This window comes from Hypomesus transpacificus, unplaced genomic scaffold (assembly GCF_021917145.1).
Source record: "Hypomesus transpacificus isolate Combined female unplaced genomic scaffold, fHypTra1 scaffold_243, whole genome shotgun sequence".
Taxonomy (NCBI): domain Eukaryota; kingdom Metazoa; phylum Chordata; class Actinopteri; order Osmeriformes; family Osmeridae; genus Hypomesus; species Hypomesus transpacificus.
In genome coordinates, this window is record NW_025813774.1 from 72,698 (window position 1) to 143,020 (window position 70,323).

Here is a 70,323-nt window from a genome sequence, read left to right on the forward strand (position 1 = left end):
CTCTCTCTCGCGCTCTCTCTCGCGCTCTCGCTCTCTTGCTCTCTTCTCCTCTCAAAGGCGGGGGGTACAGGGGCTTCAATCATCGCCTGAAAATGACCGGTGATGATGGAAAAAAAAGGAAAGAAGCCTTTTTCATCCAATGAGAGCTAGGGTCAGCGAGCTGACACCATCATGAGCATCAAAGCTACTCTCGGAACATTCTTTTTTCTTCTTTTTTTTTACACTTTTACGTTTTTTCGTCGCTCTTGGTCTTTGTAGCGATGCCTCGGAAAAGTGTTTCGCGTCCAAGCGTATGAAGTCAGACAGACGTGTGCTCCTATTCAGAGAAAAAGTAGAGATAGTAAATGTTGATAACCGCAGAGCATTACACGTTCAATAACACACACAAGCTGCCACGGCCGTGTCATTCTGTTGAACACACACAGACATCAAACAACGTGCGCACACAGGGATATGTAATGTAGCCGTGCTGCGATCCTTGCATCCCATTAACAGCCGTGTCAGTGGGCCTGGCGGATGCCACGGCCATCCTTCATTCAGTATTCATCTGTTTGTGGGAGCATGTGAAGGTTGACGTGGGGACACACAGGGATGATGGGGAGGATATGGAAATGGAGCCGAGGCGATCAGACGACAAGTACTGTGCCGTTCTCTCCCTCCCTCCCTATCTCGCCCTCTCGTTCGCTCTCTCTCTCTCTCTCTCTCGCTTTCTCTCCCTCCCCCCCCTCTCTCTCTCTCTCTCTCTCTCTCTCGCTCACACTCGCTGTCTCTAATCTTATACAGCAGCAGTAAGCTTGCTAGGAGAACTAGGCTTTATCAGTGCACTGGCACACTAGCTGGTTGGCTGGCTGGCTGACTGACTGGCTGGCTGGTTGGTTGACTGGCTTATGTGCAGCATAGTGGCAGACGACTACTGAATAGGAGCGATCCAGAGGTCAAGTTTGGGGCAGGTTAGGTGGGTTGGGGTAACTTGGGGTGAGTTGGGGTTTCATGGACTACAACCTTATAAAACACACAAAAAAAACTAGCCAACAGCAATCAGCAGAGGTTGGGGTGTGTGTGTGTGGGGGGGAGGTGAGGGGGGGGGGAGCAATAAAGAACCATATGTGGGATTAATAGCGAGCTGTGTAACAGTAGTCTTTGTTGTTGAGGTTAAAAGGGGAAGGCTAGAGAGGGTTTCTCACTATGGGAGGTTGTGTGGGTTAATTTAACCCTAAGAGGGCTCTCTGGCACCTAGATAGGATCTGACAGTTAGCAGCACCACCAGTGTTCATTACAGTTCCCCACACAGAGCATGGGGGAGTAATACATTTACCAGTAGTTACTCGATAAGAAATAACTACATTAATCTATTTGTAAATGGTTGTAACCTTCAAAAGTCAGAAATAAGAGTACCATTATGAGATTTATTGATTTATTTCTCAAATGGGTTATTTGATAGAGTGTCTCTTTTTTTAAAGGATAGTCACCTTGGAACTGCTTCAAATTAATAAGATTTCATGTTCAGTCATCTGTGATTTCCAGCCACTGGAAGATATAAAAACAGTGTTAAGATTTTGAAATGGGGATACGTTCTTTTAATTTTGATATTCACTGCTGACAATCTGCCACTGGTACACACTTTCTGTCTAATTCAATTCACCTTTAATTGGTTGAATGCATCATCTGCTTCATTGACACTTGAAAATGCTAACCTGTGAACGGATGATCCCCAGGCAATGTTGTGTATGTGTGTGTGTGTGTGTGTTTGTGTGTGTGTGTGTGTGTCTGTGTGTGTGTGTGCATATTAGGGTGAGACACCTATCCACCCATCCCCCGTGAGGTGCCAGCTTTACAGCAGACACGTTCACCCCCCCCTCTCCCCCGCCCTGCCCTCTCCTCTCCTCCCCTCCCCTTCACCACCTCCCCACTCAGCCTCTCCTCCTCCACCCTTCTCACTCATGTGCTCCTTGCTGTGAAATATAGTAAGTGAACAAATTTGAACTGAACACTCTAGACAGACAAATCACAGCTTGGGCGCCTCCATTTCTACAGCATGAACTACATCCTCAACAGAAGTGTTGCACAAACAAAGCCAGCGCAATAACACCACATCACATTATCCCTCCCTTCCTGTTCTACAGCATTGTGACAATACAAGATATTCAAATATAATTCATATGAACCAAACAAAACAATGATCACAAACGTCAGTCTCATGTCAGCCATGTATTCGTGCCATTTACAGTACTGTATCTCCCTGAGATGTTTAGACACACCAAACTGCAAGCTGCCAACCTGTGACATTGAAGTCCTCCAATTAAACGTTTATATTTGAAAACATAATTACTGGGCCAAGTGGGAGGCTTTACATCGTGCTCACACGGCTGTCAGGTCAAATCGTTGGAAAATAGAAAAGGATAAGAGAAGGTTGTCAACAGAAATAGAAAGAAACTAAAACCTATATTTGGGGCCCCTTGGCTTGAACTAGTAGGACTGTAATATTTAATATATCAGTACAAACAAACTGTGTGGTAATATTACTATTGAAACTCTCTGGTGCAGGACAGCATTCAAGGAATGTCTAAATGTCTTTAATTAAAGTTTATTGATAAAGCCCTGTTGAAAACGTAGGGCCGGTAATTAATTTAAGGTGAGTGGCTCAAGCTGTTCTTGCCAGGGAGTGAATCAGTAAGTGAACAGAGATACGCGACAAAGAGTATTAAAACTGCTATCCCAACGCTTATAAATCATTAGCAATCATAACTACCTCAAAGAGAATATTATAGTTGATATTCAAGCCCTAATTAACTGTCAAAAAATGTCAGTTGTTAAGCAGAGAACCTGTACTGGACCTGCAAGTTCTACAACTGCCATTATGGATCAGTTCCTGATAAAAACTGACAGTCTTGTCGAACCAGTATAACTTTTAACCTGCTCTCTCGGTTACGTGTGGAGGTGTGGTGATGTGTGTGTGTACACTCTCACATTCTCTGACTCTCAAACATTGCCTGGCACCACCTGAGGTGAACATTATTTGTGTTCACGTTGCTCCCTCCTTCGACCTCATTATAAACGTGCGTGCTTCATCCGTTTGAGAGGATCCGTACGTTGGTGTCGTCTGAGCAGGATGGGGGGTGGTGACAGGGAGGGTGCCTCTGCAGGGGGACTCCCTGGCACTGGAGCTGACACATGGAGTTGTTTACAGTTGGACTGCTGGAGGGTGAAGAATGCTCTCTGAGACGGCTACACAGCTGTGTGTTTATAGCCATCGTTAGCACTGTCTGGTTCCTCACGCATTCGCTGGTCATATCAGCAACAGTCCCCTCTATTTTATGTCAAGTCATATATATGATTTTTTTTTATTGTTTTGGGGTTTTATCACAGTTGCTTAAAATGGTGTTCATAAACTGAATGTTTTGTGTGCTGGGTTGAATCAGGAATATCAAATGAGTATGTCATTTATCTGAAAGATCTGCCTTTAACTTACTTTCTTTCTCAGCCAACTCAAACACATGACCTGAGTAGGGGTGGGGGAGACAACAGTTTGCATTTCATAAAGAAAGAAACAGTCTAATGTTTCTTGTATTTGTGTTCCGGGGCCCTGGTAGGGTGAGATGTGGCGTTGGGATTCCGTAGCGTCAGGGCGAGCAGATTTGAATTCTAAACCCATTATCAAACCATCATTCAAAGTCAGAACAGACGCAGATAACTATACACGCTTGGGGAAATGTTATTACAGAGCGGTCTGCGATCTGACGAATAACTCTAATATAACTGAGCGCTGTAGACAGGGCCTGAGCTCAGGATGTTGACGAGGTCGTTGTGCTGTGTGCAAGAAAAATCTTTTGAATGAGTTGATTTCCAGATCCTTTACCCGGTCATGCAGCTGGGATGGTTTCCACATTTTTTTATATGGGAAAGGCCAAATGAAATGTAATGATGTGATTTCAAATTGGTAAAAATGCTGTACATTGGTATGACCTGCAGTGCTTCTACATCTGTGTATAAGCACGTCTTTACAAACCAGTCCAATGACGAGCCGAGCCCTGACCCATCAGCCCATCTCTATAGAGCTGACTGCCGCGACCTCCCATGTTGTGTAAGCAAAATGCCTGTGATGAAAAGAGCAAAGCGGACGACGCAAAGAATTGTGGGATACGCTGACCTTTCCAGAGAGCATTATTAATACATGCGGGGTATTAGAAAAGGTTAACGAGGCCGCATGGCCATTCTCCCAGAATACAAACAAGGATAGCAGTCACCTCTCCCTGGCTGGAATAACACAAAACAGGTGAATGGGTTTCGCTCCAAATAGGCTCAATTAAAACAGAGATTGTACAAGCATCAACTCATGAGCTCTGGAAACAGAGTCACTACACCACAGTAGATACCAGCCAGTGCAGACTGCCACGTGTGCTGAATCAAGGTAATTTTTGGAGGGCTATTTTATACCATTTACTGTTGTCAATTACTCCGGACTGGCTTCACAAATACTGACTGAGGCAAATTCTTGGCTGGAAAGATTGCCAGAGGTTCTTCACAGATGGGTTTTATAAAGATTTTTTCTCTGGATCTGGGAGGCTGGTTTGTCCATGATTTAGAAGACACAGTGACATGTCTACTGAATATGTTTGACCTGGAAGCCGTGTGTGTGTGTTTGTGTGTGTATGTGTGTCTGTATGTGTGTGTGTACGTGTGCATGTGTGTGTGTGTGTGTGTGTGTGTGTGTGTGTGTCTGGGCGGGGGGTTGGGGGTGAGTAGCGTGAGGCATGGCGCGAGGTGTGTGTGTCCTTCTGAAATCATTGAGGGGGATTTCCTAACTGGGTCAACATGGTCGGGAAGGCTAAAGTGAGAAAAACATCTGCATGTCATTTCCACTGGAGCGTGGAGAATGCTTCTCTCCTCCTTCTCTATGTCACTGCCGACTCAGCAGTGGAGCCTTTACCATTCGTCAAACCTCTCTGCATTCCACGCTCTCTCTCCTCCTGAAAGTTACAAGTGGTTTGACCCCAGTGGGACGAGTTCAACAAGTTCTGGAATTGGTAAATGCTTTATGGTGCTTTTCCAGGTAGTGTACACACACAGCACAGCCAGTCTTTGGGTCAGTCTAAGCTCACTGAGGGGAGGAGATAAACTTTAAAGACCCCTGTTGCTACTTTCAACTCTCCTCCTCCCTGATAGGAAGTTGTTTGTTGATAAAGCACCTGAGCGTAGAAGAGCCAGCCGGATATTGGCTCCTCAGCTGCCATTTTCACTTCAGGAATAAAATATTTTTATGTGGTTTTGTCTGAAGTGGTATTTTTACCATTATCGTTATAGATAAGCTGAATGTTTGGCTATCAGATCCCAATGCAAATGTGCTCTTAACCTGAACACACAGTGCTGATCAGAAAGACCTCTCGCTGTGAAAAGGGACAGATCTGACGCCAGGAAAACATGCTTTTGGCAAAGATGCTCAGAGCAACTTGTGCTCTGTTCGCTTTGCACTCCACACACACACACCATCCTCACAACAGACCAGACGCCCTGTCATCAGTCACCCAAAGTCTGGGAGAAACATCTGATGGGAGAGGAGAGAGGCTCCATGGAGCGGGAGCTGGCTTCACACTCTCTCTGTCACTTACAAACACACACACACCTCACACTCCGGCTGGGATGGAACCAAGTCTCTTCTTGGCACCATCCCCACTCACCAGGCGGAGTTGGGGGCTGTGTGGATGGGTGTGCTGGTGTGTGTGTGTGTGTGTATGGTGAGGGTGAGAACAAGATCAGCACTCCTGATCCTACGTTCATTTTCACACCACACATCCTGGCACACGATGGAAACTGCCGAGACACCTGGGGAGGTGTGTGTGTGTGTGTGTGTGTGTGAGTCTGTGTGTCTGTGTCTGTGTGTGTCTTCACTGAGCAAGGTGTTAATACTGTTAACCATTTGCATTCCACTCTAAGGGTCGCTGAAATGTGAACACATTTCTGTATGAGTAATGAACCTCTACCTAGCAGAGAGTTGAGAATGTCTAGGTGTGAGAGGGGCGAGTTAGCTTGTATGACCATCACAACCTTCTCCCCTCTCTTCACTCATTCCATCGGTAGTGATTCATGTGACAATGACATGGTTTTTTCTTCTAACTCGCTTCCTATAGCCCCGCCAGGATGGCTAAGCCTATGTGTATGGAAGTCACACACACTTCCAGAAGAGAGACGGGTAATGGTGTCATAAATAATCATTAACTTCCAGATTCTTCACAGCAATGCAGTGTTGAATGTAATAAACCCGGAACACAGAATGGGCGTTTACTATGCTGTGTCTGTCTTTGTTGTCACACAACAAATCAGTGACTTTTAATTATCTGCCATTAAAGGCTGTTAGGGAGACATTAGACACACACAGATTGACTGAGCTCTGAAGGCCGTGAAGGGGAACTGTAATAAATATTCGGACTTTTCGGAAAGTCTCATATAAACTGTAGCGACACAAACTTTCAAAGTCAAAATAAAGAGTATTAAACTGGACTCCTTAACTGTTCCGAAGAGGACATGTTATCTGTTGATGTCTCAGAGTGTCTGTAGCACAATGAGAGGGAAGGGTGGGCACTGTCACGGGCAGTATGCCTGTCCGCCACTAGGGGCAGAACACGCACACGTTTGTCGAGCTGTGGAGAAATCCAGAAAACAACAGCCTGCATCTGGTCAGCCTTTTCACACACGCACACACACACACACACACACACTCCACCTCACCCTGTCATTCACCCCCTCGTTTCAGTATGGCCCATGGGCATAATCCCATGGAGACACCAAGTCATAGAACTAAGGAGGCACACACACACACACACACACAGGACAAGTTCAATAGCTGTGGTAGCTGCAGGCAGCATGAGCCGGGAGCGTGGCGGCACGGTGTCAGTCTCTCAGACACAGTCTCAGTTCTCACTCTGTCAGGGAAGACACCGCCATGTTCATTACACCTGTCAGTCAGACACACACACACCTCACACATGTTTTATTTATCTCCTTTAATTATTCCACCTGTGGTGACAGCCATCCCATTGCCTTGCCATGCGAGTGAGCGCGCGTGTTTGTATATAGGAGTTGGTGTGCGTACACATTCGCGCTCGCCGCGTGCATATGATTGTGCTTATTGTTTACCGTGTGTGTGTGTGTGTGTGTGCGCATGGGTGTGTGGTTGTGTCTGCGTATCTGCGGGACAACAGTGAAGCTGGGATTCGTGCTCAAGGGGAAAGAACAACTCATTGGGTTTGTTGTCTAATGCATGATTGTATGTTTTTACTGAGTGGTAGACAAGAGCGGGATTAGCCCTCTAAGGGGGAGGGGGGGGGCGGGGCGGGGGGCTGTCTGCTACGCACTGCTGTCTGGGGCTTGGGGGGCGGGGGGGGGGGGGGGGGGATACCCAAGCAGACTATTGTCACGCTGCCGTGCCTTGAGCGTCATGGACAGAGCTATTCAGACAGGCGCGGCCTCGCTGATCATCGGAACTGGAGGAAATGACTGTCTGTAGGTGGATCTATTGACATCTGCTATGAACGCTGCAGGCAGGACGGTATACCTCCGTGTGGTCCATCTGTGGACCTCGTCCTCGCATCCTTCTTCAGCCAAACGTTCGCCAGAGGTTCATGTTTTAGTTTTTTTACAACCCGAAACAATAAAAACGAGAACGCTAAAATCAATTGCTAGTCAGTTCAATGAAGGTTACTGTGGTATTCTTGGAACCGCTAGCTTGGTGCAGTTATTATAAATGAAGATCAATGCTCTGAGTACTTAGTTACCGTCTGATGACTCGACCCCCTACCCAGCTGTGATTAATGTTGCGCGTGGTCACCAGAGCGACCCTGTGACCTCTACAGTGACAGCGGTGACGGGGGGTGAGGCCGGGGCGGAGTCAGGAGCCCAGAGGTTGTTCCCCCCTCCGTCAAGGTTAATAGTGCATATGATGAGAACGTTTGGGCTTCAAAGCCCTTTCTCCATGGGAAATTGAGTTTTATTGCTGCACGCAGGCCCCCCCCCCCCTTTTTTTACCACAATATCCCAACAACCCCCCCGTGGATGGACGCATGGGTGAACCCCACCCCCAGGCCCTCATTGGACCGCCCTGTCCTTCTCCACCAATAAACAGCTGTTTTGCCACTGAGGCGTAACCCCTGTGTAAATCACAAACAGACACAATGCACTGTTCAACGTATAACCTCCTTCATAATAACTGGAACCAACAAAGCATCTAATGTTACACGAGTCAATTTTGAGATTTTAGTGTCACTGCTTTGCTCTGTTAAATGCAACTCCTCAACCGGGTTTGATTGCATCTCTGTTTGCATCTTCCATCTCTTTCAGTTACATAAGCATTCAGTCTATTTACAGCCACACGCAATAATCACAGAGTGGAATCTCAGCTTGACACCTCAAATATCTCTCTTCTATCTGTTGTCTATGAAATCTTTAGTGCTGAGAAAATATGTTTTGTCCAGACACCTAATTGTTGTAGTCTCTGCCATAAGCAATTTCATTAAAACACCAAACCTCCATAACATCAAATCTATTTCAATAGGCTGTCCCAGAAATATCCTAGTCCAAACCAAACGAACAATAACATCAGACAAGGACATCATAACATGTCCAACTGTTACTACAGAGCTGAAAACACAGACCAAGCTTGTTGAATGGCGTCATGTTCAAAGCAGGAGTTCAACTTCCCTGTGCAGACAAACACACAGAGTTTAGTGTTCCTAACGCACAGCTTGTTCTCTAACTGTAACACACACCACTCTCTGGTTCCTAGCCGGTTGCTAAAGAAACAAGAAGCTACCATTTGAGAGCATCTTTCTCTCGTCTAGCTTTGACTGTATCTTGTGATTTTCTTCAACGTCAGTCTGTTCAGTGCCTGTCTACAGCTCTCCTTGTCTTGTGAAGGTTCTGAAGAGACACTTCTGGCAGACCAGCTCCCAGGCCGACGAGAGGCCCTTACACTCGATCCAACAATGAGTCAGGCTTTTGTCAGGACAAGTTGGAAGTCTGCTGAAAGAAATTCTTCCCTACATTCTGAGGACTCCGTCCAATAAAGCATATTTAGCATGACAAGGAGATGGCTTCCTCACGCTCAGTTTCACTCAAGCTCTAATTCAGTGAAGTTCTGAGATAGTTAGGCAGCTATCCAGTCAGCCAGTCAAGCAAGCAGTCAGTCAGCAAGTGCTGGCTGAACTGCCAGTGAACTAGAAGGGGACTAGCCTCATCTACCCCAGAGGAACATGGCTGCATCAGTATGTACCAGACAGGCTCCCAGCACTTTGTGTCTGTCTGCAGTGCCTGTCTGTCTACAGTGTGTGTCTGTGTGTGTGCATGTGTGTGGTGTGCTCCCCTATATTGTGAGTGTGCTTACATAAACGTGGGTGCTTACATTCGACTGCGTATGTGTGTGTGTATGCTTACATTTGTATGTGTGCGTGAGTGTGCTTATATAAACGTGGGTGCTTACATTCAACTGTGTGTGTGTGTGTATGCTTACATTTGTATGTGTATGTGAGTGTGCTTACATAAATGTCTGTTCATGCTCACATTAATGTGTGCGGGTTTGAGTGTGTGTGTGTGTGTGTGTGTGTGTGTGTGTGTGTGTGTGTGTGTGTGTGTGTGTGTGTGTGTGTGTGTGTGTGTGTGTGTGTGTGTGCACACACATTCCTCCACGACAGTAGCACTCTAGCCGTGCACTGTCTGAGGGCCCTGCGAGGACAGGGTGAGCGTCTGAGAGAAGCAGACAGAGTGTGTCTGGTGTGTCAGACAGAACGCCAGCTCATCATTGGGAGCATGACTCGGCCACCGTCAGACACTGCACACCCGAAGAGACGTCTCAGCAGACAGGCAGATGGATAGGTTTATACACTAAGGTTGTGCAACACAGGGGAAAGCAAGGCGATCTCTGAAAGGACACATGAATCACCGTGCGTCGCACTTCCTGATTGAATATTATATTTTTTTAGGAATGAATATCTAACTTCTGTTGTGCCAGACAGACCCACCCCTTGTTTGTTCTGTCACATAGAACACTTAGGAGACAGAAAGAACCATTCAGGTTTACAAAAATGAAACCTACTGGATCAAGGCATAGCCGTCTAGTTATAACCTTCTGTTAGAGGGTTGTTAAATTTTTCCAGAATGTTCTACACTGTATCTTTCTCCCTCTTTCTGTCTTTCCATAGATTACCCTTGGTCCATCTTGTCAGGCTGTTCAGGGCTGTCAATGGGGATTACACTAGTCTTTTTCACCTGGGATTAGCTCTGATATCCAGATAAACAACCATGTAAACTCAAAATCTCTAAACCGAGAGACAATAGCAGATCTGACTTGATAACCCTCAGTCTCTGCAAAGATTATTAGAGACACGGAAATAGACCTGTGTGTGTATACTCTAGTCCCAATTGATTACCAACAGCTAACAAAGGATAAACATCTCTCCTCAGTTTACATGTGATGTCCAATAAAATTAAGTATTTTGTGGATGGCAAAAAAAAAATACAGTGAGGAAGAGACAATAACAGACTGCTTAGATTAACATATCGTTACCAAGCACCCCTCCAAAAAAAATGGATTAAAAAAACTAAAAGTGGGCTTCCTAGTTTTGGGGCAACAACCATCATCTCTCTGGAGGGTTGGACGCTCTCCTGTGGCGAGGCGGTAAACAGCTCATTCATTCTGTCCCCGACTGTGGCTGTGTATTAGCATGCCTTATCTGCGTCCTGCAGGCCTGCTACAGTACGACTAGCCCTCCTAGGTCCCTGAGGCCGATCGCGGGGAGTCTCGCCAGGAGAGGTAGGCTGTCACGGCGATTAGTAATGCCGCCCTAATGTCTCCGGTCCACCCGCCTCGCCCTTCTCACAGATACGCGACAAAGTAAAGGAGAGGAAGAGGGCAAGCCCCATCTGAGAGACCCCGAAAAGAGGCTGAGGCAGGCTTCCAGCAGAGGTGCTTGATAGGCCGCTGGAGGAGGGGTGTCCCTGGATGCAGATTAGGCCTGGAAGTCTGGGACTAAGGGAACACGGGGGAAGGTGAGAGGGTACGGGAGGCGCCTGGTCTGTTTCCGGAATGCTGCCTCGGCTCGATGATGTCATTACATTTCCATGACATTTAGTCAGTTGGCAGACGCTCTTATCTAGAGCGACTTACAGTAAGTACAGGAACATTCCCCCCTGAAGTACCTTGCCCAAGGACACAACGTCATTTTGCACAGCCAGGAATCGGTTGCCAGTTCAGAATTCCCTAACCGCCCGATTCCCTAACCGCTCAGCCATCTGACCCCCCGTGGTGTCATGGTGTTGTTGTCTGGGCTCATCTGTACACTCAAGTGAAGGAGTGGGCTTCCCTTGTCCCAATGTAAGACTATCTGAAGGTTTTTAATTTGAACACTTAAGGTCATCAGAGAGAAACATTGATGGTTCTATAGAGCACTGTAAGAAATCCTGTACGCCCTGTGTCCTGGAGAGAGGATTTCAGAATGAATAAACAAGATGGTAAAACATCCCCCTCCATGTTATTTTCTGATAAACCAGGCAGGAAATTGCTTTAACACAGCAAATCCCACTATGACTGCTCCCCTTTTCTGTCACTGTCTGCGTAGTTTGTGTGACTGAGGCTATAGAGACATGGTCATGTGGTCCGATGAGGGAATCGGGGTCTGGCATGGAGGATGCACTGTTCCTAAGCTACAGAGTCTGTGGAAATGAAAGATGAGTCAGAATGACACAAACACCATTACATGATGTCCTCCAAGTGCCCACCTGCTGTATTCAGCTCCCTGCAGTCTCGGCCTGCCCTGGACCTGGACATGGCTTCATCACACTTACATTATGTCCTTTTCCATAGGTGCAAATTGGGCTATATTTATAAATGTAGCTATATAATATGTATATACATATTTTCTTTTGTGAGTGTATGTGTGTGTATGTATATAAACACTATATATATATAGATCTATGGAAATAGATATAGATATGTTATAATATAATATTCAACTTAAAAGGGGGAATTGTCGCAAATTATGCAAAGTACAACTGGTAAAGCACATTTGCACAATTATTTTCTTATTAAAAGGCATGTAACTACAGTCGCTCATGGACGGCGCCTAGTACCTCGCGCATCTTGGAACTGCAGCGTGGCAAAAATGTGATGTCTCTCGCGGAGGTCTGTGCATGTGTGCTTCCATGCGCGTGGTAGGGAGTGGGGGTGGCGCCTGGATGCTGACAACCGCACCTCCCGCGTTCTCATTGGCTTTCAATGACATCATTGGGAGGACGATGCCTGTGATATGAGGTAACTTTGTGTCCCCAAACCATCCAACATGAGTAACAAGGAAAATACTTCTCAGAGACCCAAAAATAGACCCAAAAACTAAACCAACAAGGAATGTGTGGTTTAGATTTACATTGTGAGTGCTTTGTTACTGCCTCAATACGCATCATTATTCACTCTCCACAACAAATGGCAGGGACGCTGTCCAGCTCGAGCTCTGCTGAAAAAACACTACCGAAGGAGCTTTCACAAAATTACTTGACACACACCACCAGACAACAATCTTGTTATTAAATATGTTATCAAGTAACTGTAGCTACAACAAGTACTTGCCGGAATTAAAAGCAAACTCCCAATTAACTCAAATTCTAATAGATACAGAGGGATATATAACCACTCTAGGATAAAGGCATAATCAGCAGGCCCGTATTACGTTACGTAGAAGTACCCAATTGTCTTATCCGATATTGAGGACAGTACAGTGCATAGTTTAAAACTAATTGTAATTCTAAATAGGCCTACACATCCGATAAAAACAAAGTTTCTGAGCAAGTGCCATCCAACAACCTTTCCCCCCTCCCCCTTTCGCCCTCTGAAATCAGAACACAAATCATAAAAGAAACTAAACTTACCCATATCATTCTGGTGATCTAATGCACCAACTATTCACATGACTTCAGGCGATTAAAGGTATAATCCAATAGTTTCCTGGACTTAGAATTCCATAAATGTTCCAACAGTCGCGCCATGAATCCCTGTAGGATGCTTGCTTAATGTCCCGTACCTCCAAACCGTTTTCCCGAACAGAGCTTTGCAAGTAAATCTTGTTTCAAACTCCACCTGAGGATAGAGCGTCCAGATGAAATTATGGAAGGCCCGGTACCTTGCTTACTCATGCCTGAACTGCAATTGCAAGGGGGTCCCGATTCTTGGGCATTTTAAAGAAAATATTGCATCAAATCAATGTCAATGAATCAATGAAATAAAGTGCAGCGGTGGATGTAGCCTAATAGTAGACTATTTTTGTAAGTAATTAAGATAATTTCGTTAAGTAAAAACGAATGGATCAAATCTGTAGACTATTGCCCTACAAAGTCATAACACATTCCAACAAGTTGGCAGTTTACTGCAAGGTGCAAAAAGGTTGACTTCACATTAAAATGAACTTTTTACGCATATTCTAGGTTTAAAAAGTGCCATCATTGTCTTTGTGGAATCCTCAGATCATCATTCTGTCACAAAAACGTGTTATGCTTATATTTTGATTAAATATCAAGTTTGAAAACTAATAATATCTGATAATTGTTTTTGTTGATAATGTAACTGTTCAAGAAAGAAACTCCGTCATATGTAAGTCGTATATCTACTTTTTCCGCGGATTTTCATAGACTACAGAACAAAGGGACTCGATGCTGCCTTTTCAAGGTTTGTAACAAAGACTGAGCACCAACTGTGTGTTACCTGTTGCTGCACATTCGAAAATGTTTTGTTAGTTTGTTGACTGTTAAAAAAAAACGATTTCAAGACTGCAACTATGATGGGGCATTTATTGTAGATAATAACACAAATAACGCGATTCTCTTTTATTTTGACAAACCGATGTACTCAATTAAACGTGCACCTGATTGCATGTGTACTTCATTGTTGAAAGAAAATTGACAATATCTCTCAAACATTGATATCTCATTTCAAATACAAGTTAAAGTATATTTTACCCAAGAAAGTATCACTTACGAGTTGATGGTCACCGGGCGTAATTTCTCCACCAACTTCGCGCACACTATTCAACTTTTGACAGCTTTGTCTACCCTCGAATCATCCCCTAGAGATAATCGTCATCGGCTAAGTTTACACTTCAACCAATTTTACTCACATACAGTCGTTTATCAGTTATAATTTAGTAGAAATAGGACCAGGATAGATTTAAGCATCCTTGTTCTCCGCTCAAAGCTATCCGCATCAGACAAAGGATCGCTCCTCTCCTCTTTGTGTTCAACTTTGCGAGCTGACGCACCAACTGTGGGCAACTTTTTATTGAAATGAAATCTACATATTTGTTATCAAAGACCGCATTCAACATAGTACTCAACTTAAATTCACCAACCTTTGCTTTTTGTCTGGTTTCCGAAGTCTTCGCAGCTTCTCAAAAAGTTTGAAAGTGAATATTTTGGTTGTGTTGTTGGGTCCTTTGTCTGCACGTGTGAAGGGTTCCTTGGCCGCGCCTTGTTCATTTCGGTCTCAGTCCCGCCCTCAACATAACTAAACAACAACAAAGACGTTAATGTGCCACTATCCAAACTTTCATTGATGATCGAATAGGCCTACATTTGTTTGGTGCATTTTAATTTTCCTCATGGAAGCTTCGTTTTGATAGTTTGTCTGTTACTTTGTTAACTCGTTTGCCAGGAGACCAGTGATGCTGTTTCATCAGTTTTGAACAGACACAGACTTGAGTGACAGCAATCTTCTGGACTACGGCGGGGCATCTTACTGTAACTGAAACTGAAAACAACTTTAGATAGCTTATAGCTTATACCAATTAGACAAATATAGTTACAGTTGGAGCAGGGACTTCAGAGAGAGACAGAGAGAGAGAGAGAGAGAGAGAGAGAGAGAGAGAGAGAGAGAGAGAGAGAGAGAGAGAGAGAGAGAGAGAGAGAGAGAGAGAGAGAGAGAGAGAGAGAGGGAAAGGGAAAGGGAAAGAGAAAGGGAGAGAATAAAGAGAGATATAAAGAGAGCGACAAAGAGAAAATAATAAAAGAGAAGGAGAGAGATAAAGAGTGAATTACAAAAAAGTCGCTACCTTTTTCCTACCTTGTAGGAAAAGCTGCATCTGCTGGGCAGATATTCCTTCCACAGGTTTCAAACATCAAGCATGTGGGCCTTTTTCTCACTCAAATGATCACATTTTGACAGTTCCGTAAGCTACTAAACGCACATGCTCAATATCTTCCCAATAGCAATACGTTTTAAAGCCTAGAGCCTACTCCTCAAAAAGCGTATTCAAACCGTCAGTTTTTATTGTCAGTAGTCACAATTGGCTTAAGCTAACATGCTTATAAAGTAAGAATCACCTTAGGAAAACGATAACTTCTTTAATGAAAAAACAGATTGCACCGTCGTTAATGACGTCATCCTATGGCTACCTGCAGAGTCTAGGTAGCAATGCGACCAGTCGCCTGCATTGTTAATACATTTAGAAAAATTAATTTCACTATACAGTAACACACAGCACATCCACATCAAACGTTCAAATTCCACATTTACTGCATATAAGTGCATTTCTACCCTTTAGTATTCAGTAGCTTCTCTGAAAGGCGCACACCCAGACCTATTTATTAAACTAGTTTATCATCCATCCACCAGCAGAATGACATTCGTTAGTCCGTTTTATTTAACTAATCACGGATCTGTGGACGCTGCAGTTGTAACTTAGCAATGTTTTTGTAGTCCTTGTAGTATTGGGTTCAAAAGGATTAAAGGGTGTTTTACATCACTCTGTTTACTGCATTCGGCTTTCAGGTGGCCTGTGGGACTCGATGCACGTGGCCTCCTTCCCTTATACCGCCATGCAAACGTTCAGGACTCAGACTAATTCCATAGGTCTGGAGGAGAGGATGATATTCAAAATATATCACTGCTAATTGTTATTTTATTTAATAATGAACAAAACACAGAGAATATATGATGGTCTAAGCATGCAAGTTGAAAGATGGACTTTGACGTTTTTAATGAAATTTGACAATTCTAGAGGCTGTAGTACTCCCTGCCTCAATAGAGAAAGTCAGCATTGTAGTGTGAAGTTGACCTTTCCGCACCTCTCCAGGAGTAAGGTCGGACATGGGGCAGTTGAGAGGTGTATTCAGAGTATATAAGTCAGAGAAACTACCCTGAAATATGAAGGCCTGAGTCTTTATCAATCTCAGATCATATCATTAAGACATAGGCCTATGTCTATTCAGTTTTATTGAGCACGTTCATTTGGTATTGGGCAAATAGACTTGGATGTGATTTGTGGACTGGTGTGACAGACTGGGAATGTCCCTGTTCATTTACAGTCACCCAGTCTCTCGGGATGGCATCATTTAACAACTGTTTAGCCCAGACTGGCTGATTGTGTCAGACACCAGTCACTGGGGTTTATGATGCTCCACACACTGACATGACAATCACAAACACACCCATACATGCGCCTGAACAGCAAGCCCGATCCCAACAAACACATCCTTCCTCCAGATCCCCCTTGTTTTCCAGGCATTCCAGCTCTTCAGATAAGCAGACACACAATTTGCCACCCTTCCCCCCCAGAAGAGGGGCCTTTACTGGGCTCCCTGCTGTGTGTGCTGGGCCTCTACGTCTGGATCATCCAGATCAACTGAGGTAGGAGTTTGAATGTGGAGGAAACAGAACAACAACAAACTTCACATCCGGGTTCATCACCAAGCTTCCACTCTGACGGTGCTCCCTCTGTCTGAAAAGGGGTCCACACGGTTTGATTGCCTGCTGCATGGGGCCGTTTGAGAGTTATCAGTGCATGCTGTGCGGAGCAGAACAGTGGAGATAGGCAGGCACCCAGACATGCATGTGTCTGCTGTGCTGGAAGGCCTCCTGGGCTCCTCCCCTTCACATGAGCATGGCTGTGTGTCTGGGGGAGGGGTGGAAACGGTCTGTCTGCCAGACGTGCTGTAAGTAAATACATGCCGTTTAATGTGACACTTCTCTGGGTATTCCTTTAACCCAGATATGTTTGCTGTGATGTTAAAGATACATATTCACACACATGATTCTTGTTGTGGACAGAGTGTTTGTGTGTAGTTTTTGAGTTTCTGTGGTCAGGCGTGTCACTATTCAGAGTGCTTATGTGCACTGGAAGGGTGCAGGGGTGTCATGTAACCACATCACAATCATCATGATACAATGTCTCTTTTCACGGACACACACTGGCTGTTTGCTCTTTTGGCACTGCTCAGAAGAGCAGCCATGCAGTTGTATGTAGGTCAGGAGGACAAAAGCAGACAGAGGTATAGGTAGGGTTCAGTTCCAGCTGATTTTATTACCTTCTTGAAAAAGTTATGTACAGGAGAATATCAACAATCTGACAGGCAGGGACTTGACACTACTAGCTGGCATGAGTTTTCTCCTCCAAAATGGTGTTATGGCATGATTAGACGAAACAATATTCTACACAGCATATTGCACAGAATGGATGAAAATAAAGTTAATATATTTAAACTGTATATATAAAATCCTGAACCACCACCTTAAACTTAAGTAAGGATGTATAAAGATAGCTGTTCTAGCGCCTGTCATGATATAGCTCAACAACATACATAAACACACAATCTTTTTGCTTATGATACAGTCAAATATACAAAGATGTTTTCTCGTTTTCCTCATTTTTATCTTATTAAAAACACAACAGCTATAACCTGAATCTGAAATACAAATGCTATTCACCATGCCATAAGATAGCCTACTAAAACAATTAGCTATAGTTAGCCGACAAGTAGAAAAGATTAAATATTCAAATACAATGAGAAACGCAGTACATAATTGTTGCGAACTCAAATCGGCAATTTGAATATGCTTTATATTTCATCCAGTGGTTGAAACCGAATTTCGATATAAAACGCCAAGAAATGGTTAATTTAAAGCTACAATCTCTCGTTATTAGGCAATATTCTAAAACGAAATGCAGAAGTGGCTGCTCTAAGTACTTGTGTGTTGAAGCACATGTTCACAGGGGTATTGAGAAATGTGATACTGTGTCTTTAAGACGCCTGCAGATAGATACTGTAAACACGGACAGGAGGCTGATTCAGAGATAACCAGCCACCTGGTTCTTAAAATTAGGAAATCCAAACAGCGATAATACACCGATTGACACCCCCTTTGATATATATTTGTACAAAAATACACTGAGAAAATAATCAAACGTTTCCTCTCTTTAAGTGTCAAAAGTCTACATTTAAATATAAAAGAAATCAATAGTTAAAACTCTAGCCCTTCGTCGGAGAAGGAAACAGACGGTGCGAAAAAACGTGACGAGACCAGTACGAGAACAAAAACATAAAAGTCTAAAATGTTTGGCCAGTATATAAATACGTATAAAAATGGCATCTGATAAATGTACAAAAGAAAACTCGAGGATGAAAAATCGGGGAGGATTTCTCTATACATAACATCTGAAAACAAAAACATAAAAAGGATTTTGGTCCTGAATTGTAGAAGTGTATAAAGTTCAGCACAGATTTGAGTTGCGTTTGAATCCTGAAATTTAAACAGCTGGTGATTTTTTTTCCTTTTAGGAAGGAATCAAACATAGCGCCATCTATCCATTTAAATAACCCTAGCAAGTTTAACTGTTCGACAGTCTTACAGAAACCTCAACACAAGAGAGGACAGGTATCATGCGTTTCTTCTTACAAAATATTCGACTTGGGTCAACCCACCTGGTTCATAAATCCATCTCCTTGGGGGGGAAAAACTGTCCAACAGCCTATTTCTGTACCTCTGAAAGTCATGAAGTTCACTTGGCGATTCTAAAAAGTTTTCAAATGTCCCTTTTAAGTAACATTGATTAAAGTATAGCAGACCATAGCCCACCCTCATACACGTGCAAATAAATCACAGTTTTCCAGTTCTGACCGAGTGTTTCTTTCAATAGGATCTCAGTCAATCCTACACGGGGCGCACCAATGTCTTCCGCCTACTTGTAGCCTTGCCTTGTCTCACAGTCCTTGATCTTTGAAATAAAAAGCAACTGTTTGCTTAGTTCAACGGCGCTTGCAGTCTCTATTTCGCTCTTGTTCTGTGGGTCCCTTGTGGTAAAAGCTTGGCTGGTAAAGACGCAAACTCACTTAACCGGAATCCCTTTTTTGCTTGCACAACACTTCCTGTTATTTTTCTTCGTTCAATACGTGAAAACTAAGTTAGAAATGGTCGACTCTAGCCAGTCCCCTGAAATCATTTCGCTCACCTCAGGGGTGCAGTAGTCGGGGAACTCAAAGTGAGAACCGGACCCCGACTCGAAATTAAAATCCAAGTCTCTGTCCAAAACGGAGGAGCCGAAGCTTCCCAGTGACATGCTGTCAAAGCCAGGACTGGGGTTAATGTCCAGTAGGTCGTCTTCGAACTCCTCATCCGAAGACGAGGACTGGGATGAGGACGAGGAGTGAGAAGCGGAGGGTGCAGGTGAGGATGCCCGTATGCTGGTGTACTTGTGGCTGTGGTCCGACTCCGGCGAGGCGCTGGGAGACTCGCCGCCCTCTTTTCCGCTCGCTGCGGCGTCTTCGTAGAAGCTGAGGGGGTCGCTGGAGTCAGCAGAGCTGCTGAGGGTCGGGCTGGCTGGGACCGACGCCGAGGAGGGACTGACGCTCAGGCTTCCGCCTCCAAAAACATACACCCGCTTCGTTTTCTTCTCAGGTATTTGTTTGGCAGCCGAGACAGACTTAGATTTATAGAGTGAATGGTGATCTGCTGTACCTTGGTCTGGGAACGATGCTTTGGTGCTCCCAAAAAGTAATTTGTGAGGTTTGCTGGATGATTTCGAACCACTCTTTTTGGAGGAGGGTTTAATGCTGGTGTTGCAGTTGCTGCTGCTGATCTTCTCCCCCTTTTCCCCGGGCTTGGAGCTGCTTGACTTTACCTTCTTTCTCGGCCGGTACTTGTAGTCGGGGTAGTCTGCCATGTGCTTCAACCTGAGCCGCTCCGCCTCTCGAATGAAGGGGATCTTGTCGCAGTCCTTCAGTAGCTTCCACCGCTTACCCAGTCGCTTGGATATCTCCGCGTTGTGCATGTCCGGCGACTGTTCCATGATCTTACGCCTTTCAATCTGTGACCACACCATGAAAGCATTCATCGGTCTCTTGATGTGACCGCTGGGGGTTTTGCACCAGGCAGGGTTCAGTTTGTCCCCTGCCGAAGCCGTGGAGCCCGGGGTCGGGGAGGATGCCATGTCCAGGTCCATGGCCCCGGAGTCGGAGGACTCGCCGGCGAAAAAGACCGCTTCCGAGCTCTCCGTGTTGCTCGTCCGCTGTACCATAGCGAGAGAGACGGAGAGAGCGCGTGCTTGCTCCCTTGGTCCAGACGTTACGTTTACTTAAAAGCAAACTCAGCTTTTTATTTCACAGTTCTGGCTGAGTGGGGAGAATTCAGTCCTGAGATGCGCCGTGACCGGCGATGGTACAGGCTGGAGTCCGTCGCTAGCTCTTTAAAAAGGCTGGATGTGGTAAAAAGTTATTTTCCACGTCTCTAAATTATGATAGAGTACAGACAGCGAAACTGCCCCGTCTCCACTGCCTGTCTGTGTCTCCACTGTCTCTGTGTCTCTCCTCCGGTAATGTCTTGTACAAGGTAATCAGCCTTAACAGTGTTGTAGAACTGCAGTTGGTTAACGCAGTTGAGCATACACTAAGTGTCTCCGTTTGCGCTCTGACACTGAAAAACCTTTTCGTTCTGAAAGTAAGTTAACTATTTTCTGCATAGCCTTCCCTCCAAACACCATGTGGGAAGACCAAGCGGTTAAACTGACACTAGGGTCTGCCTTCCATCTGCAGTCTGTATGTTTCAGCAGCCTCCAATTTCTCCCCGTGAAGCTTTATTCTCTTCCAAAGATATAACGGCGATAAAATACAACCAATCCGAGGCTGTCTCTACGCTGCCTTGTGCCAAAGTCACGCCCCGCCAGCGCACATTGGCTAAAAAAGGAATCTAATAATAATCAGCGCGTGCAATGAGGAGCTTTATGTCTGACCTCATTCCAGTATACACCAAACTTAGTCTTAAAGAGACATGCTTATGTTATGTACTTTTTTTCCCTACCAGACATATGTATGTTATTAACTAATTTCTCTATGGAAATCAAAGTAGGATAGTGGACCATATTAGGGTTATAGCAGGCTACGTTTTTATTTTGTGATAACAAAAAACATAGCTGAATGAGATCGAGGAATTTGGACAAATGTGCAAAACCTCTTTATGGTTTGCAATATTATGATAGGCTATAAATAATTTCAGTTAAACATCGTTTTTCATCAATACCAGGAAGCATTAATGTATCCATACTAGAAACATAATAAAAATGTTTTGATCATTTATGTGTACTTTTGATTATAGCCTAAATATGTCCAGACCAAAAACAGACGAATGTGCCTCCACAGTTGTGTCACATTCCCCGTTCCGCCTCTATTTACACGTTCGAAAACACGCAAATGTCTCAGGCTTGTGCTTGCGAACACCTCAGCCGTAGGACTGGTGAGAAGAAATTCTCGGGTAAGCTATACTTTCGGCAAGCAGATTCGGAGGGAGGAGCCAGGGGAGCAGGCAGGAGGTCCTTTGTCACATAACGCAAGTCCTACTGTATCAGACAGAGAGCTGGGAGAGACAAGGAGAGGCACAGAACACAAGCAATCACATTCGCCGTTTCTTAGTATAGCAAAAGACAAACTGTTCGGTTGAACAGACGGAACATGTGGACTTAAGGCAAATAACCGCCTCTTACGCACACACATACTTATTCTACGCACACATACATGGTACAATACGAGCAACATTAACTTGACTGGAGAGACACATTCCTCACGGGACTACAGATATTATATTAGAATTGAACAAAAAACGACTTGTTTTAGTAGTCCAAGTTTTCTATTACACTATTATGCACTTGCCACAAAGTAACCTTTCAAGAACCGATATGCAATTTATATGTGACACTAGATGGCATAGTGGAGCCAAAGGACAGAAGTGAGCGCCAGTGAAGCGTTCAGATGCCTACAGACAGTGCATACAGTGTAGCTACAGTGTATGCATTTATTACATAATGCTTCTGTGATATGCAGCCGTACGCTGTTAGTTGTTAAGTTCTACTGCGCTTTTCCAAACATGCCTGCGTTCAGCACAGAGAATTAGTTTTGTCCATGTTACTTTGTTGTTGCTGTGCCTATTTGTACCTGTACAAAAAAATGGTTATGACATTTTGATTGTGATACTCGGTAGGAGCTCGAGCGTTGATCTGTTCCACTAACCTCAATTAGATGTGATATCTCCTTGTATCTGTCTGCATTCAAAGAAGGCCGTATTCAAGAAAGCCAGCATTAATTGTGCTCCATCTTTGGACCCACCTTACTCACAGGACACATTCTGTAACCATACATTAAAATGGTTATGGTATGCAGCCTCGGAAAACCTCGGCCACCACCGGAGCACCTGTGACGGTGTGAGGTTTAACCTGCACATGCAGATGGTATATGCGCATGCATTGTTCGGCTCTTAGTCAATGGGTTGTTGATTCTAAACCAAAGGAACCAAAAGACTCCTTTCTTGTTTCAATTGACTGAATGTTGAGGTGGGGTGGGGGTCTTGTTTCTTACTTCAGGACTGCGTGTTTGAACGCCGAATATAACAGAAATTGAATGTAGAAACTGTCCGCAGGTTTCTTTTCTTTCTTAATGATTCACACACTGTGTGTGTGTTATGTGTGTGTGTGTGTGTGTGTGTGTGTGTGTGTGTGTGTGTGTGTGTGTGTGTGTGAATGCGTATGGTGAAATACACTCGAACTTTCTTTTATGACTATTGTTATAGTGCGCAGCTGCCACACGAGTGGGTCGCGTGCCAGCCAGGCCGTAATCACAACAGGTGTTGCTCGCGCTGCCCGTTTGAATCATCTGTGCCTCAGCACGATCAGCGAGAGTAGGCTATATAACGATGAATGATAAATCTAAGTCTTTGGGCGTCAGTTACACAGTTTGGTGAACTCATCATGAAACAAAACAACTCACTAAACACGTAAGCATTTGGAGTCTGAATTATCTTTAAAAAGGCATTTAAATCAAGAGTCTGTTTCACATCCAAGTCACCACCTGCCTCCTGATTGTACTCTACGTGTAACATATTTTAATAAAAATACAAAACAATTAATCCCAAACGGATACAAACTAGGATACAAACTGTACCGCATCATAAGATTTAAAAGGCAGCTGTTCTTTAAGACCCCAAACATATAACCCTTTGAACATAATTCCAGAAAATCTAAATCGATCGTTTAGTGTTTATAATCTGGAAGACATCAGTTCCTTCCATAACCAGCTCTGGGATGTCACTTTCCATTACATTTATGTACAGATTCAGTCATAATCCCTGAAGGTTCTGTCAGTAACTGTGGATCTTGTAACTGAAAGCATGCACTGATGTCTGTGAGAGTGACATGATACAGTTTGTCACAGAATGTTTCCACAAGAATACTACGTGTTATTACCAGATGTTATCACATCTTTTTTTAAATCATGGTTGCTAACAAAGTGGAATGTCTCTATTACCCCTCAAAGGACAGATGGTTACCCAAATCTAAGTCTATATGTGCTACAATATACCAAATATATTCATTCAAATATTGTTCAAAAGTATGTTTAAACAGGTGTTCTCGCTTTCTCTTATCTCATTCACAGAGCAGCTGCTGTATAGGTCCAGTTAATGATTCTCAGTGTTTGCACTTAACTTAGCCTCTTTTACTGACAAGAGCTCATTGTTTGTGTCAAACTTTGATTTTTTGAAGTTTGTGGGGTTAGTTTGAACATCTGCTATATCTCAAGGTTGCTCTGCGGACTACGTACATAGAAAAGCTCCTAACAACTAAGAAAGAAGTGATTAGGGTTTGTTGCCATACACAGTCTCAGATTAGATAACGGGTTATTTCAGATAATCCAAATCAAATGTGATATATGATTGAAGATTAGAAAGAAATTGTGCCCAGTTTCTGTAAATATCCTGCAGAAGTGACAGATGTTGTTATGTACCAGTCTGTTCAAAAGTATGGTCCTCTGGAACAGAAGTCTGTTCTAACCAGGAATAAAATACATACAGTGATGATAAATAGATACCTGTCCCTGTTTGAAGCCTCAGGGCTTGTTCAGGCTGTTCTTATGAGCATCTAGGCATACTGGCTTAAAAAACACTTTCAAAACACTTGAGCACCAAAGAGTCAGGGTCTAACCAACCCAGGACTTGATTAATGACTCTGGACACACAGTAACAAGGCCTATTCCCTGTTGTCCAGAAGAGACAGTTCCGTGTCCCTCTCCGCCTCCCTACTTCGCCTGTCACAGCTGACCACCTGTGTGAGTGATGTTTAGTGTTTCCAGAACATTCAGATATGCAGGGACACACTTGGCGCGCTCCATCCATATTAACAGTGGTCTACAGCCGCGGTGACAGGCAGCAGACCAGCCGACCGAGTGTCATACAGGGTTGTGACCTGCAGAATCTGAGGAGCATACATTAGCCCTGAGAGGTGACCGTGTGTCGCCAGGCCTGACAGGAACGTGCGTGTGTGCGTGTGAGTATTTGCATATGTGTGTGTGCATTTGCTGTATCAGAGGGACCCTGTCATTCTTTGGTTCCAGAAGGAGAACGCGTATAGAGTTTTCCCCCTGAAGACCCCCAGACCCCCCTGGGCGTGAAGCACACACCCAGACCCCTCCAAACTCAGACGTGTGTGACATCCACTGTGGCCTGCCCCCTTGAGGCCAGCCCCCACCACCTGCCCCTAGACCCCCCCCCCCCACCTGCACCCCTTACCTCTCCACCCCCCAGGACAGGCGCTGCAGCAGGTTAGTGACTGGGGTCGGGGTCAGATCGTGGAGGTCTCCATGATAGGCAGGCTAAATGCCACTCTCTTTGATTCGCTGCAGTGAGTAGACCTGGATCAATGGATCAATGGCCCGGCTCGGTTACAACAGCTCTTGTTTTCTCACGTGGGCGGGCTAAACCCTGTTAGCTTTGTATCTGGACAAGTTAACATCTCCCCAGTCATAATCGCGGAGGTTGTCTGAAACGCTGTGACGCTTGTGCAATTTGAAAACCGTGTAACAATATGTGAACTTGTTGCCATCATGAGGAGAGCAGAATGTTCAGGGTACGTCACTAAAACCTTTTTTGATGACATAGCTGTACTCTACCTGGGACTCTTTCTGTCCCTTTGGGCTCCTCCACTGAAACAGCTCCAACCAAACAAGGCTCTCATCTCACACTATCCGATCTTCTAATTGACCTCCTCCTGATTTGGGTTGGATGACAGCTGAAGACCCAGGTATCTTTTAATGGCTTTTGCCCTGAATTCTTTTGATTTACAGGCCACCACCCCCCGCCTTCTAGATTCCAGGAGAAACACCTTTAGTGGATTAAATGCGAAGTGACAAACTGATACCACACCAATTACAGTCCATCCCCCCCTCCCTTCCTCCACCACTGCACGAGGAAAGGGTGTTGACAAAGAGACTGAGAGACAGGAACGAGTGTCTGTGAATCAGTCACCTGATCCTTCCACCTTTCTGTCAAACACTTCCTGTATTTTCAGTGCGGGGGGGGGGGGGGGGGGGGGGTTGTTGAAGCAGTTCTTTACCATGTGTGAATAAACATCACTAAGTGCCATGCGAACAAACATGCATTTGTTATGTTGTAGGGCTTCTGAAAACACTGTTCACGTGTTAAAGATTAGAAACATGGATGGAAGAGAATAATATAGGTCTATATGTGTCTCTCTCTCTCTCGCACACTCTCACTCTCTCTCTCCCGCTCTCTCTCCTCATCTCCCTCCATCATTTAGATTGTGACTGTGTGAACTGCGGCTACACCTGTCCTCTCCCCCTCCATGTGTGACAGATAATCCTGATCACTTTGACATTAAACTTAATGACAGGCTAAGGCGATAAAAGAGCTCATTCTGATAGTAGTCAAGGTAATTTGTAGGCCCAGGGAGGAGCTAATATGAAGTCTGTTTCAATACTGCCGGTAGCTTAATTCTCCTTACAATGTCGGGAAATTGGATGTAGATGAAAGGATTGAAAGCTCCTTTCATGATGCTGTAAGTATGTCTATATCTTTGTGTGTGCATGTGAGTCTGTGAATAAAAGAGAGTTTTGCATGTGCTTGATTGTATAAATATGTGTGTGTGTGAGAAAGAGAGAATGTGTGTGTGTGTGTGTGCGTAGGTGTGTCAAAGCATCAGATAGCAGGTGGTGCTCGCATGGTGGGACTGGTGGGTCACAGAGACATATGGAGAATGAATGGCCTCCCACTGCATGCTGGGAGACGGAGAGACAGCGACTTGTATGAACTCTGGGAGCAAAGCAATTACCTGTCACTCCACGTCTGACCTTCCCACAGTCTCATCTCCAACCCACTCACATTAGCCACTTCTCTCTCTCTCTCTCTCTCTCTCTCTCTCTCTCTCTCTCTCCCTCTCTCACACACACCAATCCTTGGCTATTCAATAAATAATTGCAAGATTACAGTCTTTTGATGTAAGCTGTGAAAAGGTCTCTAAGGGTCACTGAGGTAACAAACTTGAGAAGAGAATGTTTCACTTATTCCTTGAGGATGAAAGGTCAGGTATGTCCAATGCTATCTCTGTGTACTGTACATTTCAGAAAACACTTGTTCTCTCCACTCTCTGAAGCAAACCATGTTAGCATGCATTAGCATGTCTGTCCTCTTGATATTCATCCCTGCTTTCTTTCTGTCTGTTTGCATGACAAAAAGCTTTGACAGTAAATATATATGGCAGCGTGTAGAAGCATATAACTGCTTCTACTGAGATCAGTGGAACGGCCTTTATGGGAGGCAGTGCGCACAAGAGAGTTTTGAAGTGTTTCTGCATCACGCTACCTCGGTTCCTGTTATCGATGTGCTTCTGTGGACTATGTGGACTGTAGGGAAAGCCCACACGTTACCCAATGAGCTGGGTCGTAACCAGGCTAGAGTGTGACTCAGCAGTGTCGCGCTTCGTCGGATGACCTTGGCCAGGAGAGGAATGGAGGGAGGAAAGTAGTATTGGTGTAAGAGGAAAGGGGAGGAGCAACCAAGCGGCTGGGATAGAACACGATTTTGTGAGTGAAGAGAGGGAGAGTGTGATAGAGAGAGACTGTGTCTGTGTATGTGGGAAAGAAAAATAGGTTTAAAAAGGGAAAGGGGGAGGGAGAGGGAGAGAGAGGGAGAGTGTGTGTGTGATGAACAGAGAGCGTTACGAGAGAGTGTGCCAGGGGCCAAGTCAGACTTCTTTCCGTCCAGGGTCCTTTTTACAGCGTTCACCCACTCTTCGTCTCCAGAACAGTCCCCCCAGTCAGCCAGTCCACCACGCTGGATGGGTGCAAGCGTCCTGAGTCACCGTGTGGTCTGGGAGGTGAGGAAGACTCGTCTGTGCCTCTCCACCTCTTCGCCTGGCGTTGAACCCACCCTCCCTCTACCAAGAGGACAGGGGGATAGCGCCGCTGCGTCAGCTGACTGCTGTGTCATCCGGACAGTCCTCGCAGCTCCCTGCCTGTTCCCCTCCCTCCCTGCCTGCCTCACTTCCTGCCTGCATGCCTCCCACTCTGCCCGCCTGCCTGCCTGCCTGCCTTCTTCCCTGCTTGCCTCCTTGCCCCCCTGCCTCCCTGACTGCCTGCCGGAGCCACTGGCTCTCAGACGCACTGCGGCAAGTCGACACTTTTTTCTGAGGAGCAGACACGCACACACACCAGCTCATCTCCAGGTTGTGGCTTTTTGGAAGAGGGGAGGATCGGCAAGAAGAAGCGTTTGGAGGAGGACGGAGGTTCCCGGTTTCTCATGTCGTCGCAGCACCCTCGTAAATCCAAATTTATTTGGGCTTTTTGTGTTCCCTGTCTGTGTTACCCAGGAGTAATGACTAGGACCAGCACGGTGGGAACACGCAGACAGTGGCAGAGAGAGGAAAACAACTTGGATCTCTGTTCTGTTTTCCGAAGGGAGCGAATGTAGTCCCAGAGCTTCTGTGGGAGAGATCGAGAACAGGGGGGGGCGACCAAAAATCCGCAGCAGTGATCACGCGAGCCTTGTTTCGTCGTTTCCTTTCACCCCCTTTACACCCGGTAGACACGGTCAAGCTAGCAGTCCGCCTGACAACAAAAGAGCTCCCTTCCTCCTCTTCCTCCTCCTAGGTGAGTGCTCCAGGCCTGACCTCCGTTTCTCCCGCAGCTCGGTAACCGATCCAGCGTCTCCACACCGTCTGGTAACGTCCCCGGGATGGGCATCGCCTTTCCGGACGAGCGGACGGCCGCCGAGCGTCTGCGTAGGGCGCGCCCAGACTGCCTGACCTAAATTCATCCCAGTCATGTCTGGGTGTGAGAGCGCAGACGAGAGCAGCAGACGAGGCAGGCTCGTCGGCTGGCAGCGTGCTCTTCTCCCCTCCCCTCCCTACCTCTCCTCCTGTCTCCTCCTCCCCCCGACCCGTTACAGCGGGCAGCCATCGTGTGGAGACTCCGAGGGATTGCAGCCTCCATCTCCGGCAGCGCGCAGACAGACCCGGGGGACGCAGCAGACAGAGCTCTCTATCTTTCTTTAGGGATCCAACCGCTTTTGCTTCCCTTTTCGCCCCGTCTTAGTCTCTCTCTCTCTCTTTTGCTCTCTCTTTCTCGCTCGCTCGCTCTCGCTATCTCTCTCGCTGTTTCGACGCCTTTCCTACACCCTCATCCTCCTCTCCCTCCCTCCCTTCATTCTCCACCAGTTATCAATCCTTCCGTCTCTAACTGTATTTTCATGGTGGATTAGCTTGTCTGCCGAGCCTGCTCTTATCTCCCCTGCGAAAGGATGAGCAGCAGGCTGAAAAGTGCAGGCTGGGTCTCCATCAGCCTGGCTGAGCATCTGCTTCTCAATGTTTCTCGATGTCTGCCTGCCCGTCTGCTTGCCTTGCCTTCTAACTGTTTGCCTGCCTGCCTGCCTGCCTTGCTTTGTTGTCTGCTTGCATTCTTCAAGCTGGCTGCTTGCCTGCCTGACTGTCTGCCTGCTTCTACTATGTGCCTGCCTGCCTGCCTACTTGTCTATCTGGCTGCCTGTCTGTGTGCCTGTCTGTCTCCCTGCCTGCTTGTCAATCTACCTGTCTTTCTGCTGTAGTCCTGCTTACTGCTGAGGACAGAGCAGCAGACAACAAAGGGAGCTTTACAAAGCAGCCGGCATCATCTTCTGGATTATAGCAGGGAGCATCCCTCCTCTCGTCCTCCAGTTCCTTGGGGGTTGTGGAGCAGCCGAGGGATGGATACACCCTGACACCACTCTAATGACCCCCCCAGCCCCCGAGTCCTGACCCCTCCCTCTCTCTATTTCAATCACTAATATATATATCTCTCTCCATCCCTCTCCCTCTCTCTCTCTCTCTCTCTTTCTCTCTCTCTTTCTCTCTCTCTCTCTCTCTCTCTCTCTCTCTCTCTCTCTCTCTCTCTGTCTCTCTCTCTCTCTATTTCTCTCTCTCTAATTCTCTCTCTCTGTGTGTCTCACTGTCTGTTTTTAACTGTATCAGTTACTGATCCCTCTTTTTCCCTCTCTGTCCCTCTTCCTCCTGCAGCTCTCTCTTCCACATCTTTCACTGTCTCCACTTCTCGTCTCTTTCCAGATCCGTCCTCTCTCTCTCTTTCAATCAGAAGATGGCCTGTGACTCCAATGGGATCTGCCATGGATGGTTGTTTTTGATGCCAGTATTCAAACCCTCTGGCAAACTGTTTCTGGCAGAGCGTAGTGCTGCTGGGTGTGGCCTATCCAAGACTTGAAAGAGCCTGATGAGGGAGAGAGGGAGGGGTGAGGAGGAGGGGAAGGAAGTGACACGCGTAAGGGAACTGAGACATACGGCAGCAACTGTCAGGAAGAAGAAAAATCAAGCAGAGCTCTGAATAATTCATGTGCTGAAATTACACTGCTTTCACCTCGCATATGTATGGAGGCTGTTTGCCTCAGAATGGTGTCAGTATTTGTTCCACTGTGGAGAGGGAATTTGCACAGGAAGGTTATTGAAACTCTGTCAAGTGTTAGCGTGAGTATCTATTTTGGAGTGAACGTATTCCCACTATAAACTCAAGAGAGACAGAGGACTGCACTTCGATGATAACACAAGATGATCAGTGGCAGTACTGCCAGGCTTGTTCTGTTGGTGTGTGTTTGTGAGGGAATGTTAACAAGCATTCATGTGTGTACAAAATTATTGTCTTCTATATGTTCAAAACATCAGTTGTTCAAAGGTTTACTATGGTAGTACTCTGGTTTACTGAGTTACATCCAGGTTTGCTATGGTAATACTCTGGTGTTTTGACATTGTACAGACAGTCCTTGAGGGTTTAGGTTGGTTGAGGGGCAGTTCTATGGGCGTATGTGAAGCCCTCTGTGACATGCTTGCGTGTAAAAGGGCTATACAAATAAATTTGATTTGATTCGATCCATGCAGATCCAAAGACATGGGTAAACATATAAGCGATTATAACTTCCAACAGCAGACCGAGCCAAATTCTATTCAACTCTGTGTCTTATGCAATTCTCATTGCATAACAGTCGGTTATATCTTTTCAGTGCGTCTGAGGCTTCCAGTGATTGGTCTCTTTAAATCATGTGATATTACTCTCTTGTTTTTCCTGTTAACAGTTTCGACATAAAGGCATTTTCTCTGCCTTGTTGTCATTTAGAAGGTCAACGTGGTTTAAAAAAAACATGACAAAGACACCCTGGTCCCTCCTGCTAAGCCAGAACGTGAGTCACCAGGCCAAGGGGACATGCTTTGCGGTCTAGGTCCGGCATATTTGCTCCTTGAAGTTTGACTCCGGGGGGGGGTTCTATTAAGGGCCCTTTGAAACGCTCACGGCTACAAAAGCATCGAGACCTGCTTTATCAACTCTACCGGCACCTGGCATGTTCCATCATCTAAATCAGGTTCATTGGATTCGGCGCATGCCCCGGCCAACCAACACACACAAAATTTCACACACCATCAACTCTCCTGGCACGGACCGAGATGGGCGCTAGGTACATATTTACACTCGTCCTCGCGGTTATTGAGATCAACAAGCATGTAATATAATGCCAAATGTGTCCTGGGTGCGCGGGAACCAGGCGCGCCCAGGGAGCAACCCAGGAGCCCAGCCTGCCTCAGTGCCTCGTAACAAGCCTGTCCTTTCCACCCTCATGTTCACTGTGGCTGTCGCCGCCACGACACACATTAAGCTGTAATTCCTCTCCGAGGGTTCTAAGTGACATTCACGCTGCTTTGATGTGTCCATGATCACTCTGTCTGTGGTTTGGTCAGGGTCCTGACGTAGACCTTCCTGTCCTGACTCCTCGTGCGAAGACGCTAGGATCAGACCCTGGTTTATTATAATTGCTCTGATCATGTGTTGATGAATGCCTGAAGGGTATATACATGTGGTTTACTGTTGGGAGGGTTTGATGTGGTAAGTGTGCACGATTATACTTTGTAAAATACAAACTTTCCTGTGTAAACGATTGGTTTTAAAACCACCTGTCAACAGCATGGCTCACCAGGTGTTTTTTACTTCTTTTATATTTGATATGACTCATGGTGGTAGTGAGTAATAAACTCAAACTTGGATCGTCATAAAACGTATTGTTGTTTTTTTTTTCCCTCTCTAGCATATTGTCCCTGGGGTGTACTGTACCAGGATGAACAAGTCATGCAGCTAACTTAGAGGAGTTCTGAGAATACTATGTCAGCGCTACACCACTATTGGATGTTGGAGGTGATTCATCATCAGTTATAAACAAACACACTCTTTGATCACTAGATATACACAGCTTCAATCTCGACATCTACCAAATGAACCCTAACCTAACCCTGAACTAACCCTCTGAAAGAACCCCAAACCAACTTACTTTCAACAATCCAAATCTAAACTAACCTACTCTTATACTGTGTGACATATTCCACCCTAACCCTAACCTACCCCAAACTGACCTACATAAGTGCAAGCCAGGGATCAACAGTGCTCCTGCCTGTGTGAACGCCGTGTTCCAGCTGACAACAACAGGGCAGGCTGCTGTCTCCCCCCTCCCTGCTGTTACACGACACTTCTAGGCAGTTCTCAGGATTTTTAACAGGAAAAACCTGAATCCCAACTCCTTCAACAGCTTTGCTAACCTCCAGTGACTCACCCTTGTGTTCAGTGTACACAGACTGGACTGGAAGACAACATGGCCTGTTTGGGATACAGACTTCTGTTAAACGACTCTTGCCTTCACAGTTGGTCTGAGCTTGAGATACAACTGTCCTATCAGACAGTTTCTGATATCCATGGTAGGATTTATTTTATGAACAATAACTGAAATGAATTGTATAACATCACAAGGAATAAGCTGATGCTGTGGTTTAGACTATAATATAGTACATATTATAGACATTTGATCATTTGATAGATATCCGAGCATACAATATTTCCCTTTTAGTGAAGAAAATGCTGAGGCTGGGCAGCCTGTATAAGACAAGTTTTTGTCTTTGAGTTACACAATGCAGTTGAGCAATCTGTGTGTGTGTGTGTGTGTGTGTGTGTGTGTCTGTGTCTGTGTCTGTGTCTGTGTCTGTGTGTCTGTCTCTGTGTGTGTCTGTGTGTCCTGGGTATGATTCGTGCTTTCTTTCTCCCTAGCTGGTAAATGGCATCTGCCACGAGGTAAACATGCCAGGTGTCTGTCATGTTCTCTGACAGGTTCTTATTATCTATGTGATTACAAGAACAAGTCGACACAAACATCCTGGGGCTGACAACAGCAATGTGGACATCAGCACACACACATACAAGCACAACATATATACACATATATATATGAACAGACCCATGGCACTGACACAGACACACGGTGGGTAATCAGCGTTGAGCATGTGTCCTGTCCTCCAGTTTCACCTCTAGTTCACCAGCGGCTGGTCGCCACAGACCCTTCTATCCCTCCCCCCCTCCTCCCCCTCCCCACCTTAACCCTCTGTTCCCAGATGGTCTCGTTATGTAAGCGTCTAGCACCACCTGTGTCCTCAGCCCGCTGGGAGACTGGGACTCCGACAGGCCTTTAAGGGTGGACAGGAGCAGCGCACAGCGAAGCACCATCAGGAAGAGTCAGGGAACTCTCTCGAAATGTTTCACAACACAACGAGCAGGAAATGTTTGGTAATATTCTAGGGTGATATTTGATTTGGATTCCTTTCCAGGTTTGCATATGCACATTGTGTCAACCAACTGGCTCTGTTCTAACAATACGTGTTTCAGCTTTCAAGGTTGAACTTTATCCTTACTCTGAGGGTTAAAGACAGCAGAGCGGAGAGAGGTTGTGAGGCAGGGAGTCAGACAGGACATGTAACGAGGCAGGGAAGGAGACACAAAAGGCAGGGAGGCAGGGAAGCAGGAAGGCCAAACAGACAGGCAGGGAGGCTAGGACCAGGAAGATGGCATTGATCTTTTCTAGCAGATGTTTTATATGTCACGGTGATGAGACACCCACTTACAAGAAGAGGGAACGCCTGTGTGTGTGTGTGTGTGTGTGTGTGTGTGTAGAGGGGTTGGGTAAGGTAAAAGCAGGGTTTGAAAGGAAAGAAAAAGAGCGAGGGAAAGAAGAAGACGAGCAGCCGGGCTCTTCTTCATCTCAGCGCGGGGCTCGTCATAATTGGATGGGAAGGATCAGTTGTCGGGCGCTGACAGAACTCCCAGGGCATCATGGGAACACAGAGCCTCTAAGCCCTGCCATCCAAGCCTGCCGTACCCTTCCCATGAGTCCTCTTGATGTACCTGAGATGAGGCTAGGTGGCGAGGCGGGGGGGGGGGTGGCCTCAAGGGGGTGTGAGAGTGGGTTAGGAACAGTTGTGGAGTGCACTGAACTGAGTCAGGAGAGATAGGAGATGTCAGGCCCACCTTAGAAACAGATGGAGCAATTAGACCATGTTGATCAGCAGGCGGACACATTAGCGGGAACACAAAGGCAATTCCAATCAGCCGTCTGAGAGACACCAAAGGACTGGAGTCTTTCTCACGCGCTTTATCTGCTCTCCTCTCATCTGACTCGTCCTCTCTCCATGGTCTAATGGGAGCCCCGTGGGGATTGAACCGTGATTGCTCTCCCACCAAGTCCTGGAGAGTACCCTTAGACCAAGAGAATAGACTCTTAGACTCTCTTTAGTCTATCTGGGTTCCTTCACTGTAGTTCAGTTCTTGAAAAAAAACACGTATTTGAAGGCTTCACCTTGTATTTCATCATGAAGGCGACACTGAGGAGGCTGACATTGTGAGGAGTAATGACAACTGTCTTGAAAGCATTGGGACGATGAAAGCTTTCACCGATGAAACTGTTTCCGTAAAATATATTCAAGGTCATGTTTTCCTTTCAAAGTAAACTCCCTGTCTGCTCCCTGAAGCATCACATTCAAACATGCTCAGTCTCCTCTGCTTTCCGAGGTTATTATTTTGCAGCCCTTTCGTGACATAATGGGCATAGTTTTTACATAACGTTAGCCTAACCTTTACAGTAGACTTTCTATTGATGTCTCCTGGTATTTCATCAAGCTGCACTAGGTGAGGGGAGTCCACAAAACTGCCCTTTTACTCTGAACTTAGCTTGACCCTCCTCCTCCAATTTCCATGTTCACTGAGACAAATTCTTGAAAAGGCACTGGTCTAATGGAAGTCAGGACTTAAGGCCAAAGCTTCCCTGGGTAAAGAGGGAATAGGACTATTGAAAATTGGATTGCGGCTGCTTGCCTGCCTGGCGGGGTGTCTGATTGGCTGCCTGGCTCAACCCCCTTGAGTATTTCAATTTTAATTGGATGTCAGTCTTTTGTTCCCACATTAGCATGTGTAATGCTGGTCTTTCTGAGCGAACCAACGCTGCATCCTCCTGTCTCTTCTCAAGGTGACTGTGGAGCACTGGAGGACTGGGATACTTTCATCTGGAGAGCTTGACTGGCTTCTGTTGTCACCTTCCATTGAGGCTCAAAGTCTTGTCTGGTGAAAATAGAGAAAGAAAGGGGTGGAGAGGGAGAATGAGAGAGAGGGAGGGAGCGAGAGGGGAGAGGAGATTGAGAGAGCATGAGAAAGAGAGAAGGAGAATGATAGAAAGAAGCAGGGAGATACCAGAGGGTGAAAGAATGAGAAAGAGAGAGGGAGAGACCCTGTAATGCTGGGAGGAGCTTTTAAGCAGTGGGTTGAGATCCTGCGCAGACGTTTTCACAGAGGGGCTCCAGGGCTTCTGGGAGCTTGAGTCTCATTAGACCCCCACTGAGAGAGAAGGACAGGAGCCAAGCCCTGGCTACAGATAATGGCTTTCTGCTCTCAATAACCTCACAATCACATTCATATTGAAATGGGGGTTTTGGTATAGAAAACATTTTTTCTTTTTTTCTTGGCTTTTATTTTGGGTTTGCGGTTAAAATAATATCAAATTGGAATTTGCCCGAAGATATCACACACAGTATGGGGAATGAAATTGATGGCGACATTATTTTTCGAGATCACCCCCCACCACCCATCAACGCTTGTGTGTTTCGTATTTGATGTGCCTGGTTCTTTAACTCTCTCCTGAAATTTCTCCACCGTCTACCTTTCTTTCCATCCTGAGAATTCATCATTTCATCATTCGCTCAAATAGGCCTCTTCATCACCTCTTCCTCCCCTTATCATCACCTCGTCCATCAGGTCTAGAGCTGGCTTCCAGACAGGCATCTAGATGGACACCCTAAGAGGCTCCGGAGAGGCCCTCTCCACATCCCAGTTGACATGCATGAGGACCTTCTCATCTCGGTCTGGGGGGCCGCTGGTTGTTGATCGCATCAGTGGAGAAGGATGAGTGTGAGGTCTGGAGTGGAAGGAGGCTGACCTGCTTCAGACACGGGACACTTACACCCAGATAAGAGTCAGTTCAGCTGCTTTAACCTGGAATTGACTGAAGTTTGGATTCAAAAACCGGTAGGCTGATATCCGATACATTTCCATAGCAATACAACCAAGTCCAAGTACTCTTAAAAGTTGAGAAAGATTTGCAGCATGTGGTACTTCTAAGATCATAACCTGTGACCTAAGTAAAAGTTTGTAATGGTGTGGTGACAAATTGTTTTGTAACATTATAATATTGATATTTATAAAAATATGACATCATTCCTGAATAAAAAGCATTGTCTTCCTGGAAGCCGTCTTGCGTGGATAGTTTACTGCTGTTGTCATCACTGTTTTGTTTGTGTTGCTGATGTTCCCGCTGATGTCATCTGTCATTGCTTTGTTTTGTGGACCCCACAAACAGGAAATAGAATTTCTGTCAGGAAAACATGCCAGAGATGTTAGATTTGATTGAATCGGTCATTCTGCTTGGTCACACTAGTGCTCATTTCCAGGGAGATCACGGGCAATATTTAGCTGACTCATTCATTTGACGACGACAGATAAACATGTGAACTGAATAAGCAAGCGGTTGTGTTTGATGGTAAACAGCTTCCGACCAGCGTCACAGGAACGGTCTCCTGTCCTGCGGAGTCATTCCTACTGCAAGGCTTCTTCTTCTCCTCCTCCGTGGATAAAGTCCACGAAGACCCTCACAGAAACGTCATCGATCGCTTTCCAATTGTAATTCCCATTGTAGATGCGCGTGCATTGTCAAAGCAACTTTTATGTAAGCTAAACAGATGTAATGACTGAAAGCTGCAATGCCCCGGTGTATTTACTGCCGACGCCTACGCACACACATGCACACACAGATCAAACGACCCCTTCAATTTCAGACTTCAGGCACAGTCTCCCACCAGGTAGAGATATTAAGCCTGCACATTATTTATGCAGAGGAGATTGCTATTCCTTGATTCGACTCATAAAATGTTAATATATTCATAAGGAAATTGTACTCTTTTAATCCCAGTAGAAACACTTATCAGCAAGGAGCACCACATCCACTCTTGTGCTTGTAGCTGCTGACAAAAATAAAGCTGGCATTTCAAATGGTAATTTCTTTTGTGTTGTGACCCTCTGGTCGCTAGTTGACCAGTTGTCTCAGATATACAAAACGTGTCCATGGCGTAAGTGTAAATGTCAGCTTAAGGAGCATGTTGGTCTTTTCAAACATTGTCAAGAAGACAGTCACCTGGGAAAGATCCTCAATTTAAAAGAAAGAAACCAGACAAAGATCCACATTGATAATGCAAAGGCGACAGACATCATTGGCTGTTTAACATTCCTCATCGTATTCATTCATTCTCTTTGGTAAATAACCTTTTAGGAAGCTCGTCAACAAACACAGATTACATTCTCTTCAGTTATTAACGAGGAGCCCGGAGTGTGTTAGCTCTCCTGCCACCATGCTTCTGAGAAGGAGCGAGTCACTGGGGGTCTGAGATATTGCACACCCAATGATTATACTGTAATACCATACCTCAGATGGTGGTTTGGTCCTATTCAGACGTATTAACATCCAACACGGTGCTGGATATTCCTGCACAGCCAGAACCTACCGGGGTTTCACTGAGAAATACAACATTCCTTGTCATTAATAACATCCAGGATATTTGTACTCGGAATATGAATATGGTCATTATGACCAATCACTAACTGTAGAGCAGGGTGCTGAACAGCTGTATTTACTGTAATAGCTGCCTAAACCCAATTTTACAGGAACCAACAAGAATTAATGATGACACACCTTTACCTTTTTACAATAGAATTGAAGAAAAAAGGAGAGAAATGTTTCCTCAAATCATGGCTAGTAATAACACACATACACACACACACACACACACAAACACACGCACACACACATTCACACCATCTTAATATGGAGCCATTCTTGAAAATTACCTTTTCGACAGTTGCTATGCAACTGCAGCATTCGAGCAAACCCTTTTCATTTAGACAGCCAAACCAACATCCCAAAATAAGACCTCCCATCTGGCTGCCTGTATTACTGGCTGTCTGGCTGATTGAATGGGTTAGTGAATTAATTTATGGAAGGATGGTTGGTCAGATGGAAGAATGGAAGCTTGTACAATGCATCATTTACCTGGTTCTATAACTGGATCAAAATATATTTTCAAATCATTTCACAGATCAAGTATGAATGTGGGTCTTTGTAATAGGCATGCGACAATCTCAGGTACCCTCCTACACACGACGCTTCACAGCACAGTTAGCAGAGCGGCTGAGGTTTGGACTAGAAACAGTAGAGATAAGAGAAAAACACAGCTGGCATTCCCACAGATCTTATCCGCCCGCTGTTTGACAGACAGATACAGCTCACTGACAGAGCATTCGTGGGAAGAGTTTACCAACCAGGCTAAGCCCCAAATTCGTTTGCTCCACCCAAGCTCCTTGATCACATGCATCGTATTGAATGCAGGTGACTCGAGCCGTGACGGCTAATGTGCTGAATGTCATCGTCATGTCAAATGTCATCCACCTACGAGTGACCTCAGATTTCACTTTCACTGGCGTTGTCTGTGGAAACTGTTGAAGCCGCCTTCGCTGTGGAGAGCAGGTCTTAGTTCAGGTCTTTCTCGTCACAACTGTTGTCAAGTCGTTCACCCAGGTAAGAGGATGTGGTGTGTTGTCGTTGCTGTCAAAAGTCCCCATGCAGCAAGGTGTTGTGAGTTTACCAGCAACATGCAAATGGTAACGGACTGCGCTGTAGTCTGCATCGTCGACACCACTTACACAACACCCAGGCCATTTCAGGGCATGTCATTCTCTGCGATGTAAACATGCTTGTTGTTGTTGTGTGTATCTAGTCAAAGTACTCTACTGTCCGCCCAGGTTTCTGCAGGAACTCTTCCTGCTTTGTGCATCTGTCTCTGTCTCTGTCTTGGTCTCTCTCTCTCTCTCTCTGAACCAGAATGCACCTCACTGCTCTTGTGCTTTCACAATGACAAAAGATGCATTTTGACATTCTGTCCTTCGTCAAGGCCAGCCTACTGGGGAGAGGCCGCAGATGGCCCTGGGTCTAGTCCAATCATGTGAGAGCAGGTAGATTGTGTTGAGGATCTGGTAGGTGAAGAACACAGGATTGGTGGTGTTGGCATCGTGATAAAGCACTTAAGCCATCAACATGTACAAAGAAGCGTAATTGTACGAATTGTATTGTAAGAAGCGAAGAGTACTGAGTACCTGTTTAGAATTCCAAGTCAGTATGTGTTCTCCCTCTCCCTCTCCCTCTCCCTCTCCCTCTCCCTCTCCCTCTCCCTCTCCCTCTCCCTCTCCCTCTCCCTCTCCCTCTCCCTCTCCCTCTCCCTCTTCCTCTTCCTTTCCCTCTCCCCCCCCCCCTTCCTCCCTCCATCCCTCTCTCTCTCTCTCTCCCCCTCTCTCTCTCTCTCTCTCTCTCTCTCATTCTATCTCTCTCACTATGATAAGATTGTACCCACTACCCCCATCAGACATCAAACGTTACATATTGCCCTGGAAATTGGGCAAATGCAGGGGGATAAAAATTCATTCTGATCATACACCTCACGCAATTTATCAGAGTGCCAGCAGCCACTGAGGAATAGCTGGACTAAAATGAGAGATAGAGAGGCATGAGGGAGGGAGGCTTTCTGATGAAAGCTGTACCTCGTTTCTCCAGCGAGCATGTGTTCAGACACTGGCACTTCAGCAGGGCAGCACAGACACACACCATGATGGAACATGTTCACAGGAAATGAGACATTTAGCCAATGTTTCCTGAACTGAGGGAAGTGTGAGGTGGACTCCACAAACAGGAAGCAGTCCAGGCAGAAAAGGGATGTCTATGGTTTTTAGATTCATTCATGTTAAAGGGGTTTGAAGGAATACAAAAATCGACGTCACTTTGTTAAGTTGTTCACTTTCAATAGATGTATTATTAGGAATCCTGACAGGTTGTTATTGTGTCTGCGTGGCCATTATCGTTTTCTTTGACACAAACGTTTTTCTTTCTTTTTTTTTACTGATGTTGTTCACACACGTACAGTAAACCCAGATTCGCAGTCGCACCATAGACAGGAAGGAAGTGCTTTTATGAGAATGATATATCATTCCTGTCACACACACACACAGCAGCTATATGTGTGTTTGAGTGATTTCCACCTCTGCGTAGGAGTGGTGCAGTGCAGCTCCTCACCGCGGTTCACACCGCTCTGGTCTGAAAGGCGCACTTCCTGTCTGCACGTATTTTTAGCCCTTCACCTACCCTCTCCTCTCGGCTCTGACAGGAAAAAGACCGATAACGACGTGTGGATCAACGTTCGAAATACACACCTCACTTGAGTGCAGCCACAATCATGTTTAAATGAGAAAAATCCTTTGGTAGTGGATGGTATGTAAGCCTAAGATGTGTATTTCTTTGTGTTGGGGATCTGGGAGACAGGCTGGGGTGACAGGGAGCAACAGTTCATTAAGGAACCATTGAGACTTCAGTGTTGAACTCCACCATGTTGGAACTGATGCTAATCATTTTGCTTATATGTTCCATAAAGACACTAATTAGATGATTTTTAAGAGGTTATATGGGGAAGATGTATGATGACTTGACACTTTGAATGAGTTAAAGCTATGAAATTCAGATAAATCTAAGATAAATTCATGAATACATAAACACAGTATATAAATACATATTTGCATGACCGTAAATACAGTTTGGCGACTATTAAAACCCAATTGTGGGTTGTGGATTGGGGTGGTGGCGAGTTATTTGGGGGTTCGGAATCCATTGAAGCAGAGAAGGTTAATCAGACGTTGTCAAATGGACGTCGTTTGGCATCGCAGTGGAGGGTTTGGGATGGAGGTCGCGAGATTCACTCCTCCAATCATTGTGTAACTTCCTCCAATCTCCACTTCCACCCCAACTCCCACCCCCACCTTGCCCAGAATGAATTTGCCTCTGTAACCTTTTACAGTTTTTCTCGATTGCTTTGGCTCAATTCTTGAAACAGAAATGACATTCTCAAAGCTCCACGTGCATTCAGCAAAATAGCATATGGTTCAGCACAACTACATAGATCACCTTCAAAAGGTCATATCTCACCCAAAACAGTTAACTCATGCTTCAAAACCAAATCATTTTCTCATATAAATAGTCAGTGCCCTCAAAATAAAAAGTTCCTTCTCGATTGCTTTGGCTCATCGCTCGAAAAAAAATTGAACATTCTCAAACCTTTAAATACATTTGCCAAAATAACCCAGATGGTTCAGCAAAACACCATGGAACACCTGCAAAGGGTCATCTCTTTCCTAAAACAGACAACTTATCAGTCAAAACTAAATCATTTTCCCATTCAAATAGTCAGTGCCCCCAAACTGGAAAGTCCCTTTGGCATTGTGTAAACACTGCAGGTCAAAATGTTTAGATGTTTTGTCAGTATGGCAGTGGACCTTAGAAAAATCCCTCATGTGCACTGTGCTACAGTTACTGTAGTAGATGTTTTCTTTCCAGAATACAATGTGTCTCAATCTGCATTTACAGTGTAAATTTATTCATTTAGCAGATGCTTTCATCCAAAGCGACTTCCAAGAGAGCTTTACAAGAGTGCATAGGTCACTGATCATACAGTAACAACGCGATAGCCCCAAACATTTCGGGTAGCCAAAACATGAAGCATACATTGTGAAAAACCCAAATACAGTAAGTGCCAAAGAGAAGAACCATAAGAGCATGTAGCCAAACAAGTTACAACTAAACAACATGAATCTCAAAAGTGCAAGAGTGCACCTGTAGAAAAGCAAGCAACAATACTGTAATGTATGCTTCATGTTTTGGCTAACCACAATGTTTTTGTGGCTATCTCGTTGTTTAGGATCATTGGCCTATGCTCTTTTGTAAAGCAGACAGCTTGGAAGTCGCTTTGGATAAAAGCGTCTGCTAAATGAATACATGTAAAATGTAAATGTGCATCAAACAGAAAAAAGATTACAGTAATTCAAGAGTAACCTACAAGGTTTCACATCACATATTGCACTTACACTGCCATGGAAATTGTTACTGTAATTGCCATACATCATGGTTACTGTTACAGGAAATGTGTACAGCACAATATACTTTCATACAATAAGCACATCAAAACTAACATTATGTATAACCTACACTAGTAGTATGAGTAACCACAGTAAGTTTCAGGCAAGTGACCCCCTCCTAGTCAGAGTTGCAGAGGGTGCATTTCATGGCAAGAAGGAAACACATACAGTAAGAAAGTAAAGCAAAGCTGGAGTTTCACTAGTTGTCGTCCTCACTGTCTGTCTGGCCACAGATTTCATTGACATCACATCTGATGTTCTCCCTTACGATGCAACAGGGGAAGAATTGTTGTTCATGCCGCAACAATCCCCTACACTGATCTGCTGTGACATCATCACAAGCAGCATCCATTGCCTGGAGCAGGGACCTCTGGTTTTGAGCCCGATGCTCATAAACCCTCCACCTACATGCAGAAAAAACCTCCTGGATAGGTTTAAGGAATGGGGAGTTAGGTGATATGAGCACCATTAGCATTCTTTGATGGGCAGTGAATCCTGATGAGCGGGTGACGGTGGAAGCTTACATTGTCCCACACAATGACAAATGTAAGAAAGTGAGGCCCTACCAAACCCCTCTCATGTAGAGGGATAAGATCGGAGTGCAGGCAGTCCAAGGACACCAGGAGTGTCTGGGTATCATATGGGCCAAGACTAGGAATGTGGGTGACTACACCATTCTCTGAAATGGCAGCACAAACAGTGGTGTTTCCCCCGAGCTGGCCTGGGACAAGCTCTAAATATTTGATGGAAGGATTTATACTCCTGGATAGCTCCTGTCAGCTAACTAAACTTACTGTGTGATTGGTGATCGGATGTGTCCCCTTGTTTAGTAAAATTCTAGTTGCACCTGACAATGACTGTAAGCAGATGATCCAAGAGATCCATATTACAGTATATACCATTATGTTTTTCATGGTATTATGTGACTGAAAGATTTTGACAGTGGAGTGAACTATTGTGCAGGTGATGATGTACACAAGGAAATTATGCCAATATGTTTTGCAGAGAACAACCACTTGACTGAGAAATAACAGTCAGTTTAGACCAGCAAGATATTTTCAATTGATAGTTAGCCTAATTGAAGGCAATTATACCTAACCATTTCAAAGATGTGCAAAATCATTTGAAATGTGTGCAAACTTTAGGCAATTGCACTTGTCATTTACAAGGATGTGCTAATACAATTGCAATTTGATTAAAGGAATGAACAATTCCAATCTGTTGTGAACAAGTGCCCAGCGGTTTGGAGGTTTGCACGTGTTGTTTTGAGAATGTCATTTCTGTTTCGTGAAATGAGCCAAACCAATTGAGAAAAACTGTAAACTAGCCATGGCAATGAACCTCCTGAACCAGCACTGTCAAGTCATCTGTTTGAGACCAATCAAAGGCACCTCAATTACATTCGAACCCTTTCAAGTGAATGTGAGCTAGTTGAGAGCGTGGATGAGCCTGGATCACACGAACCTGAGGCATCAACCACGTCCTGCAGAAGAGCAGCTTAGGAGCTGCAGTTATTTCTCCTTCATTTGATACATTTAGGGGGGAACATCGTTCCTTTCTCTCTCTCTCTCTCTCTCTCTCTCTCTCTCTCTCTCTCTCTATCTATCTCTATCTATCTCTATCTATCTCTATCTATCTCTCACACACACACACAAAAAAAAACACCGAACACCGTTTCGCTATCAACCAACCAAAACATAGCTGTCCCACTTAGTGAGGGCAGAAGCAGCAGGATGAGGGCAGAGTGAACGTGGAGAGGAGCCTGGGTGAGCTAGTGACTGGCGTGGCCCGCAGGCCCCTCCCCAAGACACCCTGTCAGTGCTGACTCATTTACACCGGGAATCCATTCCCCCACGCTCCTGTACTGTGAAGACAAACCGATTGTCTAGACAGATGCTATCTAAAGCGCTTAATTAGACGCTGATAAATTTCCTGCCCTTCTGTGAACTCATCCACCCAGCTTAATCTGAGCGATGGCTGATGAATAATTTGATATTGGTATTCACAGGTCCTCCCTTTGCCGTTTACTACAGAGAGATGCTTAAATGTCAGACTGCAGCCTGATCAGAATAGGAGAGCCATCTGCCTTGGAGTTCAGACAGACAGACAGACAGACAGACAGACAGACAGACAGACAGACAGACAGACAGACAGACAGACAGACAGACAGACAGACAGACAGACAGACAGACAGACAGACAGACAGACAGACAGACAGACAGACAGACAGACAGACAGACAGACAGACAGACAGACAGACAGACAGACAGACAGACAGACCGACCGACCGACCGACCGACCGACCGACAGACAGACAGACAGACATGCACAAGGGCAGGAAGACAGACTGGAGCCCAAAATGATGTGTCAGATGAGAAAGTACTGACTGAACACTGGGTGTGTGAGCCAAGCTTTACTAAACCTTATACTTACTGTGTCCTCACAGTTAGTTTATTCAACTTTGGTTAAAGCTTGCAGGATGTACTTAAGGCCCTCAACTGAGCTTAACAGCCAAGACAGAAAGATGGGGATGAGAGAGAGAGTGTGTATGTGTGTGTGTGTGTATGTGCATAACCATGCGTGTGTGTTTGGTGGGGGTGGAGGACTATAGGGAGATGGTGGGAGTCAAAACCAAATTACTATTCAACGCACATACACACAAACACACACACGCTCTCTCACACACACAACTTCCCAAGTGAGCAAGCGGCATAGTTCAGATTCTTTGGCAAATTTGCATTACAAATATGGCCTTGGCTGGGAATATAGGCATGCCAAATAACCCAATCTGGGTGCTGTTTGTCTCCTCAACGCCCAACCATCCATCCATCTCTCTGTCTTTCTCTCTCCATTCCACCTCCACTTCTGTCAGTGTCGACACAGTCACTCTCAAGAGAATCCAGGGTTCAGTTCCCATGCTCGGTTCCACAGTGGAGAGGAGGGTTGGCAGTGTGGATCCCCCAGCATAACGAGAGAAGTGAGGAAGCCCAGGCTGTATAGGTTTGCAAATCCCCACGACACACTTACAGATAATGGTATTGGCATTCATATTTGCTCTGGCACAACAGATGCATCATGCACTAAATCAATTGGCCCAGGGATTCAATGCCCGAGGGCCAACATAAAGCAGGGATTGCAATAAAGCACATATTCTCCTCTATCAGTCACCAAAGAAAGCAGGATTGGAAACTGTCTGTATATGTTTGCTGTCTATGTATATGTTTGGATCATGAACTGTTAAATAAAGGTACGTATTCAAACTACAATGAAAGACCCTCACAAATTCACAATTTCACAACGTGGCTAGTCCCCCCAACAATGCCACGGTGTTTATGTCAGAAAGGGAGAGAAAGTTCAAATGATCAATAGGCCCATAAAGGTGTATGCGTCTGTGCAAGTGGAGGCAATAGAAAAGTTCAACAGTAGCCATAATTTCACAATTTATATGCCACCCGTCATTATCATCGGTTGAATGGTTAGGCCTACATTATTCAAATGGCGTGTAGGCAGTAGTCACATTTGCAGAAAACACTGATATTCACAAATGATTTAAATTAAAAACGAACGCTGACGCAGCCACCCCCGTGCATACCGAGGTGACAACAATCCCTTGATTCATAAACGACTCTTTTTCACTCGCATTCAGAAATGCATAATGAACAAACTCGCGGGAATACGGTACGGGACACGGGGTAAGAGCAGCGTGGGACCCCGGTTGGAAGAGAGAGATATTCGCTTGCACCATAACAGTGCACCTCTGTTTATAAGCTTCCACCGTATCTGACCAGACCAGAGCGAAAACTATTTCACCTGTCGCTTTATTTTATTCCGAGAGAAGGACGGGGGACCTAATAAAAACAGAAAGTGAACCCTAGTGCATTGCCTTGCACTTCTCTTTAAAATAAGTATTGTTTTGTATTATGCTCAAAAGAATGTCCAATAATATTACTTCTGAAAACTCATGCCAACAGGTTTTTTAGGTAGATTTAAAACAATTATGAGGAGTCGGACGCAGTCAAATTCGTTCCTAATAATATAGCCTATTATGAAATATGCCACAGCATAACATGTTGCAAAAATGCAATAATATCGTTTTGCAAATAAACCAACCTACAAATGCAAGTATAAGGTTACGACTTTTTAATTAATCTACAATTAATTCATAACAATTCATTGCGTTCACAACTGCCTTGGGTTGCCAATCCATCAAGAAGAATTTCCCCCAACAACATCGCCCAGACTTGGCTCCAAACATTTGAGAACTAATTTAAACCAGAGATGAGAAGGACGCAGATCAAACACTTCAAAATTCATAATTTCGTCATCCCTTTAAAATGTATGACCAGTAAAATCTGAATACCAATTCGTTTCTCAATTAATATCAAGCTGTAGCTTTCTTGTATGCCCCCAATATATCGATTCAAAGATCGTTTATGGTACCACAAAATAAATTCAATATAGGGATTAGTGTGTTTATTGACGAGCTTGCACTAGTCTAGTGTGGAAGTTTAGGATGCCTTTACGCAGTCTGTGTTAGATAAGAGACTGCCTTACAATGCCTAAACAGAGTTATCACCCTAAAAGCCCCTTGTTTTAACGACAGATTGAGGCAGATTGCAACAAGAGGATCCGTTAGTTCAACCTGCCCAGTGTCCAAACACCTTGCGCAACAGCGCGCACGGTGCTGTCACTCACCTGCTTGTGTAGCGCTCGACCGGATCAAAACAAAGATGACGAGAAGGCTTCGAAGACACGAGGGAAACTTCATTTTGCAGGGTGGTGATTATAACTCCTGTAACTCACATGTCCAATAAGATATCCCGTTATCAAACGAACTAAATGAAACGTCAGGTCTTGATAGTGTCAACTGTGCCTTCCGCGAGTCGTCTCCTTCGTTCCTCGGCAAAAGTAGTAACTGTGCCGAAGTTTAAGCAGTATGTTTGTTGTTTTGATTTACAGCAACAAATATTCTGACTATTTTTCACGGCAGATAACCAATGCCATTACTCTTCCCTGTACCGTACTGCCGTTAGTTCGGACTCTGGGAACACACCCTCTGTGCGACTCACACCTCTACAACCAGCGGATTGGACACAAAGTCGGATAAACACGCCCACACCACTTGTCACCTTTCCTTATTGGCTCACTAGACTAAAATTGATTCTTATTGTCAATAGTTTATACACCTGTTTGGGACACCTGCCGCAGCTACGATAATAAAAGACTGGTATAAACTCGAAACAAAACGGTTACATGTTTCTCATTCACTTACTCAAAGTTAGCTATTTGAACATACGTGTTGTCCTTATCTATTTTAATTGTCATGACATTTATGCTCAGGTTCCATTTCCTAAACCCTATATTTTGCAATATCGGATACAGAGGCAAAGTCTTGATATCAAACCAATACCAAATACCCTGCTCACCCACACAAACATATAGCCTAGTATAGACCGAGCATGTGCAAGATAAACCGATATATGAGACATGTACGTGGCTGTTATCGACTTGAAATATATTACCCGTGTAAAGATGTTTCGACTCCAGTTTGCTACTCAAACGTAGCTGTTAATAAATAATTGTCAACCGATTGACGCCCAACAAGAACGCACGCGTCACCGTCTGGAATATCCACAAGGGGGCCTGTGAAATTATATTATTTACATTTGACTTGCACAATGTGTAATTGAATTACAATCCATACTATTTTTATACGCACTTATTGAATGGAATCATACGTTTTACATCTGAATGCTGGAACCACTACATAGGCAGCTGGCCAGGTTAAGAGTGATGTTATGATGAGAATTATGATATGAACTTTCAGTCTATGAATATCAGTTACGATATGTCCGAGGGATGTATTATACATATTCATAGTAAAAGGCTAAAGATTGTTGGTTCATCAATTGTAGGAGAAGTTACACACCGAACTGTTCAGGTGATGTTCATTTTCTGTCCTCTACTGCAGTCTAGAGGAATTAAATGGAATATGTGCATCAACCAATGCCCTCACGCGCGTACACACACAAAGGCATACACAGTTTACACGGGTAACTAGTTTGTTAAGATCATATTGTTAAGATAATCACAATGGGTTAATGATATAGGCTAGTTGTACCCTTTCTATGAGTATATTGCTCTTACTTAAGCTTACAGCAGGCTCAACAAACACTGGATGGCAGCAAAGTTTTACAAAATTCCCACAAATCTCTTAGGGCAAATCAGACAATAATTGTTACTGATTGTCCAAAACTACACCCACTCGAATCTAATCAACCTTTATGTAAATTGGAGCAACAATTGTTTGAGTGGAAAACACAATAGAGGCTATTCGTTTTATTTGCCACTGTCAAGGGCAATGCTTAGGATAAATGCTTAGGACTTATGATTTCTTCCCTAACTGCCCCCTGCTTTGCAACGCGTTCTGAGCTCCTTAATGTCAGTGCCATTCAACACCCGGAATAATTTTCCAATCATTATTTGAATTCCACGTGTATATCAGAGAAAAAAGTGAATACTTTTAAGCAAGGTTAAGAAGTAACCGACCAAAAACATCTGGGTGTTTTATTAACCACTGTAGGTAAAGTCAAATGGACTATATGAAGACGGTTTTACGCAAGCCTCAATCACTTTCGTCGCTGTAGGTTTGAAAAGCGAGATGTTACAGCAGAGGGGACAAGGAGTGTAGTGTAGTGGGACTCACGTTAATTTGAGAAATTAGAGTACAAGGGACTTCAGAAGAATATAAAGATTGGTAGGTTGCAGGTCTACACTGCAATACGTTACCTCAAGGTGTATTTTGTTAAATAAACCATGACACTGGATTGGTTATCGACATTGAAACTTGGCATTGTTCTGTGTGCGGCAGGTAAGTTATTTTGATTAGTGAACAATAAAATGCTAAAGCATTCTTGATCGTACACAATGTGTCGTTCAACCATTAAACTTTTGTAAGATTTGTTTAAATCCATTACAAAACGGATAACGTAATTGCATCTTTTTGACAGATTTCAATGTGTGCATTTCACTCGATAACTCAACTAAATAACTCAATGATGGTGGCATTTCCAATGAAAATGAATATAATAAGTTGCATGGAATAACATTGACTAAAAGTGTAATAAATCAGTGTCGGATGAGGGATCGATGAAGTCACTGAACAGCACTAGCTACGTTTACTCGGTATAAATGAGTGTTGGGCGATGACTGGAATTTAATAGAGTGAATTACTTAGAAAAATACTTATGTAATGCAAGGCCTTGCACAGGTCTCACGTCTTTCGTAAAAAAAAAAAACAGGTTCTCAGTGAAGATGTATTTTTCTTATTGATTTGTCTTGGGAAACCTGTGACCCCTGACCACAAAGTAGATGTACAGTAAGCAAAGAGAGACAGAAAGGTTTTAACGCTGAAATAACTTTTTTTAACAGCATGAAAGATCTTCTTCCAATTTCTTCCAATTAACATTATTGTCAGGTTCAGTGTCTACCAGCTTGTAGTTTTTCATTGACGACAGCTTATGTGATTTAGTGTGCTAGAGAGCAAACAGTACAGGCTACACAGTGGGCTGTTATCAGCCCTGTTCAGACCTGCTTTGCACCAGGCTTATGTAGACATTCATCAAAAGCACCTGCGTGTGCCCCCTTAGACCATTCAACAGCCATAAGCCACAGACTACTAGTGGACCCCTTCTTTCCTGCACAGAAGCAGTATGTCTGAGCTCAGATCCCTCGGGGGGAAATTGCTCTTTAAACTTGAGTTTGTTTACATGCACCAAAAAAGTATACAAGAGCAGGGCTGGGATTGGAACCCAGACAGCAGTTGAGAAAACAGGCTTCTGGTGCATGAAGCGGTCAATGATTGACTTTCAGATAATGTGGATTGTTTCACGTTGTGGAATGATGTTTACAGGGCGTTCAGATGATTCACTTTAATGAGAATAGAAATTTGGTTGATCATGAATACTAAACAGTGTTTACTAACTCCGACTTTGTGTTTTTTTGTACTGTATCATATTATTTTTATTTGAGTCCCTGAGATGCCAATTTCATTGAAGCACACTCTTAGTCACCAACTGTTATCTTCCTGATTGCTGCTTCCCTGATTGTATCCAATCCCCACTGGATGTTTCCTCTGTCTATCCAGCTCATGGGGTCCATGATGTGACTGGTTGCAGCAGCGTCTACTATGAAAGTGTCATCACTGAGTTCTGCCTGACCAAATTTACTCTGGACATGGAGGGACTGGACCCAAACCTATGGTGCAACTGGCCTCAAACTCTCCAGTGAGTCGCTGTGCACGTGCAAGAAATCCTTTTACCAAACACTCTGGAAAGGACTAAATGCACATACAACATTTTTTCATCATCATAAACATGAACCATGGGGAGTGATTGGGACATAGGCCAATTTGAATTCATGTTTGATCAGACTACAAAGTTTTTGCAAAAGCTAATTTCTTTACCCATCTTGGAAATCAAGTGTTTTTCTCGAGGAATCTTGACTGTGTGTGTTTATCTCTATGCCATGTCAGACAAGTCCCCTCCTCTCTCCTTGATTTCCTGAGGGAGTCAGACTGACAAGTGTCAGTGAAGAGGCCACCGTCAATGCAGGGAGTTCCCCCAGCACCCCCCTTTCTTTCCGCCCTACACTGCTTGTCACTGGCGACCTTGCTGTGGCAGCGACGCACTTAATGTGACAGTTCTGTCACCCTCCAAAAGGGACACATTTGTGTTGTCGCAGTGTTCAAAATCGTAGGTGTTTGGTCGTTTTGAACGTCCACATTAGGCGTAGGCAATGTCAAACGCTTCCATGTTATCCATTTTAACAGCCTTAGATCGATGCCTTTAATCTAACGCAACGCCTACAGTTTCCAATAGGCTTTCCAGTGTTTACATGTGTATCACCACAACAGAACCGACTCTTCTCCCCGTGCATGACCATGCTGTGGGTCCACAATCCTTTTATAGCACTGCCGATATCCTGAGTCACAAAGAGAGAGAGAGAAAGAGAGAGAGAGCGAGAGAGAGAGAGAGAGAGAGAGAGAGGGGGGAGAGATTGAGCTCCATTCATAAACAAAAGATAAATGCATTGTCAAAAAGGAATGGAAAGAAGACAAATCCACAGATGTAGCGTTCGGAGAAGAGAAAGAACGAGTGGGGTTCAGCTGCAAAGAGACAAATATAGCCTTTCCCTCATCACTATGTTCTGGGGCCTTTACTTGGAGCAATACAGGATTGTAGTGGAAGGTGACACCTGTGCGCAGGTGCTGTTGAGTGGCACCCTGCCATGTTGCTTCTTTCTGCATGGTGCCAAGAGTACCAGTCAACCAGGGGATAGTGTGTCATCTCTTTTCCTCCACATCCTCGTCTTACCTTATTTAAGGTTCCTCCACTATGCAGTATACAGTGCAAACCAGGTGCAGGAATATCATGATAGATGATTTAACACTGGATGGCAGCGATAAGTGTAACTGTCCATGCCTGGTGGGAGGTGTGGGGATTCTGTACTGGAATTGGAAGCAGAAGCAGGAAACAGTACTCACCAAGGTTGCCAGTTTCAAAGGAAACATTTTATTTTCTCAAGGATACTTTGACCCAAATCTGTTTTGACTCCTGCCCTTTGGTAATTTTCTGTGACAGAAAACCCCATGTGAATGTCACTGCTGTTGACTGGAGGTTGTATTGTAGCATGAGTCACCTGCTGCTGTGTTAATACTTATGTGCAAAGACTTTTGATTTGAAACATGTTGTGATTGTGCCTTGAGAGAACCACAACTTTGTTGTGGCGGGCTTCAATCATTCAAAACACCTGAAGTATCGCCAGGGGACCAAAGACACTTTGGTGTCCAGCACTTCTAAATATACCCAGCCTGACATCCTGGTCATTCGGAGTAGCTGCAGTGGTATGGTGAGGCAGAGCGGGGGGGGAACTACTCTGCTGGCATGTGTCTAACTTCTCTGGACCCCCCTCACCCCCCACCACCACCTATCTAGTTATATTTAGCTGTGCTAAGCCCAGCCTGGTAATTCTATCTAGCTGCATTCTGCTTTGGATTCTCCCATTGCTTTGACCTCCGCATTGAAACTGGTCACTTCTTAAAGGTCGTTTTCCGGAAGGCGAGAGGTGATCCCGATCCTGTTTCTGTTGTGATGGATTAGCGCTCCCAGATTTCATCCCACAGTCACTGCCTTCATGTAAAGGACACTTTGCATACAGCGACGTGAGCAACTGAATCAAAACCAGTTGCGTTGTTCTGCATTTTGCCTAAAGCATTGTGTAGTAAGATCAGAAATGAATCTAATGTCACTCTGCTGTCTCCCCCTGCAGGCCATACAGCGCACTAACCAACTGCACCTTCATGGTCGCGTGGAAGTTGGACTGTTTCTGGCCCAACCATGTGATCGACCAGCTCTTCGTCCGGATCCACCAGCACTACTTCCACAACTGCTCTTTGACAGGCCGGCTGCTCCACGACCCCCCGCTTCATATTCTAGGGCCCTTCATTGCTGTGCCTGTCCTGATCACGCTGCTCATGACAGCCCTGGTGGTCTGGAGGAGCAAGCGCAGTAAAGGAGTCCTGTAGGAGGGGGACAGCCGGACCGCAGACAGACGGCTCTGATTCAGGACATCAGCAAAGAGACCTACAGTATCATGCCAGAAAGTTCTCATAGTTAAGACCTGTGTCAAAATACACTCCGAAAATTATTTTATAGACTTCAACATTTGCTTATGTTTTCCCTTGGTTTCAGTATGCCAGACAAGAACAACAAGCACAGATATGTGAAGCACGTTAGATAGCAAGTTAAAACCGAATGTTAACATTGGTCTGCCAGGTTTATGGGAATGGGTTTCTCAAAATCCCACTGGGACAGCATAACTCTGGGCTATGTGCATTTGACTCTGTCCTCTATAAGTCGTGAGCAGTGCCCCTAGTGCACTTCTGGATAAGGCACAGGCCAGTGGAGAGCTGTCTGAAAAATACAGTAAAAACTAAATGGGATACAAGAAAGTACACCTTCTGTATTCAAAAGCTGTAAATTAATTGTACAAAACATCCCTTCCCCCAATCAATCTGAATCTGAGTCTTTGTAACAGTATAATTGTCAAGATTCAATTTGAAAAGATGGTTTCTGTAAGTAGTGTCACCACTAGTACATAGTGTATGTAAACGTTGTCATATTTTGCAAAGGATGGGGATATACGTTTCATATTCCAGCATGAATAACAGTATAACAGCCCTTTATATCCCCCCTCTCCAGAGTGGTGTAGGGTTGCTTGTTTGTGCTCCATCAGCCCCCACCAGGACCAGAATAGCTCCACCCAGCAGAGCACTGCTTGTGACTGTACAAGCCATAATAGCACAGCACCCACAGCCCCTCCACCTAGTACCCTCTCCACCTGTGTGGAAAACCAATAAAATACATCATAAGGCATTGAGCTCCAGCAGGGGTATAGATAGATCCGTTGTACGCTCCACGCTCTGGGTCACCACCACCAGAGGGGCGAGGTGTGAGTTCCTGCCTCATTTAGAGACGTCGAGCTGGGAGACGGCCGGCAGCCGACAGGCTTCCTGAGACCCTGCTCTCAGGAGGACACGGGGGAACACGAGGAATGCCCTTTTTGACTGACAGCTTCCCAGAGCACAAGCGACAGAACCCAGAGTCCCCAGTCGGGCTCGCCATAGCAACGGGGGTCATTAGTCTCCGTGTAATGGCGCTAAATGGACACAGATTAAAACGTGGGAATGGGCTGGTGATGTGGCAACTGTCAGGCTTCTGGGGAGGTGAGCGGGTGTGTAATGAGGAGGACGGTGCCTGCGGCGTTCGACCACACACTGGGCACGGTGTGACGCTGGCCAGATGGAGCCACAGGACAGCTCTGATATGATGTCAAAGGGGACACTCACAATAGCAATAAACTAAGAGGGTTCTACAGCTGCATGATTAATGCACATCTAGGCCTAACTACAGGGTGACACCTGCCCGAACACAATACAACATGAGTCTGTGTGTGTGCGCTATGGGGCTGGTGTCAGATCGCCACATTAAGATCTCTCACAGTTCTTGGTGTATTCTGTAACAGCCATTAGCGGTAGGGCCCCGAGAATCTGATTGCTTGGCCATACTTAATTCAATAATAAAAGCTGCAGTGTGCCGTGTGCATTCAGAATGAAACATGCCCAAACGGTCCCAAAAGGTGTCTACCTCGTCTCTTCATCTCTCGGAGTCTGCCCCGCCGAGCCCTCACACAGGTCGGAAATAAAAGCCGGTGATGGAAGGAAGGAAGGCCACGAAGCAGCGAAGGCCTCAAGGTTGCTCAGTTCAAGTGAGAGCGATCAGGAAACCCGGGGAGCATTGTGAGGCCGGGGTAATCACCATCTGTTAGCTCGCCCCTGGACAACCTGTGTACTCATTAGGAAAGTGTAAACGCAGACCCCCGCAGGGAGAGTCAACCTGAGGGAGGAAACAGAGGCTGTTTCTGAATACAGTCAAGGTTAGCGAGGAGGGGAGAAACAGGTGAAATGTTGTTTGAGGGAGGCCAAGCCATGTCGATTCGAAACAGTTGTACCAATAACGCAGGTCAATGCATAATGTGGTGAAGGAATTTGATCCCCCAACCCATCGTCCGGAAGATATTCAGAAGAGTTGCAGAGCTCCCACGGTGTCTGTGTAACGCGGTTGTGCATTCCCCTGGAGATGTCTGCCTTTTTGAAGTTCGTTTCGTCTTCCACACTCATCCACAGCCCTCAGCCCCAAACCTGTCAGATCAGCAACAGCATCCTGTAAAAGCCCTCTGGCTCCCCATTACGATTGGCTGAGCAGGCTGGCTGTCCGACTGGCTCGGCTCATTACCGCGACTCCAGACACCCAGCTCCAAGCTCTGCAGGCAGAAACAAATACTCCAGTAATAAAAAGTTAGAGCTCAAGTCTTTGGAGATTCAAAAAAAAAGAGTCCAGAAGTGAGTCTGTGTAATTGCTTTGGGAGGAAGGGCCTCTTTCAAAGATGGGAATTTAGTTTCAGTAAAAGCCATTTCGTTTTAGTAGTATCAATTACTATCGCTCCTGTCGTTGATTGTATGTTAGAATTCTGAATCTATGCAGGGACCAGGTGACATGGTTTCCAGAGGGAGGGTTTGGGCTGGGTCAAGACCACTTCTGTTCTGCGTCTAGGGATACCCTGCAGCATAGTGGAGACTGGAGACTCATTAGTCACATTTGCTATGCTGGCAAGGCCTCACTCGAACCCCATGATTGTCTGACTGAATGACTGAGAAGCACACAACTCATTGACTGAAGGGTCACTTGCAACATTTTATTGTTCAGTTGCACACTAAGAACATTAGCATCACCATCATATTTTTATCATGGAAGGTTTAGTCCTCAGGTCTTGTTATGGTAAATTAGCTCGCTAGAATGCCAGCAACAATAACGGCCATGACTCTGACAAAAGCAAGAGGAGAAGGAATCAATTTGACAAACAACTGCATCACTGTGAAAAAAAACAACCAGCCCAAGTTCCACTTGCCCCCGGGACAAAGAAGACCTTGCCAGCCATGACTAAGCTGCATTTGAGGACAAAACTGCATGTCACTTTTTAAGAGTGAAAATACAACCGTCTCAAAGAGCCAGCTTTGGCTACAGTTGTCCTGGGCAGGGGTTTGCAATGTTTGTGGCTTGTCTGAAGGAATGAATGAGTTTTAGCTTGTACTGACAGATATCGGAGAGAGACTGAATTTGCATGTATCTGTTTAACATAAATGTCAGGATTCAAGGTCTACAGTACCATTTTCTGACAAAAGGGGGAGCCAGTGGCCTAAACTCCCTGATCTGCAGGAGACAAGAATGGCCCTAAAATGTCATAGTGTAACCAATGGTAATAATTAGCTGAATATATACCTCAGGCACAGGTGTATAGTTCTTCTGTGGGGGGTTAAAAGATTAATTTCGTTTGAGAATCATTTGCAGGTTATGGAATCATGATGACGCAACAGTTTTGCTTTGAAACAGCTTGAGGATTGTTCAGTCCGAATCAGGCTTGCGGGCCAGCCAGTAGAAATACTTCACCACCACAACAACCTCTGTGTCTGGGGAGGACACCCCCATAGCAGACAGCAATCTAGGGGATCAGGAGACAGACAAAACAGTAGTCAGCTCAGTCAGACAAAGAGTAGGGAGACATTCAAGCCAGATGTAAGGATCCTTTCTCTAAAGTGTTCACGCTGAAATGCTTCAGGTTACAATTTCTCGGGTATGCAAGCATTATTTTAGTCGACTGGGAAATGGCTTCCGCAACATTTCCTTCCCATTATTATCAGTGTAATACTCTCATGGCCAGTATTTAAGAACTCCATTAACCTGCACAACTCATACCTCACACTCTGTCTGTGTAACTGAGGATAATGACCTGTTCTTAAACTCGTGAGAGAGCTTATGTGCCTCATCTGGATGCTGCTTCAGAAACGCCTGGTAGGTAGAGAAGCTCTCCACCAAGCCAATGTAGCCGCTCAGAGACATCGCTGTGCTTGCATGCAGACACTCATGCCTAAAGGCACACAGATACAGGTAAAAACTCTCCATAAAATGACACTGAAAACATCCTCTATCTGTCCCTACAGACAAGGACATCCCACCTGTCGTCTCCCGCGACTGTCTTGTGTGCCCGGTAGAGACGTCAGTTGTGACTAACCCAATTCAGTCAATCAGCTGATTATTAGAATGAGGTCTGCTGAAACTGGTTGCAGAACAAACCCTCCAGTACGAGGTGCTGTCTGTGTATCCTTATTGCAATTCTTTCAGTCCAGCGTCACTGCAAGCGGCTGACTCACCACTCTTTATCTGGGTGTGGGCATGACTCGTACATGTGTTTGTAGAGCGGCAGAGCACCCGAGCCAAGGTAGGCACTCCGATAAGGCAGCAGCGCGGCGTAGACCTGGAGGTAAGCCGACATTGATCCTAAATTCTCATCCATGTTGCAACAGAAGAAACGAGCTGCAACAAAACTATCAAATGTTGTAATGCAATTCACGCTGTGTGTACAAGTCCCTATACTATAATATGTATTTATTTATGGGTGTAGTTTGGCCTCGTGCTGACCTCCTGACAGATGTCATTGAGGGTGGAGGAGAGGGTTTGGTACTCCAGCTCCATGTCCATGGTGTAGCTGAGTAAAGCCAGGCAGCCCCGGGGCTTCAGCAGCCTGTAGGCCTCCTGGAGGAACCGGGGATGGTCGAACCAGTGGGCCGCGGTCATGGACGTCACCAGGTCGGCCACGCCTACCCCGAGCGGTAGCTCCTCTGCCGGGCATTGCCTGCGTGGGCAGAGAGCCTGACGCTTCAGTGGATGAGAGGCTCCAAGCTTACACAGCTGCTAGAATAAGCCAAACTAGTCCACCTTTACGTTTAACCATCTCCTCCTCCTCCTCAAACTGACATGTAGGTGATGTTTGGGATGCTGCCATTGGCCAGGGCCATCTCCAGCTGGGCGGGGCTGATGTCTGTCCCCACCACCTGGGTGAAGTGAGGGGCTAGCAGGCGGGTCCCCTGACCGGAGCCACAGCCCACATCCACAGCAAGGTCATACGGCCCTGCTCTCTGGAACAGCAAGAAAGAATGCCACAGACTAAATATGTGCTAATGCCGTGATTTATGTTGAATTATACATTCTACACTAGTCTAGATTAAACGTATGCTTCGACCTCATTTGTTTGTGAGGTGAAATGTTTGTACAGGTCAAAAGTATTGGAGAAAGTATACATTTTTGAAGATTTAAAACCTCCACTTTTTGCTCCAAGTATTGATTTAGTGAACTCTCCTAGATGAGTGCACACACACACACACACACACACACAGAGGCTCCCTACCCTTTTCTCCAAGAAGCCCAGTATCTCTGCGAGGAGTTCTTGAGGGGGACCCAACCTGTACCTGAGGTAGGCAGCTGCATGTTCTCTCCCCTCGAAGCGACGGTTAGCCATGGTGTCCGCTGCTGAGTCACTATGACAGAGACCGAGCCTCACCAGCTGACTGGCTCTTTGACTGTCTGAGTGGAACTGATTACATCTCCAACACTTCATCTCACATGAACATGTTGATGATTAACCGCTCTCTCGACCCTTGCACCGGTACACTCAGCCCCAAGCTGCTTTCAGTTTCCCACCGCTTTTGATTCTGTTTGACATTGCAAAGCAACTCTTGTGGTGTCATGCGTGTGCCGCGCAAGTGTTTTGTGTGCTGTCAGGCTGAAGTTCCCGAGGATGCACTGGGTTTGAACGCCCAGCAGAGGGTGCTCATGACATGACGACGAACAGCAGCACGAGTTGAAGGAGTTCATTCAGTGCAACGTTAGTTCGGGGAACGACGTTCCTTCACACGTTCTCGATGTGGATGCGTTGCAGCTCAGCCTACACATTGTTTTCGAGATAGATGAGGCCTAAGTGCGTGTGTGTGTGTGGGGGGGGATTTCATGTGTATGTGTGTGACTGCCTGCTATGTTTTCATCTCATTGTGTCATGTGTGTGTGTGGTACACCACAGTTGTGGCGAGGGACCATGGTTTCCAGTAGGAGAGCAGGGAACTTCCATACATGGAAGCTTCTCCATGCCTAGTTCATCCATGGCTAGCTCATCCATGCCTAGCTCATCCATGGCTAGCTCATCCATGGCTAGCTCATGAGATGAGATGGGTTCTGGAGAAGAAGGCTTGTTTTATCCAATCATCAGACATTGATCTGCTGTGTCCACTAATCAATAACAGTCACAGTGTTTGCTTGTGATTCTGTTAGCCGGGCCAGAGGCCCAGACCTCCGGACCCATGGCTGGCAGGGCCTACATAGGCAGTCCCCTGAGATCAAATCAATCAGCGCCAATCAAAGCTGTCAGCACTGCTCACCTCACACCATGCATGCCGGCAGAGAAAGGCAGCGCTGGCTGTGTGTCTGTGTGTGTGTGTGTGTGTGTGTGTGTGAATGAATCGAGCATGAATGACAGACATAAGGAAAGCAATAATGTCACAAAAGGCTCATGTTTACCAAGACATAACCAATTTCTCCCATTGAGAATGTCCTTTCACAAAGGCACGCACACGCGCAAACACACCGATATGCGACACCATTAGGACACAGTGAAGTGAGTGAACTGGGATGAGCTGCTGCATGCGTTGCCTTGATGGGCAGCAGAGTGTTATCCTGGGGCATTCTTCCCAGTCATGAATAGGAGTTATTAATTCAGGGAGAACATGGAGGAGCAGGTCTTGACACCTGATTCATTAGACAGAGCCAACACTGCCAGGAATGGATGCATGTGTCACCCAGTTCCACTAACAGCCGCACCCAAACAGGGCTTTGACGTCCCTGACTGTAATTCAAAGAACGCAAGTGTATGATTTTCATCTTTATATATATATATATATTCTTTTTTTTTGTACATACTTTTTTCATCCAGCAGTGCAACTGTAACCAAGTGAAAATAATTGGAGGAATTCAATAAGGCTTTTCTAGGAAGACAGCTGTCATACAATTAATTACTCATCTTATTAACTGTAACTCATCCAAATGAGCTGTGAGGGTCTTCTGCCTTTGCTAAAATGCTGTAGATGGCGTGTAAACTCTGTTCCACTCCAGACATGTGGAGTATTAGACATGTACTAAGCGATCATACCATCAGCATGGTACCTCTCTCTCAACATCAACAGGGAAATCACAGACAGAAATGTCATGGCATTTGGAACATTGTACCAAATCACAGTGTGCTTTGTCCATGCGTCTGTTGATGGTGGTGTGGGTGTGGGAGGGGCTAGAATGGGGGGTGGATCATGGGGGGAGGGTGACTAAGAAGTGAAACAGCTTGTAACAGTCGACTCATGGATGACGTTCCAGCTCTCCTTCCACAGTGTCTTTCTCTATGTCCTCATTGTGCAGTGTATCAGGTAGATGGAACTTTATGTGGACTAAGACAACAGTGCATTTATCCTGTGAGGAGAGGAGAGGGAAGGAGAGAGGAAGGGAGAGGAGAGGAGGAGAGGTATTGACTACAAAAAAGTATATTTCCCGGTAGGTTTCTCAGCAGGAAGACACAGATGGGATCAAGATACAAGATATTCAGAATGTTTGAGCTGATGAGCAAGAGAGAGACTGGCAGCAAGGCGGGGTGTGTGTGGGGGGGGGGGGGGGGGGGGCGAGAGGCTTTCAGCCAAACTCTTAGCTTCCCTGAGACTCTTTTGCAGCAGTAAAATCTTGCCAACAGTGTTGCCTCAAAAGTTTAGAGTCTACGTGCTCAATATCAAGCTGCTCCTAAGGGCTGAACTCAACACCCTGCATGTGGTCAGCAGTTTTGTCCACTTCATGTTCTGCATTGAAGGTCCACTCAGACAGATATCCTGACTCTTTGGAGGATTTAGATAGATATTGGCTCAAGTAATGGCGACGGATTAGACAGATTACATTAAAGCCTGGTTTAATTGATCCACTTTTTCTTGATTATACTAATATAAGAGTGGATGAGTGTGTGTGTGTGTGTGTGTTGGACCATCAGGTGGGTCCAGTTCGCTGATTCTATTGAGCTGATAGTGCAGGTCTGAACCTTTGCTCGCATATCTCAGCTACTTAGACTGTTACCGTGGTGATAACTTCCTGAGATGAGCATGTCACAGTGACCTTTCCCTCTGACCTCGTTAGAGGGGCCACCTCGTTAACTTCACATGCTTAATTACGGCCCAGAGCAGTGGAACGCCAATCCTGGACACATCACTGTCTCTGTGCTCTGACACAGATCAATGACCGTAAGGACATTCCGGGGAGGTCAAAGGGCAGAGGGACATTTTATGCACCTATGTACACACATATTTACTCTCACATTGTTACATATACACGCACACACACACACCCTCATTTACTTTATAGTTACACCTTTACAGACGCACTTTACAGTACACACCTTTACATACACACGTACACACACGTACACACACACACGTACACACACACACAGGGCAGACAGGCTCTCAAACCAACATTAGCATATTGGCTGACTAATTGATAGAATGGTGGAATCTGGTGGTTGGTTAGGTCATCGGTGTGTGTGCTCAAAGTGCTCAGTTAGTCTGCGCTCATAACCCCCATCACAGATCTGACCAGCAGTGCTTGGTGAGTCAGATCAACTGCTGGAGGTCATCATGACACAGTCCTTCACCTCCACGCTGCTGTACCGCCACTGCACAGCAGACAGTAGACTTTATGCCCTAGCAATCAGCTGATCTACGTTTCACTACGATTGTTTATGTTAAGTATTGGCACTGATTGGACATTGATTTCCCTTAATGCCATTAAATCTGTTCATTACGGATGTGGATTAGCGAAGCTCTTGTCTATGTATTTGACCAGCATTTGGATCATTGGGGCTGCTTCAGTCGATCTGTTGGAGAATGTGTTAAATGCATTTTTAATTGTTGTATAGTTTGAACTCTGAAGCCTTGTATAAGTGAGCCCACTGTGTGGATGTGAACTCGTTTTTGCAATGATTGTGCTGTTTGTTGTTTATAATGCTCCGTGTTTCTCATGAAGGGGTATTGTTCTCTAGATATTTGCTTTCGTCATCATACGTAATTTTTGCTCTTCTCCTTCTCCCTCTCGCTCTCTCCTTCTCTCTCGCTCCCTCTCTCTCGCTGCATTGTCACAATGGTTTCCTCTCCCTCTCCGCCAGGTTGCCATGGCTGCCAGTAGTCACAGCAACAGTGGGGTCAGAGAGTTCTCTGTGCTCAGACTGATGCAGGCTTCCTAAGAGGCCCTGGTGGAGGTGCCTCAACACTCAGCATACTGGTAAACACACTAACACACACACACACACGCACGCTCACACCCACACACACGTGCACATGCGCACACGCGCACGCACGCACACACACACACACATGCACACTCACACACACACATGTGGGTGAAAGTAGCAGCACTTACAGTCAGGACAGAAAGAGTGGGTGGATGAGAGCAGATTTTTGGAACCTGTTTCGGAGCACAAAGACACCCTCTCAGTGTAAAGTAGCAGCCTTAGTGTGTGTTGCACGTGCTGGCTTCAACACAGACACACACACAAACAAACACCTTGTCTTTGCATCAACATGGCAAGTGATAAATCAGCTCCATGACGATTATGACCATGTGATCAACACCACTCACTCACTCACTCTGTGTTTGCCCCTCACCATGCTCCAACAAACAAACACTGACGCCAGGTTATGTGTCACTGGGGACAGGCATCACAGCAGAGACAACTAGAGCCAGGGGCAAAATGTGGGCACATCATATCACTGTGTCATACCTTCCTGCTGGATTTACATTTCAAATGCGGCATGTAATCATTACCAGTCTGGAAATATCAGGCCTGTCAGTCATGTGACACTCGGCCAGACCCCTTCATAGAGCATTCTAGAACTGAGGGGAGCCGCAGAGAATATTGCATATGAATAGAAGCGACTGGCAATAACTTTGAATGTGCGTGACCTTACACATACGTCTGGATTACCTGCCTCAGAACGTCCCCCGCTGCACCTGGGGTTTGGGTTGCCATGGATACCCCCCCCCCCCCCCCTTTCCTGTCCTCCTTCACCCCGGCACTCCATACAGGGAGCTCCCCAGCTGTGATTGGGTGAACTGTGGCCCTACAGCTACCTCTTCCCTCCACGGTGGGGCAGTGTGATGGAGCTGGGCGCTAGTTTCTCAGTCGTCTACTGCAAGTTGGCCTGTCACACATTTCTTGGGGCAGACTGCATAGACAGCTAGAGAAAGAGACAGAAATAGACAGAGGAAACAAGAAAAAGAAAGAGAAAAAGAATGGAAAAGAGAAAGAGAGAGAGGGGGGGGGGGGTGTGCTGATGCTGAATTTGTGTTCATCTTGGCTGGGCGGTTGTATTGAAGGATCTCAATCTATCCATCAGGGGGTCAGCTCCTCGCCTTTTCTCTGTCTCCCCCCATCCCCCTCTCATCCTTCCTCTCATCCTTCCTCTCCTGGTTATTTTTTCCACATCTGTCAACACCAGTCCCCCCCCCCCCTCTGTCTCTCTCTCTCTCTCTCTCTCTCTCTCTCTCTCTCTCTCTCTCTCTCTCTCTCTCTCTCTCTCTCTCTAACTGTTTCTCTGTCTCTCTCTCTCTCTCTCTGCCTTTCTCCTGATGTCTGTCTCTCTCTTCCTATCTCTCTCTCAATAGAAACGTTTGATCTCCATCGCCCAGGAGAGACAGATCAGACATAAGCAGATGTGACATCATCTTCTTATTTACCCGCCCTGTGAGGCCTACAGACAGTGGGAGACAGGGAGAGTGGGGGGTCGAATGGAATAATGAGAAGGAGGCTGTATGTGTGTGCGCGTGTGTGTCTGCGTGTGTCTGTGTGTGCGTGCGTGTGCCTGGGTGTGTGTTGAGTCGCAGCAGCACTTCTCCCATCACAATATGTCATAACTGCGGGCGCCATCGCTCCCACAAGACACTGGAGCTCAGTGACACAGACAGGTCGTCTGTCAGACAGGCCCTGCCAGACGCAAAACAAGGAAGAGTGTGTGTGTTTAGAGTGTAGACTTGAGAGACAAAGTGTGTGTGCATTTGTATTTGTCTATAGGCTTTGTGTCGGAGTGTTGGCTCGCACGTTGCGTGTGTGTTAGTGTGTGTGTTAGTGTGTGTGTGTGTGTCCTACAAGGGTGCCTAAGTGTGACATAGAGACCCTCGACGTGTGACAGTTGGACAGGAGGAACACCATTAGCCGTGACCCCCCGGACTCAATCGCTCAGCTCGCCCCTGCCAGGGGTGCCGGGCGAGTCAAGGGGTTGCCACGGTTACAGTTCCTCCCGGGAACGCCGCTCCGAGGCATTCCAGGCTCCGGGGTGGAGCCGTTCTGGCCTCTGCCCTGTCAAGGCCTTATGGATGGGCATGGGGGGGGCGTGAGGGGAGGGAAAGGGCTGGTAAGGGGAGCGTTCTTCCTCCAAGTCCTCCCTTGTCCCCTCTTGTCGGAGAGTGGCTTAGCCCTGTGAGATCTTTGGCGCGCCCCACAGCATCACCAGTTAATCCACTAACTCTTCCTCTCTGTTTCACTTCGGACTCCTCAAAAAGCTGTGTGGGCAGTTAACGCCCCCTCCAACACTCGGGCCTGCTGGGGCTGGGGCCAGGGGAGTCCAACCCCCATTTGGAACCTGCAGCAGGTCCTCAGACCACCAGGCGGTACGCGCTGTCTACCTCGATAAAACCTAAGCCTTCAAAGACAGACTTTGACAGCCCCCCCCCCCCCCCCATCATTCCCTCCTGTCCCCCACACCCCCCCCCCCTCTCCAGGGGACCTTGGTGTGTGGCAGAGCAGCACAGATCTGTCCCTCAGCAGCCAGCCAGCCAGGTTGTCAGTATCCGGGCAGGAGTGGGACCTGCAGTAGGAGGTTATTCACCGCCGCCCCCCCTCCCCCACGCCCCCCTCCACCACACCCCCCCCCACTTCCCCCGTTATCCCCCCCCGCCCCCGCCCCCCCCCCCGCTCCTCCCGTCCTCCCTCCGTCTGGGTGACCTGTCCGTCCTCCCGTCCGGCCCTGCAGATTAAGATGCAGCCGCGGCCCCCTGCCAGCCCAGCGCCAGATTGATGGGAAACACGGGGGCCGCAGAGACACGGAGGAATTTTCAACAGCTGCCACCTAGCATCTCTCACTGCTGGCTGGAGGAGCAAGGCGACCAGCAGAACCTCTCTCTCTCTCTCTCTGCCTGTGTCTTTACAGCAGTCTCACGCCCCCAAAGACGTCGCCTCAGCAGCTTTGCTATGTTCGGACATGGTAAAACTGCAAGGTGTGTCAGCACTGTGGACCTGTGTGTGGTGTGTGTGTGTGTGCTGTGTGTGTGTCCTGTGTGTGTGTGTGCTGTGAAAGGCAGAAAGAGTAAGAGAGAGAGCGGGTGGCGAGGGTATGTAAAAATGTGTGAGTTTGTGTAATGATGGATCATTTCCCAGTAGAGATGATGGGTGGGAGCAAAGTATAAAACTGTGATGGATGTGTATGTGTGTCTGTGTGTGTTTGAGAATGTGTGTGTGTGTGTGTGTGTGTGTGTGTGTGTGTGTGAGAGTGTGCTGAGCAAACTGCACTGGCAGGGCTTTTGTTTGAGTCCCTAGGGCAGGAGACACACATGACTCAGCGTCCAGTTGGATTTATAGCAGATTGATTAAATTAGCATTTGTTCTGAAACCACGACAGCAGCTTGTCTCTGCAAACACACGTACATAAACACACACGCATGCGTCAACACACACACACACATACCGAACAACGCACGTACAGAACACACGCACGTACACGACCGCAAAAAACACACGCGCAACCCCGCACATGTATAGTCCATATCCTTGTCCACGTGCTTTCACACTTCCCACCCACTCATCCCCCGAGCCAGGAACCCAGAAGCAATACCGTCAGATGCAATGTGTTGCCATTCGACCACGGAGAACATCATCCCAAAAGATACAGTAGACGGTACCGGCTAATTAGCAATTATCCTAGCTTGTCAGTGTGATTGAACACAAGACCATTAGAGAGCAGATAGATGAGCAGACCGCATCCTGGGTTTGGGGCTGCTGTGTTTCTGTGGGGGAGAAGGTTCAAGCAGCCAGGGCTTGCTGACAAGCCTTTTTTATGACATTCATCAAAGCCATCTGCCATTTTCCGGTCAATTAATTTGTTATGGGAAGTGAGATCAATTAAGCGAGAGAGGTAATGGCTTTATATCCTTGTTTCCTTTTTATGGCCTAATATTTTCTGTTCTCCACTCTAGCATGAAAAGCCCGAATCGATATCCAGGCCCCTTTTTTCTTCCTGTGCACTAATTTGTTTTCTGCGCTCTTCCCTGGCATGATAAACACTCTGCGACCAGGGTTAAGGATAGGGCCGTAAGGACCCTGGAAAACACGTACACACATTCAGACACAGACAGAGGAGTGAACCAATGCAAGGAGGTGAAATGTTACATTCAAAACAGTTTAATCAATGACTCAGATAATCCATTACAGCTGAACCTACGAGTCACCTCTGTGTGTGCGTGTGTGTGTTCTAATGCTCTAAGCTTCAGCTTCTACCATGGCCAGTGTCCAAGCCCCCATGCTTCTGTCAGCAGGCCAGCAGACCCATTGGTCATGCCATGATGACAGTCTCTGGGGGGGAAGGAGGGGGGGTCAGAACACTGGTCCTGGCCTGACAGTGATGGGTAGTGTTGGGGGGGTGGGGAGGTGTCCGCTCCATTAGTATGAGGGTCACCACTCCAGGTGCTCAGGACTCCGCTGACTCACCCCTAAGATGTATTGATCCAACAGCCATTAGGCCTGGAGATGCTGTTGATTGATATGATGCAGCAGTGTGTCTGCGGTGACGCTCAGAAAGGAGAGGGCCTGGCTGGTTGGCTGTCTGGTTGGCTGGCTGGTTGGCTTTTTGTCTGGCTGGCTGGCTGGATCGATGGATGGATGGTTAGCTTGCTGGCTGGCGGGCGGGCTATGTTGAGGTCATCATGGCCAGGCTAGCACTGATGACATTGCGTATTGATTTGGACATCATCTGATTTGGATGAGCTAAGCGGAGCGGGTCCTCGTCCCGTCATTAGTGAGTTCCGCACAGGTCAACACATAGACCTGCGGTGTTCAGAACGGAAAAGCTAGATGTTAACCTGGGCCTGACTGTAAGAGTTTCAGTGTGTGTTCTTGAGTTTGTGATTGGGCGGCTGGAGGAGATGGGCTGTGAGGAGGGGGGAGAGGAGGGCGGTGAGGTGTGGGGTGAGGTGGGGAGGGGTGAGGTGTGGAGGGGTGAGGGGGAGGGGAGAGGAGGTGCAGGTCAGATGAGAGATCCCATCTATAATCACAAGTGCTCAGTACCAGAGCTGGTTGGGAGAGCCTTGGCCGTGTGTCAAGAGGAACCACAGATTAAATCCTCATCGATCCGACTGTAATTTATTTATCAATTCAACAAAAAATTAAAGGTTGCCTCCGCCCCCCTGCAAGTACACCTTTAATCTGGGAGGATGCTGCCCCTTGAATATCAAACAAGTATTTTTTCGAATATCTGGACATTTCCAAGCAGGTCAAGTTACACAGACACACAGCCACATTCGTATTATTTACAGAAAGAGTTTAGAAAGGCTGATGGAGTCCAATTTCACGTGAAAAATTGCAACACCACAGACATTAACACACCCCCACCACCACACACACACACACACACACACACGCTGTCCTCTAACCCCCTGCTCTGCAGTGTAACAAGGTTACCATGCTCCCTGGCCCACATTAGCCCTGTGTCAACAGCCTCCCTCTCTCTCTCCTTCTTCTCTCTTGTCCCCCCCCCTCACTTCCTCCCTCGCTCTCAGCAGCACTTCCTGGAACCTCTCCCCGACCCGGCTCAGAATCAAATTAAAAGCACATTAAGCCAAATGAATAGCAGGAGATTTAATTAGCTGCTGACGAAGGCTGGTGAAGCTGCGAGACGCGCATCGCCTCGTTCCTTTAACCCTTCATCAGGGTGTGGGGGGGGGGGGGGGGGGGGCAGTATCAGCGGAGGAGCAGGTGGCGGAGCAGATACTGCGGAGGTGCTCGAGACGTTCTGACGAGCGCGGGGAAACTCCTGGATGACGATGGGCGACAGGGTTCCTGTGGCTCGCAAGGTCCATGGCGCTGGACGGACCGCATTGAGCCTCCAGCCAACCACTCCTCGTCTGGCATTCCTGTGGTACGTGATCAAAGGGTGTGTTCGTGGGGGGGGGGTGTGCGTGTGTGTGTCTGTGATCAAGAGCGTATGCGGAGGAAGGGGGATTTTGGGACAGAGGGACATCTTCTCCCCAGTCCCCCTGTAGTCTCCAGCCCAGACGACACTCTGTTTACAAGCTTCCCCTGTCGACACGACCCCAGACACACGCCCTGCTTACTCAGCACCATCTCCTGCCCAGCCAGCTCCTAGCATTAGCCTCCCACCATGCAAGCCCTCTCACCTGCTCCTAATGAGGAGAGACAGCATCCGTCAGGGGTAGCCTTCACCCCCACTCAGAGAACCTCTACCTTCCTTACACTCTCTCTCTCTTTTTGTCCTTTGCCACTCTCTGTTCTCTCTGTTTCTCTCTTGTTTTCTCTCTCGATCTGTGTCTGTGATCTCTCTCTTTCTTAAATTCTCTTTTCCTTTCTCTGTAGCTCTCTCAATGGTTCCCTCTCTGCCACCTCTCGCTCTTTGTCTTTCCCCACCCCCCTCTCGCAGCCCTACAGCAGAGGGGGGGACAAGCTCCTGTAGGATCAGAAAAATGAGATCCAGGTCTTGGCCAGTCATTTTTCTTTGCCGGTAATAAAAATACAGTGTGCCCTCCAGATCCCTTTATGGAGAGAGACCGCGCCTGAAATCTAGGCCAGGCTCCATTGATTTGGAGGCTACAGTATTATTGGCCATTACAGAGAAGGTGATATGAGAGGTTTCTTTTTTTAAATCAAATATCCAGCCCACCCCCAAGGGGAGGAAAGAAAAGCAGAGGCAGGAGAGGAGAGGACAATCTCTGTTCTCCACAGCCTCCTCTCTGATCTCCCTGAGTCCTGGGCAGCCATGGAGGTATTAGATGGCCATGAGCTCCATCCCAGCGTCTCAGGACGACGGCAGCGGCGACACCGGGCTCTCAGGGCCTACGCCCCCCTCCCCTACCCCCAGCCCCCATACACCCCTCCCACTAGGCTGGCTAAATAAGATAAGGCCGGTCATTGTATCCGCTCATCAACTGCCTCGCCCCCCCCCCCCCTCCATCAAATATTCATGGGGTCCACGGTAGACTCTTAAGTAAACCAGCCAATTTGTTGCGGAAGACGGGCATTAAGATTGGCCGGGCCGATATGCAAGTGGTCCCCCGGGGGGCGGGAGGGGGGCGGGAGTGGGGCGGACGGCTGCCGTGCGGTCTCTCTCCAGCCCTCCAGCCCGCTATTGTTCCCATCAGTCAAAGCAACGTGACTGGTGGAGGGGTGGGGGGGCCAGGGGTCAGACAGGAGCAGCATGTGCCTGTCTGGTGCTAACAGGAGGCCCGTGGCGGCGTGTGGGGGGGAGGGGGAGGGAGGGTTGATGGGGGCTGATTGGGGGCGGGTGGTTGAGGGGTCACAGAAAGGGTCTTTGTCGGCAAGTGGCCTTTCGTTTTGTACTCTTTCGTACTGTGTCGAAAGGCAGTGAGGGAGAGGTGGGATGAAAGAGGGGGAGTCAAGTCCATATAATAAAGAGATGTGGGCACATCCATTCTGGGCTGTGAGGCGCTGATGTCTCGGGCGATGCATCGGGGTGCAGGGGTGACCGGGGTTCAGAGGGATGCTGATGGCCAGTGTGTCACTGAGAGGGACTTGAAGAACACCTTATCTGTTCCTAAATGTAAGGCTGCCTATCTTCCTTGACAGACTTTTCCCCCCACAATGTTCCTGCTCAGTAGCAAGCCCCCCCAGTGAATGGCCTCCACCCGGAGATGACCAAAGATTACACTGCTTCAACTGGCCTGGCCACATTTCCACCTGGGGATGAAAGTGAACAAATCCCAAAAGCAGATTTTGCTTTTGCTTTATTGACGTGCTACAGGAGGAGACACGGGCCTTCAGTCCTCACCACCCCAGAGGGAGAGAGAGAGAGAGAGAGAGAGACAGAGGAGGAGAATGAGAATGAGCTGCGAAGGCTGTCAAAGGAACCCAGAAGAAGAACAAAAAGCGCTCGTAAAAGGAAGTCGCTGCCTCGTAAAAACCGCCCATCGGATCGGAGAGGATGGGCTCCCGGTGGACCACGCCGCTCCTCGCCGGGGGCGAGGCCGGGGGCGAGGCCGGGGCCAGGGCCTGTGACCGCGGCCGGGTGGGAGAGGCCGGGGCGTGGCCACCGGAGGGTTGTCACAGGTCATGAGGAGAAGGGATGATGGGGATTAAGAGAAAGAGAGAGACAGAGAAACAGTAAGAGAGCGAGAGAAAGAGAGAGGGAGAGAGAGAGAGAGAGAGAGAGAGAAAAAGAGAGAGAGAGAGAGAGAGAGAGAGAGAGAGAGAGAGAGAGAGAGAGAGAGAGAGAGAGGGACAGAGAGAGAGCGCGACAGAGAGAGAGAGACAGAGACAGAGAGAGAGAGAGAGAGAGAGAGAGAGAGAGAGAGAGAGGAGAGAGAGAGAGAGACTGGGTGACCCCTGCAGCCTGCCTGTCAGCTGGCACCAGGGAACTCTGGGGGATTTCAGTGAGTCAAACGCGTTTGGTATATTGAGTGTGACTTCACGCATTTGGCCCCTCACAGGCACCGTGTGAGTGAGGGGAAAGAGAAGAGGGAGAAAGAAAAGATA

At 46.3% G+C, this 70,323-nt stretch overlaps 3 protein-coding genes and 2 long non-coding RNA genes across 9 annotated transcripts in view; 2 read left to right on the forward strand and 3 right to left on the reverse strand.

The window, feature by feature from the left end:
- LOC124462750 overlaps positions 1-14,760 on the reverse strand; it is an 83,325-nt gene extending 68,565 nt beyond the window's left edge. The window contains exons 1-4 of one of the 5 annotated variants that reach the window (XR_006955484.1): positions 14,379-14,744; positions 12,907-13,114; positions 1,470-1,527; positions 231-316 (exon numbers count right to left, since the gene is read on the reverse strand). This is a non-coding gene — a long non-coding RNA (uncharacterized LOC124462750). Of the gene's footprint in view, positions 1-230; positions 317-1,469; positions 1,528-12,906; positions 13,115-14,378 lie in introns of all 5 variants that reach the window. The other 4 variants (XR_006955481.1, XR_006955483.1, XR_006955482.1 and 1 more) reach the window with 4 other exon arrangements.
- Positions 14,761-17,302: 2,542 nt separating this feature from the next.
- Positions 17,303-20,889, reverse strand: LOC124462756 (transcription factor SOX-4-like). The gene has a single exon (XM_047014368.1). The coding sequence runs from the start codon at positions 20,316-20,318 to the stop codon at positions 19,188-19,190; it is 1,131 nt and encodes a 376-aa protein (XP_046870324.1). The 5' UTR covers positions 20,319-20,889; the 3' UTR covers positions 17,303-19,187.
- Positions 20,890-29,486: 8,597 nt separating this feature from the next.
- Positions 29,487-34,011, forward strand: LOC124462760. The gene is made up of 2 exons (XR_006955485.1): positions 29,487-32,348; positions 32,695-34,011. It is a non-coding gene; the product is annotated as an uncharacterized LOC124462760 (long non-coding RNA).
- A 14,424-nt stretch (positions 34,012-48,435) lies between these two features.
- LOC124462757 (receptor activity-modifying protein 1-like) lies at positions 48,436-53,114 on the forward strand. Its single transcript, XM_047014369.1, has 3 exons — positions 48,436-48,895; positions 50,171-50,309; positions 52,354-53,114. Exons 1-3 carry the CDS (start codon positions 48,841-48,843, stop codon positions 52,607-52,609), a joined length of 450 nt encoding a protein of 149 aa, XP_046870325.1. The 5' UTR covers positions 48,436-48,840; the 3' UTR covers positions 52,610-53,114.
- A 2,211-nt stretch (positions 53,115-55,325) lies between these two features.
- Positions 55,326-58,214, reverse strand: LOC124462758 (putative methyltransferase DDB_G0268948). Its single transcript, XM_047014371.1, has 6 exons — positions 57,886-58,214; positions 57,456-57,616; positions 57,120-57,333; positions 56,852-56,955; positions 56,431-56,568; positions 55,326-56,142 (listed from the first exon to the last, which is right to left on the reverse strand). Exons 1-6 carry the CDS (start codon positions 58,093-58,095, stop codon positions 56,046-56,048), a joined length of 924 nt encoding a protein of 307 aa, XP_046870327.1. The 5' UTR covers positions 58,096-58,214; the 3' UTR covers positions 55,326-56,045.
- Between the last annotated feature and the right edge of the window lie 12,109 nt (positions 58,215-70,323).

Bases quoted from the DNA above. Each gene is read 5' to 3' on its own strand.
- LOC124462758 (XM_047014371.1), bottom strand. From the start codon at position 58,095: ATGAAGTGTTGGAGATGTAATCAGTTCCACTCAGACAGTCAAAGAGCC. The intron at 57,617-57,885 runs GTAGGGAGCCTC...TTGCTGTTCCAG, and splicing joins TGGGCTTCTTGGAGAAAAGG to AGAGCAGGGCCGTATGACCT. The intron at 56,956-57,119 runs GTCAGCACGAGG...GCTTACCTCCAG, and splicing joins TCAATGACATCTGTCAGGAG to GTCTACGCCGCGCTGCTGCC.
- LOC124462756 (XM_047014368.1), bottom strand. From the start codon at position 20,318: ATGGTACAGCGGACGAGCAACACGGAGAGCTCGGAAGCGGTCTTTTTC.
- LOC124462757 (XM_047014369.1), top strand. From the start codon at position 48,841: ATGACACTGGATTGGTTATCGACATTGAAACTTGGCATTGTTCTGTGT. The intron at 48,896-50,170 runs GTAAGTTATTTT...CTGTCTATCCAG, and splicing joins CATTGTTCTGTGTGCGGCAG to CTCATGGGGTCCATGATGTG. The intron at 50,310-52,353 runs GTGAGTCGCTGT...CTCCCCCTGCAG, and splicing joins AACTGGCCTCAAACTCTCCA to GCCATACAGCGCACTAACCA.